Source organism: Cervus elaphus, chromosome 25 (assembly GCF_910594005.1).
Source record: "Cervus elaphus chromosome 25, mCerEla1.1, whole genome shotgun sequence".
NCBI lineage: Eukaryota > Metazoa > Chordata > Mammalia > Artiodactyla > Cervidae > Cervus > Cervus elaphus.
Genome location: NC_057839.1, coordinates 65158540 through 65230628, shown reverse-complemented (window position 1 = coordinate 65230628; position 72089 = coordinate 65158540).

Sequence of the window (72089 nt, the reverse complement as noted above, 5' to 3'; positions counted from 1 at the left end):
AGAGGAATGTTGTCTAGTTTTCTGGCTTTAGCATCTTATAACATGTGGCTCACCACCTTGGTTATCCATGCCAGTCTTGTAACCTTTGTTGTAACCTTTCCTTGTCAATTAGTAAATATACATCTCCCATCTGGACCTCTTTTCTGAATTCCACTCAATATTCACCTTTCTGTTGTTGCTGTTGTTCAGTTGCCAAGTCATGTCTGACTCTTTGCGATCCCATAGACTGCAGCACACCCAGCTTGCCTGTCCTTCACAGTCCCCCAGAGTTTGCTCAGATTCATGTCCATTGAGTTGATGATGCTATCTAGTCATCTCATCCTCTGCCTCCCTCTTCTTGTGCCTTCAACCTTTCCCAGCATCAGGGTCTTTTCCAATGAGTCAGCTCTTCCCATCAAGTGGCCAAAGTATTGGAGCTTCAGCATCAGTCATTCCAATAAATCTTCAGTGTTGATTTTCTTTAGAATTGACTGGTTTGATCTCCTTGCTGTCTAAGGGACTCTCAAAGAGTCTTCTCCAGCCCCACAATTTGAAGACATCAATTCTTCAATGCTCAGCCTTCTTTATGGTCCAACTCTCACATCCCCACATGACTACTGGAAACTCCTCATTTACACTTGAATCTCAATTTTAACACTAGCTCTGGCAGCATCTCCATCCTCGCTCCCTGGATGACAGGGCTGGTCTCATGACATGCCTTCCCTGTCAGCCTGATGAGAATAAATCCAAATTGCCCTTCAAGCCATCTGTACCTTTAGTCGAATCTCTAAAATTCCAGATTCCAGTTAGAATGTGAAAGTTGTCTTTTTTTTTTTTTAATGGTAAAAAGTAAGACTTGAGTTGAATTCTTAAAATTTTTCTTTTTGTTGCTATTTTTCATGATGCTAATGATCAGGAGAGGCAGTTTAGAGATTGATTATTTGGATGTTTTTAATGCTTTTTGGCATGTGTGAATTATTTTTCATGCTGGTGTGAAACCTCTGGTTGTTAAACCCTCTGTAAATCAGCCTGAAAACTACGCATTTCAGAATCAGTCTCAACAATGGCTAATTAACTCCCTATTCATGTTCTGAACAGAAGTTGTGAAGTTATGAGTCTTAGGAGACTCAGCAGGCAGTTATGGTTCATGGCATCATCACTTTGGATTTTTTCTCTCCTTCTCTAAGTCGTCTGGCTAACGGTAGCTCAGGCAGCACCTGCTAATAGAAGGAGATGCACTGGGCTTCCCTTGGGCTGGTCCAGAGGCCGCCTGCTGCGCTCCCGCTGGGGATGCTCTGGGGAGACGTGTTGGGTCCACTGACAGATGCTCAGTGTCAGAGAATGATCGAGGTGCAAATCAATGATAAATTAGCGAGAGGAGCTCACGCTTCACAGCCCTCTGATTCTGATGTTCTGCACGGAACCACTGCAGCAGGCAGCGCTTCCAAATTAAGCAAAAGGAAAACCTCCCTCACGAGCACAGTGCAACATGTTTTCTGTTCTCCAGGCAGTTTCTGAACCAGGTCCAGAGACAGCCAGCACAGCTTGGTGGGAGAAGAGAGACATCTTAAGGACATTGTCATGCTTCCTCTCTCTTCCACCAAAACCTTGACACTAACAAACTGAATAGGTTGGGGTGACTTTATTATTCTTTGTTCTCAGGTAACCAGAGGTCCTCTGTGTTGCTTATCCAACCAGTCAATGGCAACAGAAAGAAACGTTAGCAATGGGAAGTAGGGAAGATTTTACTTATATTTGGTATTTCCTAAGCCCTAGCAATTTTAAAGAAAAATAACAGTATGATTGTGGGCGAGGGATCTATCAAAAAAAAAAAAAAAAAAAAGGATTTTGGCTCTTCCCGAAAGCAGAAGCATGAAAATGATTTAATAGCAACACAGACTAAATTCCCAAGGTCAGTAGTTTCATTTCCCATCATTGAACGGAACTGCCATCTGGAGGATTCATAGAAAAGCAAGACGCTCCCCATGGAATCGCTAACAAAACTTTTTTTGGCCTATAGACCAGAAAAACATGAAATCCCCAATCCCATTACAACAACCTCCTCCAGTGATGATTTACTCCCATCTGTCCAAGACAGGTTAATAGGAAAGATTCAGAGGAGAGTGACTTCTGGTTCAATTCAATGTGAAGAAGCAAAACTCAGGCTGAACCTCTTACTGTGTCACCTCCCGCCTCTCCCCACTGCTGCCCTAATTCACATATTGCCTCTCCCGGAAAAGCAGGGGACAGCCACCATCTGGGTGAAGATATCAGAAACCTGTGAACTTGGCTGGGGGTGAGAATGAAGCTCTTCACCACTTTCTTCCTCCTCAAACTCTTCCAGCCCCAGGACCTGCTCCAAAAATGTCTCCTTTTAGGAGAATCACAGAGATTGGGGCTTGTATAAACACAAGGGTTGAGAACATTCAGAGTCTCCAATGGTGTTTTGCTGCCTCACTTCAAATGGGAAGCAACAGTGCTGAATTTAAGAGCTAAGCCCTACAGCGTGGCATTTCCAAGCCATAGGTGTAGGATCCTGTGACAAATGGTGGGGAGAGATTTAATGACTTCCAGGAAAGTTCTGAGGATTACCCAACACTCAATCAGTTTCAGAATCAATTTATTATTGTTTTTTAAATATTTAATTTTATTTATTTGGATTCATTGGGTCTTAGCTGTGGCATGTGGAATCTTCATTGCATCATACGAGATCTTTTTGTCATGGTGCACGGATTCTCTAGTTGTGGTGCTTGGGCTTAGTTGCTCCATGGAGTGTGGGCGCTTAGTTCCCTGACAAGGGATAGAACCCATGTCTCTTGCATTGCAACACAGATTCCTAACCACTGGACCACCAGGGAAGCCCCCCAAATCAATTTCAACGGAGCTTAGAAAGGCTGAGATTCAGGTCACAAACCACATTCTTAAGTAAGTGGGTTCTGAGATGCCCAGACTTGGGGTTAGAGGCCACTGGTGGTTGATTAAACGATGTTGCGTGAATTACCTGGGTGTGATCCCTGGGTTAGGAAGATCCCCTGGAGAAGGGAAAGGCTACCCACTCCAGTATTCTGGCCTAGAGAATTCCATGGACTGTATAGTCCATGGGGTCGCAAAGAGTCAGACACGACTAAGCAACTTTCACTTTCACTCCTCTATCAAAAAGTTGAAGTAGACTGAAGTTCATGGCTGTCTGAGAATAAAATGTGATAACACATATGAAGCATTCCACACAATGCCTGCTAAATATGAAGCTCAGTAAACGCTATTAACATTCTAATCTCTTTCACACTAGTAATTCTGGGACAAAAGGCCTATAGTGGGCTTTGTTATAGATTTAGATAGACTGCTACAGTACTATGGACTTCCTAGAATTGTGATCAGGTGAGATATTTTAACTTCAGTAAGAAATTAAATTCTTTCAAAAATCAAACTCTGTGGTGTTGTGTCTGACTCTTTGTGACCTCATGGACTGTAGCCCGCCAGGCTCCTCTGTCCATGGGATTCTCCAGGCAGGAATACTGGAGTGGGTTGCCATGCCCTCTTCCAGGAGATCTTCCCAACCCAGGGATGGAACTTGTGTCTTTTATGTCTACTGCATTGACATTCAGGTTCTTTACCACTAGCACCATCTGGGAAGCCCTGGGAAGCTAGCTAATGGGATTTTGAAACTATTTTCAACCCAAAGTGAATATGGAAAGTTTCTAGAGAGCTTAGAATTCTGCCATTGCAAGCCCCTGTGGTCTTTCTCTATAGCAAAGTTAGAAATAATTCACAGGATGTAAAAGTCTTCCATTAAAGAAGAAATATTAAAATTGAAGAACATTTTGAGATCATTTTTTTCGATGGAATTCTCCAGGCAAGAATACTGGAGTGGGTAGCCATTTGCTTCTCCAGGGGATCTTCCTGACCCAGGGATCGAACCCTGATCTCCTGCATTGCAGGCAGTTTCTTTACCATCTGGGTCACCAGGGGAGCCCCAAAGATAGAAGAGCTGCCCTGTTACCCAACAGAATTACTCCAGCAGGGAACAGGAAGCAGGTGGGAGGAGGGGGCAGTCTTAGATGTCTCAACCAGGAAAAGTGGTGGACGTTTCATTGGGGCAGCTTTTAGAATAAAGTGGGGCTCTTGACATCCAGAAGGTTCTCTTCTGTCTTCAAATTAGACTATTTCCTCTCTGCGCTGATACAACCAACGCAGTTATCAGTGTAAAATGATTCCCATTTCTTTTCCTATGTATGGAATCACCCTGCTTAATCCTCACTTGCTTACATTGTTGTTCAGTTGCCCAGTTGTGTCCGACTCTCTGTGACCCCATGGACTGTAGCACGTGAGGCCTCCCTGCTCCTCACCATCTCCTGAAGGTTGCCAAAGTTCATGTCCATTGCATCGGTGATGCCACTTGCTTATAGTGAAAGTCAAATATGATATCACACGCCCAGCCTCTAGCAGTATGCAATTATTACAACACTGCTTTCAAAGAAGTTCAAATTCATTATTTGGAAATCTTAATTCAAACTGCTACTCCTCTTTTTAAAAAATGTTTCTTTCATTATTCTGCAACTAAGAAGAACATAAGTAATTTTTCTCAAGTGTTTGACAATTGCTCACACAGTAAAGCACTCAAACAAAGCACCGTTTTGAAGGACATGACCAGGTCAAAGGAAATTCTTAGGGGATCTTAGTGTTGAAAATGAAAACATGGATCTTAGAAACTTTCTTTGAACTTTACATCATGTACATGCTGCAAAGAGCTAGCAGGTAATATGAGAATAACATTTCCTTTAAATTTTTTATTCCAAGGATATGAGTTGGATGTGACTGTTATTTATATTTATTTACCTTGAAATCTGAGAACTTATTCAATTTGTTTTCCCACTGAAACCAATCAGCTTCTCTACATGGATGTCCCAGATAGTACCGTCATCGTCACTGTAGCAGGGACCGTTTCCTTACGTGTCACTTTTCACCATTTGCCGGTGGAGACTCTGCAGCTGACTCCTGTGTATCTCCTCTTTCTTCTTTAGAAGGTCCCTGCTGTGGATTCAATGCCTTTGACCTGCAGGGCTTCCCCTGGGCTGAACAAAGCTGCCTGCTTGCTTCAGTGAAGTTTAACCTGCTCTTCTATTTTATTTCAGATATGCCAGCAGCAGCGGGATGCAGAAACAGAGCTGATTCTGCTTCCATTTCTTTGGCCGGACTGTTGGCACAATTGCATTCTTTCGTGAGGAAGCAATTAATGTCTAATTGTCTGTTTCTTGTGATGCTAGTACCATTGTTGATTGATGCCTGTATCTGTTAATCCACTGGGCTTGTCAAACGGTAACACTCCAATACTATTTCTGTTTTATTTGTTAGTTGGAATATTCTTTTCAATTTTTCATGTAACAATTTTTAGTGTATATGTGAAGTCGCTCAGTTGTGTCCAACTCTGCAACCCCATGGACTGTAGCCTACCACACGCCTCCGTCCATGGGATTTTCCAAGCAAGAGTACTGGAGGGGGTTGCCATTTCCTTCTCCAGAGGATCTTCCCGACCCAGGGATTGAACCCGGGTCTCCCGCATTGTAAGCAGATGATTTACCGTCTGAGCCACCAGGGAAGGCACACATATATATTAATAAAACTGTGAAAGTATTAGTTGCTCAGTCATGTCTGACTCTTTGTGACCCCATGGTCTGTAAAGCACCAGGATCCTCTGTCCGTGGAATTCTCCAGGCAAGAACACTGGAGTGGGTTGCCATTCCCTTCTCCAGGGGATCTTCCTGACCCAAGGATAGAACCCGACCCTCCTACATTGCAGGCAGATTCTTTACCGTCTGAGCCAGCAGGGAAGCCAAATACAGTATACACACACATATGCTATATGTGTCTATATACATATATATATAATCTATCTCCCTGTCTATCTCTCTACCATCTATTGACCTATCTATCTATCCATCTACCTATTGAGAGAGAGAGTACAACGTTGTGTTTTGATATACATATACACAATGAGAACATTACTATTGTTAAGGCAATTAACATATTCACTTCCTCATCCATTTACTGTGTTTTTATGATGAAGTGGCAACCCACTCCAGTATTCTTGCCTGGAAAATCCCATGGATAGAGGAGCCTGGTAGGCTACTGTCCATGGAGTCGCAAAGAGCCGGACACGACTGAGCGACTTCACTCATAGCTGATTTACAATGTTTTGTTCATTTCAGGTTTACAGCCAAGTGATTGAGTTTTATATATGTATATATGTGTATATACATGTTCTTTTTCAAATTCTTTCATATTATAGTTTATTACAAGATATTGCACATAAGAATATTAACCGTAGTCATCATGCTGCACATTAGATCTCAAGACTTATATCTTAACCAGCATCTCCCCATGTCCCCCACCTCCCTGCCCCCTGTTACTACTCTTATACTCTCTGCTTCTATGTATTTGACTTTTTAAAATTCCACATGTAATTGAGATTATGCAGAATTTTTCTTGTTCTGTCTGACTTATTTCACCTAACACCACGTCCTCCAGTTTCATCCTTGTTGTTGCAAATGGCAAGATTTCCTTTTTTTAAAGGATGAATAGCATAGCGTTGTGCATGTGTGTATAATATTTTCTTTACCATTCATCAGTTGATGGACACTTGGGTTGTGTCCATATCTTATCTATTGTGAAGAGTGCTGCAGTGTATCTAGGGACACACATCTTTTCAAGGTAGTGATTTCCTTTCTTTCGTGTGTATACCCAGAAGTGGGATTGTTGAATCATATGGTAGTCCTATTTTTAATTTTTTGAGGCATCTCCATTCGATTTTCCACAAAGACTGTACTAACTTCAGTTCAAATAATGCCAGAAAGTTTCCTTTTCTCCACATCCTCACCAACATTTATCTAGGTTTTTTTGGTTGTTGTTGATAGTAGATATCTTAACAAAAGTGAAGTGATATCTCATTGCAGTCTTGATTTGCATTTCAAGATTTTTAATCATATCTTTTGCCAATTAAGGTAACAAGGTTCAGTTCAGTTCAATTCAGTTCAGTCACTCTGCAGTGTCCGAATCTTTGCGACCCCTTGGGCTGCAGCACGCAGGCCTCCCTGTCCATCACCAACTCCCGGAGTTTACCCAAACTCATGTCCTTTGAGTCAGTGATGCCATTCAGCCATCTCATCCTCTGTCATCCCCTTCTCCTCTCATCTTCAATCTTTCCCATCATCAGGATCTTTCCCAATGAGTCAGTTCTTTGCATCAGGTGGCCAAAGTATTGGAGTTTCAGCTTCAGCATCAGTCCTTCCAATGAATATTCAGGACTGATTTCCTTTGAGATGGACTGCTTGGATCTTCTTGCAGTCCAAGGGACTCTCAAGAGTCCTCTCCAATATCATGGTTCAAAAGCATCAATTCTTTGGTGCTGTTTTCCTTATGGTCTGACTCTCATATCGATACATACAAGGTAATGGTCACAATTTGGGGATTAAGATGTGGATAGACTGTTGTGGGGGTGGTGGTGGCATCTTCAGCCTACCGTATCACCCTACATAGAGACTTTATACTCCATTATAGTCAGTCCCTATTCCCATTCTCAGCCCTAGGCAACAACTAAATTATTTTTGTCTCTCTACAAGTTTTCAGTTTTTAATGATTTGATGTAGAAGGGACATTTTATTGGTAGTGACTCCTAAATATTATTTAAACACTGAGTTGTGCCATCTTTATATTTCTGAGTGCGGTCTTTCATCCATTTAAGTTTATTGGTTTGAAATTATCAACATTACTAGTGTTTAGGATAAACACTCATTTTAGATACAGTGTTTCTTGACAGTTTCTCCAGATTTATTCCATTTTCCAATAGAATAATGCATGTGTGAGTGGCATTTTTAGTGTTAATTAATGAGCACAAAGATCTTAAATAGTACCCTTTGTAATGATATTTATGTTTCCTTTCATGTTACATAATTTAGTCTCCCAAGAGCTTTGTTATCTAGGAATTAAGAGGGCAAGATTTAACTGTTACAGCTCATTTCCATAGTTATTTGTCCATAGATAATCAAGAAAAAACAGAGACACCTCAGATATTTATGGAATTTCACCCACTCTATATTCATGAAAACCTAGTGCCTAACTAAAATACATGGGCCATTGACAGAGTACTTTTTCGGGTGGATTTGAGATTAGAAACATACAACATCTAATCTAGTCAGGTATATTTTTGTTTACTAAGTCACACTCCTTTTTAAGTGCAATATTTTACTTAAATGTAGGACTGCTGTAACAGTTTCCCAGGCTGAGTACCTTAATAGAAATTACTGTCTTAGGGTTCTGGGGACCAGAAGTATGAGACCAAGATGTTGACAGGGCTGGTTCCTCTTGAAATTTTTGAGAGAAAAGTTGTTCCAGGCTTGTCTCCTGGCTTCCAGGGAGCTGCTGCTGGTCAGCCTCGTGTTCCGTGGCTTGTTCAAGCCTCCCTGCATCTCTGCCTTCATGTTCACACGGTGTTCTTGCTGTGTTTGTCTCCTAATTTTCCCATTTTAGAAGAAGGTCAGTCATATTGGATTAACACCTACCTGTATGACCTCATCGTAACTCAGCTAATTACATCTGCTCCCCAGGGGGCGCTAGTGGCAAAGAATCTGCCTGCCAACGCAGGAGACGTCAGAGATGTGGGTTCAATCCTGGGATTGGGAAGATCCCCTGGAGTAGGAAATGGCAACCCACTCCAGTATTCTTGTCTGGAAAATTCACGAAGAGGAGCCTAGGGGGCTACAGTCCACGGGGTCACAAAGAGTCAGTCACGACTGAGCATGCACCCAAGTATATCTGCCAAGAGCCTATTTCCAGAGAAGGTCACATTCCGAGGTAATGGGGAGAAGGGCTTCCACATGGACTGGGGAGGAGTGTAATTCAGCCCATTAGAGCTATTGATCATACAACATGTCCTGAGACCTTGCCTCTGTGACAGTCACTAGCAATTGACAATAACCGGGAAATCTCTCCCACCCGGCAGTGCACTCCTGTGTGTCTGTCGACTGAAAAAAAAAAAAAGCACAACATTTAAGTCTAGTTACGTTTTATCCATTCAGTGGACAAACCTGAGGATGTAACTCTGGGACACAGCATCTCAGATGGCTCTGAGAGAGCGCGCTGAAGAGGCGAAGGGTGGGAAGAGGGGAAGGACATCTATGAGTTTTTGCAACAAAAGGCCTGGTCGTCAGGACCTCCAAAGATTACAGTTAATAAAATAGAAAAACATGCATCTCAGATTAATGAAATTAAGCACATTTCTGTGTATGGTAAGGTGGAAAGTCTGGGCTCACTGAAATCATTCCTCTGATGTGCACCTCGGCTCCCTGGGGCCAGGATCCTCTGTTTTTTCATCCTGAGTTTCCTTGGGTGCACCGTCAGGGTGCCTACCATAGTTGACTCTAGATGGTGGGCATCCTTTGCTTCCATCCTGTGTTCCCTTAGAGCTTACCATCCTGGTGGCTGTAATGTCGTGACTTGATGGCTGCAACATCCTTCGTAAACTGATATAGCAGGTGACATCATTAGCTCACAGTGCCAGGGCAGGACACAGCACACGACAATCTGCTACCGTGATCAGTATATGCACACACACAAAAAAACTTCAGCGTCACCTCCTGTCCCACTTTAAGGAATTCACTTGCATTCTACTGCTTCTTTTGTCACTCTAGGCTTCCTTTATAGAAACACAAAGTGCCATAGTTCTTCCTAACTTTCTCAATTTCCTGTAAGCACAGATTGTGCCTGACATGACTCTTCAGGAATTCTATATGCAGACTTCCATTTGGTGTTTCCGATTGCATTTCGCAATTACATGCTTGAAAAACCCACGTATGAAAGCTTGCTTTGTGGAAATTAAATTATAACGCCCCCATAAATCTCTAATTATATGAAAATGTGCTGCTCTTACCATCATCCAGTTTTATGAACTTTCCAATACACTCTGTCTAAAACTTTATGGGAATACCGTCTCCATCGTGGGCCCTTTTGCACCACACTTATTTTAAAATGAAAGATTGTGTGAAAGTATATGATCTATGAAATATCTTTGTCATGTATATAACTACTGTTTCACACAGTTGCTGCAATTCTGGATAAAGAGCTCAGACCTCAGATGCACTCAGAAGATAATAACTAATGCACAGATAGCTCAGGTGATATCCAGGGTTGAGTCTATTTGGATAACATCTCAATGAGAGCAGAGATACATCAGAAAACTAATTAACCTTTAACCAGGAAAGACACTTAGGGGAAACACAGTGCATGAGTCTAAGTAACAATTTATTTCTGCTATAAACACCTATGTGCTTTTCTTTCTTTCTTTCCTCTTTCTTTTAGCTACACCCCATGGCTTCTGGGATTTTAGTTCCTCAGCCAGGGATTGAAACTGGGTCCTCAGCCGTGAAAGTTCTGAACACTCAACCACCTGGGAAGTCCCCCGTGTGCTTTTCAAACTGCTTACATGAGAACCCATTTTGTAGGTGTCTGGATAATGTTAGTGGTGTGACTTTCAGGGAATATAAAGGGAAAAGCATTGCCTGAATTATTGTGATGTGAATGTATGTATAGGATTCCTTTGATTACATGCCCAGACCAACAATGAAATTGTGCAATGAAATCACGTGGAATGCAGGGCTGGATGAAGCACTGGCTGGAATCCAGATAGTCAGGAGAAGTATCAATAGCTTCACATATGTAGATGACACCACCCTTAAGATGAAAGAAAAAAGGAGCTAAAGTGTCTCTTGATGAATATCTTTTCATTTTCATCTTTGATGAAGGTGAAAGAGGAGAGTGAAAAAGCTGGCTTAAAACTAAACATTCATAAAGCTAAGATCATGGCATCTGGTCCCATCACTTCATGGCACTTAGATGGGGAAACAATGGAAACAGTGAGATACTTTGTTTCCTTGGGCTCCAAAATCACTGCAGATGCTGACTGCAGCCATGAAATTAAAAGACGCTTGCTCCTTGAAGAAAAGCTATAGCAAACTTAAACAGTATATTGAAAAGCAGAGATGTTACTTTATTGTCAAAGGTCCATATAGTCAAAGCTATGATTTTTCCAGTAGTCCTGTATGGATGTGAGAGTTGGACCATAAAGAAGGCTGTGTGCTGAAGAATTGATGCTTTTGAACTATGGTACTGGAGAAGACTCTTGAGAGTTCCTTGAACTGCAAGGATATCAAACCAGTCAATCATATAGGAAATCAGTCCTGAATATTCATTGGAAGGACAGATGTTGAAGCTGAAGCTCCAATACTCTGGGCACCTGATGGGAAGAGCTGAGTCACTAGAAAAGACCCTGATGCTGGGAAAGATTGAAGGCAGCAGGAGAAGGGAATGACAGAGGATGAGATGGTTGGATGGCATCACTGACTCAATGGACATGAGTTTGAGCAAGCTCCAGAAGATGGTGAAGGACAGGGAAGACTGGCGTGCTACAGTCCATTAGATTGCAAAGAGTTGGACGTGATTGAGTGACTGAACAACAACAAATACAAAATAACTTGAAAAATTAAAAACCACAAAGATGATATAATTAAAAAATAATTTTAAAATGAAAAAAGATTTTCTAATGTTGAAAACAAAATTTGCACAATGTAAGTGTTGCAAGTTAAATTTTATCTGGAGCAAAATGAGGACTTCAGCCTGGGAGACAGAGGCAGTGTTTCAGATAGGTCTGATAACTGCTTTGAAGAGGCAACGGGAGGAATGAGGATATGTAGGGATTTTTGCAACATAGGGCACATTAAAAGATTACTGCTAATTAAAGAAACCAGATATGTCAAGTTAAGGAATTTAGTGCTTTTCTATGTATGTTGTTGTTCAGTTGCTAAGTCATGTTCAACTCTTTACAACCCCATGGACTGCAGCACTCCCAGCTTCCCTGTCCTTCGCTATCTCGTGGAGTAGTTCAAACTCATGTCCATTGATGCCATCCAACCATCTCATCCTCTGTCCTCCCCTTCTCCTCCTCTCTATGTGTAGATAGATTAAGAGTCTAGGCTCAATGAGATCATTCCTTTGATAAGCCCCTCAGCTATCTAGGGCTAGTCTCCTGTGTTTTTACATCGTGAATTTCCTTAGGCCTCATAGTGAGGAGTGGTTACAGTCTGATGGCAGGAATTTTTTCCTTCCTGGGTTCCCACAGGTCTCACCTGCCCACAATCACAGTGGCTGCAAATCCTGATGACTGGGACATCCTTCGTTACTGATATGGCAGGAAACCTTCCATTTCCCACTAATTATTGATCAGAAGCATTAAATGAGAAGATGGGTGGATTCACCCTGAATGGGGTTCAGAATGAGGCTCCCCTGAATGTGCCACTTTGTCATATAGGTTATTTTGAGCTGAAGACTATCAAGACCCCAAAGACTCAGAAAGAGCCTTTTACTTCTCCTTGACCTGCCTAAAAGATTATAGAGTGAGGGCCTGGTCCTGGAAGAGAGCCATCACCAAAGATAACTACAAAGTGTATGGGTTGGATGTGGGGTGCTGGGGGGAGCATGGTAGGACCTGGAGATCAGACTCCTTTCTGTGTCTGATTGTCTCCACGTGACCTGACAAGCATCGCTTTATCCAATATTTGCCCTTCTCACATTCCTGTGAACTATCTTCCTCCGCTTTGTTGTCCCAGAGCCCTATTCCCTTCTCCTTAGCTCAGGATGGTGTGTGCGTGTGTGTGTGTGCTAAGTCCCTGCAGCCATGTCCAGCTCCTTGTGACCCCATGGACTGTAGCCCACCAGGCTCCTCTGCCTATGAGATTCTCCAGTCGAGAATAGTGGAGTGGGTTGCCATCTCCTTCTCCAGGGGATCTTCCTGACCCAGGGATTGAACCTGCCTCTCTTGCATTGAAGCAGATTCTTTGCATTGCAAGCACAGCCTGGGAAGCTAAGTGCCAATTGCCTGACTCCCTCTGGGTCTCACAGTCTTATGGGACTCCTCTATTTAAATAATTAAATTTGTTTTTCTCCTGTTAATTTATTTTATGGCAATGTAATTACTAGACAGCCAAAAGAACCTCGAGGGTAGAGGAGATTTTTTTCCTCCTCAACAACTCACATTATTAAAAAAAAAAAAAAAAAGAACAAAAATAAAATGTACACAACAACAAAAATACAGAAATGAAAAAAACTTTTTTAAAAAGCAAGCATGAAGAAGAGAAGTATGTATAATATGAATACTGAACAAAGAGCAGGGAGTGCTGCCTCCCTTTATGCACTGGAGTAAATAAATAAAAACGAATAAAAGCCTTGCAAGAACAAAGGATCCAGGGTAAAGGATATGCATCTTCAGATCTCAGATTTGCAGCGTCAGGATCCGACAGGACTATAACTGTGAGAAGAGGACTTGGTTGATACAGACAAGACCAAAGGGAAGTGACAGGTACCAGGAAATGGCATTTCAGCAGAAGAAAGTTGAGGATTCCTAACAACGATGTTAAAGAATCTGCAGATGAAGAATTGTCCACACAGGATAGAATCAAGGAGCGTTGGAACTTGTTCATTTCAGAGGACACGTTTGCAAACCGTGGACGGGCAACTGCAGCTCTCTGCCTGCTGGCTAGCGTGTTCTGGGCCCGGCTGGTTGTGCGGCACTTTACCCCAGGGCTACAGAGCCTCAGGTTTCTTCTTTTCGCTTTGTTGTAAACTTCTATGCTGAGGTGGCTTCTAAGACTAGAAGGAATGGCCTGGTGAGGAATCTGCCTGCCCAGGCAGGAGATGCAAGAGAAGAGGTTTGATCCCTGGGTTGGGAAGATCACCTGGAGAAGGGAATGGCAACCCACTCCAGTATTCTTGCCTGGAGAATCCCATGAACAGAGGAGCCTGGTGAGTTACAGTTCCTGGGATCGCAAAGAGTCGGACAGGACTGAGCAACTGAGCACATAGGTAAGGTGAGAGGTTTCTTTCACTCTGGCAATGACTTTGAAGCAATATTGACAGTCTGTAATAAAACCTGCAAAAGCACTGTGTTTGGTTGTTTCAAAAACTCTGGAAAAGTCAGATTAAGCTGCATTCCCGAATGCAATTTGACTATGCATTTCCGAAACATGATTGTGAATGAAAACCAACTGTTCAGCATCAGAGAAATAAGCTAAGCGAAACCCCTCGAGCTAATTGCATTGTCCCCAAATAAAGGCACTTTTCTATGTTCAGGTGCAGGAATGTCTAGTCCAATCAATCCATGTGAACAAACCAACAGTGTCAGGCTTTCAGTGCTGCAGCGGTGCTAGTGGTTTAGTTTCTAAATCGTGTCTGACTCTGCAAGCTTGTAGATGATAGCCCACCAGGCTCCTCTGTCCATGGGATTCTCCAGGCAAGAATACCGGAGTGGGTTGCCATTTCCTCCTCCAGGGGATCTTCCCGACCCAGGGATTGAACCCGGGTCTCTTATGTCTCCTGTGTTGGCAGGCGGGTTCTCTACCACTAGCGCCACCTGGGAAAGAGCCGAGAATCCTGGAGTGGGTTGCTATTTCCTTCTCCAGAGGATCTTCCTGATCCAGGGATCAAACCCAAGTCTCCTGCACTGCAAGAGGATTCTTCACCGCTGAGCCACCAGGGAAACTCTCAGTGCTGCAGGAAGCCTAGCATGTTCTGGCACTCAGTTCCAAGGGATAATGTGATAATATTGATATTATTGTTACTAGTTATTGAAAATATTGCCCCACCAGGGCGTTACCTCTATAATATATAATATGACTATAAAAGTAGCAGAATGCCATTCGTTCATTAGACTATAATAACTAAAGTGCTCTCACTATACTGAGTGCCAACATTCTGGATTAGTCATTACTGAATATTAATCTGAGTGAAGCATTGTGGAACAGAGCCCTCCATCTGCCCAGGACCGTACAAAGATGTAGCTTTCTAACGAGGCAGGGATGGCACCTGAATAGCAATTCCTTTTGTATTTTCTCTACACTCCACTTTCCCTCCATTACAAAACTCAGAGCCGCTGTAAGGGAAAGGAGTATGTCAACTGAAAAAAACGCACATCCTAAAGGTTGAGAATTATGTTTTATTTGGTGGAGAAAACAGGACTTAAGCCCTGGATGCAGCTTCTCAGGTATCTCCGAGAGTCTGCTCTGAAGAGGTAAGGGAAGAGACAGAGATTTTTTTCTTTTTCTACAACAAAGACCAGGTAGTTGGAACTTCAAGAGATGACTGTTAATTAAAGAAAACAAGATATATCAAGTTAATGAATTTAGCACCTTTCTACATACGGGACGATGAAGAGTCAGGGCTAACTGAAATCATTTCTTTGATGTGCTCCTTAACTAACTGGGGTTTCCCTGGTGGCTCAGACAGACAGCAAAGAATCTGCAATGCAGGAGACCTGGGTTCGATCCCTGGGTTGGGAAGATCCCCTGTAGAAGGGAATGGCTACCCTCTCCAGTATTCTTGCCTGGAGAATTCGATGGATAGAAGAGCCTGGAGGGCTGGAGTCCATGGGGTCTCAAGAGTTGGACATGACTGAGTAACTAACACTTAGCTAACTAGAACCAGTATCCTGCTTGTCTCCATCCTGAGTCCCCTCAGGGCTCACCATGGGGGTGGCTGTAAGTGATAGCTTGATGGCGGCAACATTTGTTTACTGACATGGCAGGCAACATTTTTTCATTCACAAGTAGAAACAGTTAAGACCACTAGTTTCAAGTAATACAAGAATTACCACCAGCCAAATTTTAGAGATAAATCGTATGCTGACATATATTGGTATGCTTACTAGAGTGGCAATGATGACAGCCCCAACATAACATACAGAAATAATCAAATGTTGTGTCAGTTCTGACCAGGGTAAGACATATATTAGGGAAAACATCTCTCTCACCAGAATTTTAACCCAACACACAGGAAATGGTTAAGTCCTAAAGGATCATTAGGTAGTGCATGCATGATAATTGAGAGGATAATATAAAAAATGAGAAGAAGGTCTACAGGTTAATAATTTTTGAAAAATATAACACTTTTGACTTTATTACAATGATATAAAATATGTGCACATCTGTATACATGAAAAAAATATGCAGAAGTGAAACTTATTATACAAGGAGTTTAGACCTTGAGGTGTACATTTAAAAAATCTTTAATCATTTCCTTAATGGTATCATAATAAAAGATAGTACTAAAATCAGGCTTTCCTAGTTTCCAAAATAGGGCATGATTTTTATGGGACTTTATTTTATTATTAAATAAATAATAAAGTAGAAGAAGCCAATAGAATGGGAAACACTAGAGATCTCTTCAAGAAAATTAGAGATACCAAGGGAACATTTCATGCAAATGTAGGCTGAATAAAGGATAGAAATGGTAAGGGCCTAAAAGAAGAAGATATTAAGAAGAGGTGGCAAGAATATACAAGAGAACTATACAAAAAAGATCATGATGACTCAGATAATCACGGTGGTAGGATCACTCCCCTAGAGCCAGACATCCTGGAATGTGAGGTCAAGGGGGCCTTAGGAAGTATCACTACGAACAAAGTTAGTGGAGGTGATGGAATTCCAGATGAGCTATTTCAAATCCTAAAAGATGATGCTGTGAAAGTGCCGCACTCAATATGCCAGCAAATCTGGACAACTCAGCAGTGGCCACAGGACTGGAAAAGGTCAGTTTTCATTCCAATCCCAAAGAAACACAATGCCAAAGAATGTTCAAACTACCACAAAATTGCACTCATCTCATGCTAGCAAAGTAATGCTCAAAATTCTCCAAGCTAGGCTTCAACAGTACATGAACTAAGAACTTCCAGATGTTCAAGCTGGATTTAGAAAAGGCAGAGGAACCAGAGATCAAATTGCCAACATCTGATGGATCATCGAAAAAGCAAGAGAATTCAAGAAAAATACCTACTGCTTCATTGACTAAAGCCTTTGATTGTGTGGATCACAACAAAACTGTGGAAAATTCTTCAAGAGCTGGGGAATACCAGATAACCTTACCTGCTTCCTCAGAAATCTGTATGCAGGTCAAGAAGCAACAGTTAGAACTGAACATGGAACAATGGACTGGTTCCAAATCCGGAAAGGAATACATCAAGGCTGTATATTGTCACCCTGCTTATTTAACTTCTATGCAGAGTACATCATGTGAAATTCTGAGCTGGATGAAGCACAAGATGGAATCAACATTGCCGGGAGAAATATCAGTAACCTCAGATATCCAGATGACACCACCCATATAGCAGAAAGTGAAGAGGAACTCAAGAGCCTCTTGATGAAAGTGAAAGAGAGTAAAAAAGTTGGCTTGACACTCAATATTCAGAAAACTAAGATCATGGCATCCTGTCCCATCACTTCATGGCAAATAGATGGGGAAACAATGGGAACAGTGAGAGACTTTATTTTTTGGGCCCCAAAATCACTGCAGATGGCTGACTGAAGCAGATGGTGTCTGTTAAGACAGCATATTAAAAAGTAGACACATTACCTTTCCGACCAGGTTCATCTAGTCAAAGCTATGGTTTTCTAGTAGTCTTTATGGATGTGGGAGTTGGACCATAAAGAAAGCTGAGCACTGAAGAGTGGATGCTTTTGAACTGTGGTGTTGGAGAAAACTCTCGAGAGTCCCTTGGACTGCAAGGAAATCAAACCAGTCAACCCTAAAAGAAATCAACCCTGAATATTCATTTGAAGGACTGATGCTGAAGCTGAAGCTCCAATACTTTGGCCACCTGATGGGAAGAACTGACTCATTGGAAAAGACCCTAATGGTGGGAAACGTTGAAGGCAGGAGGAGAAGGGGATGACAGAGGATGAGATGTTTGGATAGTATCCCTGACTCGATGGACGTGACTTTGAGCAAGCTCCAGGAGTTGGTGATGGATAGGGAGGCCTGGAGTGCTGCAATCCATGGGCTCACAAAGTGTTGGATACTACTGAGCAACAGCACTGAACTGATTTTATTATTACTTTTTGAAAAAGAGAAAAATGATTTTATTTTTTTTTTCATTTATTTTCATTAGTTGGAGGCTAATTACTTTACAATATTGTAGTGGGTTTTGCCATACATTGACATGAATCAGCCATGGATTTACATGTGTTCCCCATCCCTATCCCCACTCCCACATCCCTATGTATACATATGCAACAAGCAAGCAGAGATGGAAGTGATATGATTTTTGAGATCTGAAAATATTTTAGCGACTCCTACTGAGAAAGATCACTAGCCACCAGTTGTGTCAGCCTCGAGGGTCAGCCTAAGCATGGCCTAATCTCTTCCTTCAGGGTGTGGTCAAATATCCCTCATGGCTAGGGTTTTGTAGACACTGAACAGGATAACTTAGGCAAAGCCCTCATGCCTCTGGGATGGCAGAAAGATTATCAAACAACTTTTGGGCAATCACAACTTTTTGGCTTTCAGAAGCTGCCCAGGTTGCACAGCAGTAAAAAAACAAAAAGTCCACCTGCCAATGCAAGAGCTGCAGGAGACGTGGGTTTGATCCCTGGGTAGGGAAGATTCTCTGCAGTAGGGAATCACAATCCACTCCAGCATTCCTTCCTGGGAAATCCCATGGACAGAGGAGCCTGGCCAGCTACAGCTCATGCACTGTAGTTGGACATGACTGAACGACTGAACACACATATATTTGGATACTCTGACAATACAAACAAATAAAAATTAAGGAAGGTTAGGCTTAATTTAGCAACTGTCAGACAATATCCTTGGCAACTGAGTTAATGATGTTGCTCAAGGACTGATGCTTGGTGGTTGGACCAGATCTTGCAACTGTAAGAAAAAGTAGCTCATGATGGTACCAACATTTCCCAGTTCAAGGTTGGGCAAAGATGAGGGGTGATGATAATGAGGATGATGTAAAACCACAGCTGGAAGAGTCTGGTGTGAAGGCAATGGAGCTTCTCATCAACCCTGATGGGACCAGAGGACAGAAAGTTGAAAGACCAACACCGGGTGGTAAATACGAAGATCTCATCACAATTCAGTGAGCTGCGCATTTTTAATGCCACCCTGCACTATGACACGTCACCTTCTCCACAAGGTGGGATTTGGTAGCATACATACATAACAAGGTCAGTCCAGGAAAGTGTTTAGAACAACAGGATGAGTGAATCGAATACGGGAGCTGGGATCAGCAGTTGAATGCGAGTGATACATTAACAAGGTGGGCACCTCTATCCTGGTGGCTCCCTCCCTCAGAATATTCGGGAGAATTCATATTGTCAGGATGAGCTGAGTATCCTAGCTAAACATTCTACCATTAACTCAATTTAGGATTAGAAAACTCTGCCCATCAGTGAAAGAGAAGCACTGGAGAGAAGCATTTCTGACTTCATTCTGCTTACATAGCTTGTTTGTTTACTCTGGATGACTATCTTGGGTTAAAACTCCAAATGAATAGGACATTTTATGCATTATTCTTCTAGAAAAGTCAAAAGTGCAAAGGAGAGTTTATGCATTTTGGGTTCATTCTGTGTTTGATTAGGAATCGATGCTCTCAGTTGCTTATATATAAATGTCCCCTAGGTCAAGATTAGGGTTTCCCTGGGGGCTCAGTGGTAAAGAATCTGCCTGCCAATGCAGGAGACGTGGGTTCAGTCCCTGGTTTAGGACTATCCCCCGGAGAAGGAAATGGCACCCTATTCCAATATTCTTACCTGGGAAACCCCATGGACAGAGAATCCTGTGGGCTACAGTCCATGAGGGTACAAAGAACTGGACTTGACCGATTGACTAAACAACAATAGGTCAAGATTATCATGCTAAAGTAAATCAATAATTTAATTCCACTCAATCAGGGTGAATCTGTCTACTGTTACATTGACTGAAATTTGGTTTTACGATGTAAAAAGGTGGCATTTAGAGTTCCGTTTTCCTTCTTGCTTTTTACTGCATTCTTTATTTGTCTATTTGCTTTTAAAGATGGTTCCCAATAGGAATATGTCCTTCTTCAGTCTATCGAGAGATGAAATATAATGTCACCATTCACAGAGTCCTGAGTGAATACAGTCAGAAAAGGGAATTTCAGGAAAATCAAAGCTCAGAAATCCTGGGCCTTGGTGCTCTGTGTGTTGGCCAGACCCTAGGGTGGTTGGTGGTAACTGAATTCACAAGGAGCTGGTGGATTAATGAGTCCTGGTGAAAGGCAGTCAGGCTCTTTTTCTCTTTCGCTTTGCCCTTCTCTCCTTTCTGCAAGGCCGGGGCAGGTTTCAGGGCCAGGACTTTGCCCTGGGTCATGGGTCTATGGGCATCGTCTGCTTCTATCTTGATATCTAGTCTCATTGGATGGTGACTAGTCTCCCCTAAGAGGCAGTAGAGGGCTGATGGAGGCCAGACTAAAGGGGAAAGATGGAGAAAGCAGTCCAGCCTGCCCTGCACCTGCCTCCCTATGGGGCCGTGGTCCTGTCCAGGTTCCAGGGGATGCTAGCGGGGCTCGGTGGTTGACTTTAAGTTAAAACGCATGCCCCCTTACCTGATCTGCTCTCTGTCCAGAGACAGAGGTCGTAACTCTCTGGATCTTCTCTAAGTTGCTGTGAAGAGAAGCCGATAGGATTCAGGAAGTGAAAGTCTCCCTGAGCATCCGCATCACGCTTTCTTCTTCCTCCCCACAGGGCGTTCACTCGTCACAGGAGGTGTGTTGTGCTCTGTTCCCCAGTCATGTCCGACTCTCTGTGACCTCAAGGACTGTAGCCCGCCAGGCTCCTCTGTCCATGGGGTTCTCCAGGCAGAAACACTGGAGTGAATTGCCATGCCCTCCTCCAGGGGATCCTCTCAACTCAGGAATCGGACCTGCTTTTCTTGCATCTCCTGCATTTGTAGACAGATTCTTTACCACTGAGACACCTGGGAAGCCCCATTACAGGAGGTGCCCGTCCCCCTCAGTCACCCAACCTAAGGTCTAGGAATCTAAAAATCTTACCATTTAATCACAAGCTTGAAAACAAAACCCTAGAAATATTCTTAGCAATTATGTCTTCATTTAGGCCTGCATCCACTTTGAACACAGGAAATGTTCTTGCCTGTTAATTTTCAGGAGGCCAAAGAAATCAGGTCTATGTTCTATTATAGTTTTATTCTTTTTTCTGTACTATCTTAAGCTTCATCAAGGTAGGATTCAAAAGGGAAAAATGAATAGATAGAAAGACAAGCCATGTTCCTTAGACTCTTCCAGAGACTTCAGGCTGGAATACTATATTCTATTAACTTTGAATGGATTTTGGATTCATTCCATTTCATAGAAAAGAAGTAAAAGTAAAATCTGACATTATATCAAACATACATTGCTCTCTCAGCCCTTTTTACGTTGTCTGTGGTGATCAGATTTTTTCCCTGATCTTTTCAGCTGTGGTCTTAATGTATTAGAGAATAAATCCAAGAATGGAAAGTTTAAATTTAATAGGAGATACCAGGAAAGCTACGCTGAAATAGACAGGTCTCATTGAAATTGACTTGCTTCAAGCCTTCCCTAGAGCGGCCTGTATTCACTTATCAGCTGTAATTCACTAGTTCAGAAATTGCCCTTCTTGTATTACTTTTTTATTTGTTACACAGCCCTAATCTAGCAAGCTATGAGGAATGGTGTTGCATCTTAACACTTTTAATCTCTCTAGGGTACTTCTCTAAAATGCATCTGAATTCAGATTTAATTAATTATATGAATGACCTAAATGTGAAAATAATTTCCTCCTCTTGATATATTATGCTCAGTAGAAATATTTCAGGAAGAGAAACAGAATGAAATTTGGTCCACATTATTATTTTTGAGAGGTTGACTTACTTTGACACTTTTTAGCTCAATCACTGAACTGATATACAGCTTTTTCAAAATAGTACCATGTACATAGGAAATGACTCTGGGCAAATTTTATCTAAATAAGAAAAATCCTTTGTGATCACTACACTGCTGACTAATTTAAATTTTACTTATAATTACAAGTAGAATATATTGTAATATATAACGTTTATAAAATAAATAGTATTTTTTGCATTCGTAATTTTAAGAAAATTGTACATGTATGGATATCATGTAGGGTATGTATAGCTACCTTTAATGTATAAGTTAACATGTGATCTCACTAACCAAATGTAAATCACTAGGAATTTAATTCTTTTCAAGATAATTTTGGCTAAAAAATAATTTACATACACAAATAATTTTATATCATTAGGTTACTACAAGAGATTTGGGTAAAAATATGCTTCTATAAAACTTAACAGTGTTCCCACTCTTGGGCATATACACAGAGAAAACCATAATTTGAAAAGATACTTGCATCCCAGTGCTCACTGCAGCATAGTGACAACAGTCAGGACATGGAAGCAGCCTAAATGTCCATCAACAGTTGAATGGACGTGGTACACATATACAATGGAATATTACTCCACCATAGAAAAGAACAGATGATGCCATTTACAGCAACGTGGATAGAACTAAAGAGTGTCATACTGAGTTAGTCAGACACAGAAAGGCAAATAACATGATATCATTTCTATGCGGACTCAAACGGGGCTCTGTTTCAACCTAGAGAGATGGGATGGGGAGGGAGATGGGAAGGAGTTTCAAAAGGGAGGAGACACATGTATACCTATGGCTGATTCATGTTAAGGTTTGGCAGAAAACAACAAAATTCTGTAAAGCAATTATCCTTCAATAAAAAGAAATAAAATTAAAAAACAAACAAACAAACAAACAAAAAAAAACGGTGGCATGCATGCTCAGTTGTGTCTGACTCTTCTATCCCATGGACTGTAGTCCTCCAGGCTCCTCTGTCCCTGGAATTTTCCAGGCAAGAATACCAGAGTGGGTTGCCATTTCCTACTGCAGGGAATCTTCCCAACCCAGGGATCAAACCCATGTCTCTTGCATCTCCTGCATTGGTGCCTGGGTTCTTTACCACTGTGCCACGTGGGAAGCAAACCGCCCCCCCCCAAAGAAAAGGACAAATGAACTCATTTACAAAACATCAGTAAAGTACAGGTGTAGGAAACAAACTTTTGGTTACAGGGGAGGGGGAGGGATGAATTGGGAGATTGGGATTAATTTATACACACAACCCACTCCAGTATTCTTGCCTGGAAAATCCCATGGACTGAGGATCCTGGTAGGCTACAGTCCATGGGGTCACAAAGGGTCGGACACGAATGAGCGACTTCACTTCACTTCATTATATATAATAAATAACTAATAAGAACCTGTTGTATAGCACTGAACACTCTAATGGTCTATATGGAAAAAGATTCTAAAGAAAGGAGCAGGTATATGTCTATATATAACTGGTTCACTTTGTTGTATACCTGAAACTAGCACAACATTATACATCAACTATATTCCAATAAAAATTTTAAAAAAAGACAAGGAAGGAAAATCAACAGAACCCAATGGGCAAGGGGAGAGAAAAGAGCTGCAAGATACATTATAAAATATAAATAAATGTAAAATAAGTAAACTATGTATTAAGAGTGGATAAAATAAAAATACACATTGAATAAATTATGGTAATCTATATTTTCATACAGTCATAGAAAGATCTTTAAAATTATGTAGTGTAAAAAAGTTGTGCAAAAGTAAAGATTGCCGTTTGACGACATTTATGATAAACAACAAAATTGATGGAATATATTTTGTAGTTAGAGGGGTGAATATGGATGATTGTGACTCATTTCATGTTTTAGCATAAGGCATGTCCTAGTCTAAATGTGTTAGTTTGCTTGGCCTAGACATTTGTCCTTGCCTTCTGCTGCCATAAATCAGCATGTATCAGACAGAGTTATAAATTTTATAATCCTGATTTTTTTGACATTATCACCGGTGACGATTGAGAAGCTAGGCATCTACACATTGAACCTGAGGCTCCTGTAAGATTGCCAGAGTTAGCAAACAAAAATACAAGACATTTGATTAAATCTGAAATTCAGGTAAACAATGAATAACTTTTTAGTATACGTCTGTTCCATGCAGTATTTGGAACACACTAATACAAAAAAACAGGACATGGACCAACAGACTGGTTCCAAATAGGAAAAGGAGTACGTCAAGGCTGTATATTGTCACCCTGCTTATTTAACTTATATGCAGAGTACATCATGAGAAACGCTGGGCTGGATGAAGCACAAGCTAAAATCAAGATTGCTGGGAGAAATATCAATAAACTCAGATATGCAGATGACACCACCCTTATGGCAGAAAGTGAAGAGGAGCTAAAGAGCCTCTTGATGAAAGTGAAAGAGGAGAGTGAAAAAGTTGGCTTAAAGCTCAACATTCAGAAAACTAAGATCATGGCATCTGGTCCCATCACTTCATGGGAAATAGATGGGGAAACAGTGAAAACAGTGTCAGACTTTATTTTTTTTGGGCTCCAAAATCACTGCAGATGGTGACTGCAGCCATGAAATTAAAAGACGCTTACTCCTTGGAAGGAAAGTTATGACCAACCTAGATAGCATATTAAAAAGCAGAGACATTACTTTGCCAACAAAGGTCCATCTGGTCAAGGCTATGGTTTTTCCAGTGGTCATGTATGGATGTGAGAGTTGGACTATAAAGAAAGCTGAGCAGAGAAGAATTGATGCTTTTGGACTGTGGTGTTGGAGAAGACTCTTGAGAGTCCCTTGGACTGCAAGGAGATCCAACCAGTCCATCCTAAAGGAGGTCAGTCCTGGGTGTTCATTGGAAGGACTGATGCTGAAGCTGAAACTCCAATACTTTGGCCACCTCATGCGAAGAGTTGACTCATTGGAAGAGACCCTGATGCTGGGAGGGATTGTGGGCAGGAGGAGAAGGGGAAGACAGAGGATGAGATGGTTGGATGGCATCACTGACTCTATGGACGTGAGTTTGAGTAAACTCTGGGAGTTGGTGATAGACAGGGAGGCCTGGCGTGCTGCGATTCATGGGGTCACAAAGAGTCAGACATGACTGAACAACTGAACTGAACTGAACTGAATACAAAAAAAAAGTTGGTGCTTATCTGAAATTTAAATTTAGCTGGATGTCCTCCATTTTCTCTGATAATCCTAGGGTCTGAATGTCTTGCTTTCAAAACTGATGTTACCAAGGTGAACTGGTTATTGGAATATTTAATTAAGTACTATGAGAGAGATGAACTCATGAAAGGACTGGCTAATCTGCAGGTAAAAATGAGAAGGAATGTGAAGAGTATATTATTTAGAAGGTTAGAAAATGGAACTGACCACTGAAGCAGTTTTGGTGGAAAAAGATAAAATTAAAACCTGTAGCAAGCATGTCTTGAGACCCAGGTTCAATCCCTAGGTGGGGATGATCCCCTGGAGAAGGAAATGGCAACCCACTCCAGTATTCTTGCCTGGAGAATTCCATGGACAGAGGAGCCTGGTGGGCTGCAGTCCATGGGGTCACAAAGAGTCACACACACCTGAGTGACTAACACTTTCACTTTAGCATGCCTTTTCTTAAAAGGACTGATTAGATTAATGCAGTGTCTAGTAAATCCTTTCATTTGTACAAAATGATACAGGGAAAAGATAAAAGTAGGTAGTCATATGATAACTCGTATGGTAATATCCCTTAATATTGTTAGGATACATTTAAAAGCAAAAATGACAGTGATATCACATAATATTTATCTTTCTCTGTCTGACTTCTTTCACTTGGTACAGTCATCTCTAGGTCCAACAATGTTGTTGCAAACGGCATTATTTTGTTCTTTTTAATGGCGAATGATATTCCATTGTATTTTTGTACCACATCTTCTTTATCCATTCACTGTTGATGGGCGTTGAGGTTGCTTCTATGTCTTGGCTACTGTAAATATTGTTCCATGAACAGAATCAGCCCTTAAGATTAAGGAGAATCCTTCCAATATCTGATGATTCAATGTATTAGTAAGGGCTCTCTAGAGAAACAGAACCAATAGGATATCTATCTGTCTAGAGGACTATTGATTATGGAAGGCTATCTCATGCACTTATGGAGTGTGGTGGTGGTTTAGTGACTAAGTCAGGTCTGACTCTTGCGACCCCATGGACTGTAGCCTACAAGACTCCTCTGTCCATGGGATTTTCCAGACAAGAATACTGGAGTGGGTTGCCATTTCCTTCTCCAGGGGATCTTCCCCACCCAGGGATCAAACCCAGATCTCCTGCATTGCAGGCAGTCTCCTGCATTTCAGGTGGATTCTTTACCGACTGAGCCCCGAGGGAAACCCCAAATCTGTCATGTGACAGCTGGAGGCCCAGGAAAGGTGATGGTTTAGTTTCAATCCAACCCACAGCCTTGAGAACCAGGGGACTCAATGGTGTAAGTTCTAGTCTGAGTCTGAAAGTCCTGGAACCAGAAGCTTGGATGTCCTTGGGGCGGGAGTGTAAGAATGTCTCATCTCAGGCAGCAAGATTCATCTTCCTCCTTTTTGTTCTTGTGAGTCCCACAAGGGATTTGAAGATGCCTACCTTCATTGGAGAGAGTAGTTTTCTTTACTAAGTCTACCAATTCAAATGCTAACTTCTTCCAGAAACACCCTCACAGACACACCCAAATAATGTTTTATCAACTTTCTGGGCACTCCTGATCCCAGTCAGTTTCATGCATAAAACTAACCATCACACTCAGATGTGGCCATCAGCTCTGAGGGAAAATTCTTATAACTTGGAATGTCTCAGTTAAATTCAGTTCAGTCACTCAGTCATGTCTGACTCTTTGCGGCCCCATGGACTGCAGCACGCCAGGCCTCCCTGTCCATCACCAACTCCTGGAGCTTGCCCAAACTCATATCCATTGTGTTGGTGATGCCATCCAGCCCTCTCATCCTCTGTTGTCTCCTCCTCCTGCATCCTCTTTCCCAGCATCCGAGTTTTTCCAGTGAGTTGGCTCTTTGCATCAGGTGCCCAAAGTATTGGAGTTTCAGCTTCAGCATCAGTCCTTCCAATGGACAATCTAAATGAACAATAATGCTTGCACTAATTAGACCAATTTACTCAGATTTCTAAGAATACTTTACAATACTGGAGACACTCTGACCATGATTTCTCTCTCTTTTTTTTCATGTGAAAGCATCTGCTCACAATCTTGAAAGTGAAAGGTGTCATCCGTGAGTTCTTTACCATCTAAGCCGCCAGGACTTGTCTTTGTTCACAATCTTGGACAAGTTGAAATATGGAGTGATTCCAAGGTTACTCCATGCATCCCACCTCTTCAAATTCATCCCCTCCAGCGCCCCTGTGTGGCCAGGAGAGAGAACTACTTCAGTCTGTGTTACTGCTCTTGCTCCACCCACTGCCAAAGACAAAGCCTGTGGCTCAGACGGTACAGAATCCGCCTGCCGATGCAGGGGATATAAGCGATATGGGTTCGATCCCTGGGCGAGTCTGCTGGGCTACAGTCCATGAGGTTACAAAGAGTCAGACATGACTGATCAAATAACACTTTTTCACATTCCTAACAGGAATGACTTACTTTTTCTCCAATGTCTGTCTTTCTGTGTAAGTCTAGGTAATTCCCCCGGGCCAGCTCTGTCTTGATTTTCCTCATCATCCCCACCGTCAGGAATCTTCTCATCTGGTGACTTTTAGCTCATGTTGAATTACTAAGATAAAGTATCCACTTTCATTTTGGTTGTGCTGGGTCTTCACTGCAGTGCGTGGGCTTCTCTGGTTGTGGCACTTGGGCTCCCAGGTTCTCCAGGGGTGGAGCCCAGGTTCCGCTGTTCGCAGACAGGTAGGGTCCTACTTACACCTGAGACTGAGCTGATCCCAGACCAGAGACTGAACCTGCATCCCTGTTACTGGAAGGTGGATTCTTAACTGCTGGACCACCAGGGAAGTTTCATGGCCTTAGATTTTAACAGCTGCTTTGCTATCTAACTCACACTTTTTTAAAAAATTGCATCCTAGATTTTACAATGTAGAGGTAAGGAGTAGTTCTCTGTGTGTGTTCTTTGGGAAGCAGTGGAAAGAATATTTATTTTTAAATTCCCGTTAAAACCTTAAAAACTCATAAAAATATAAAGCACCAACCCAGTATGATTACAAAATTTAACAAAATGGCAGAACCTAAACAAATTGGTAGCTCAGACAGTAAAGCATCTGCCTGCAATGCAGGAGACCTGGGTTCAATTCCTGAGTCGGGAAGATCCTCTGGAAAAGGAAATGGCAACCCACTGCAGTGCTCTTACCTGGAAAATTCAATGGATTGAGGAGCCTGGTAGGCTACAGTCCATGGGATCACAGAGTCGGACATGACTGAGCAACTTCACTGGTTCAAACAAATTTTGTTTGAGGTGAGCATGTTTTGATATTTAACATACGTATAGTAATAGTGATCATTACATGCCCGCTTCTTGACCTTTCATGGTCAGCCTTGGAGCTGTCCCAGCACATGTGGGTATGGTTAGCATGCTGATATGTTACAATGAGCATATACTGAGGGTCAAAGTCTAGTGAAAGTCAACTTGCCTGCCATCTTGGACCTAGTTGGTTCCAAACAGTTTCTGTTGTGTCCTTCTGCTGTCATCCTTTTAAAAGTTGTGCCCTGTCGCCTTCCTGCCCCAGCTGCACAGGGCCTTATTTCCACCTGGGGTCTTTGGTGAGGGGGATGGAGGCCAACCTGGATGAGGCAACACATTCATCTCTACATTCTCCTCTGGATCCTCATGGTGAGAGTTTCCACGGGAACACACTGGGGTGCATGAATCCCAGATTGTCACATGAGAACAATTGTCACTAGGTGCTCTACAATTTTCATCTGCTGAATCATTTCCTGGCCTGCTAGCCATACATTCTGGTCACTGAACAGAAGGATAAATCTCCAAGCTCAAAGAGTTCTAAACGATGTAATAAAAATCCAGATTTCTGATTGGTTGGAGGAAAATCTCATGAGAGGATCACGGGTTTATCCTATAATTCCAGCTCTGAGTGGTTCTGTCTGAGGCATCATTCTAATAAGTGATCCTGAAATTTGTTTCACTCTAATTGCCATTGCTATGGCTATACATTTCTGAACAAAGATAGTATTCATTGATACGTGACAATACAGAGAAGGAATTTAGGTTTTAGACAAAAGTGCCCATTATGACATATCTCATGTGGACGTTGCCTTAAACCTCTAGTGGTTGATATAGAGTAAGCAATGCATGGCTGCCAGTAAATTAAATTATGTCAGCTTTGCCATAAACCTACCATCTGAAGTGCTTACAAATAAAAACCTGAAATGCACTAGGCCATCAAAAGATAATACCATGTGCTTAAATTTCCTCTCAGTGTTTCCTTCTCCAATCTCTTCTCATCATCTGTTTTTGCTCTACCTGAGAATACTGAGAGTGTAAACCATATATCTTTTCTTCTCTTTTGAAATAAGCAAAAATTCCAATTAACAATTGTCTGAATGATAGGCTTAATTTTTTTCTTTCTCATTTAGATAAATACAATTCAATCTATTTGGTGCAGGCAGATGTCTACACCCACATTCATTTTTAGTTTTGATTTTTTCATTTTGTAATTTTACTAAATGCTCTATTTTATTTTGGGGCACAACTTAAACACCGTCAGGAAAGTTTGATGAAACTTTGTGAATAATGGCGTCTACATTTGAGGACTACAGTGAGTAGTTTTCCAAAACTGGTGCTATGAAAAATAACATTGTCTGCAGGTTAAGCTAGGAAATAATTAAAAAAACAAACAAACAGATTTCTAATGGATAAAAGCAAGGGTTTATAAAGTCATCATACAGGGTTATAATAGTAACCCAGGCTTTGTTGTAACGGACTGAAGGAATCAAGGTATTTAAATAGAAAAGGTGTCCTTTGGAAAGGGGATTTCTGACAGTAAGCATGGCCACTTGACGTCCTCTTGGTATGCTTTCTTCTTGGCCACTCTTAGTGATGATGAATACACAAGAAGGTCAAGTGTTGCCAGAATTTGATGCTGTTTCGGTGTGTGATCCTGCCAGTCTTTCCCACTCTCTGCTCTCTACTTGCAGTGTGGTAGCATGTGCCTTGGGATGACAGAGAAGGACAGCATCCTTTAATTTCTAAACCAGTGTGAAATGTGGGTGAGCTCATTGATGAACAAGGGCGGTCATTGTCTCCTCCTTCCACATCTAAGTTTGGGGAATGTCCCGCCCTCTGGTTGGCCATCAAGGAGAATTGGGGGAGGGGACTAGTTGGGTTTCACAGGGGTCTCTGAGTTCCCTTACCCCACAGAGAGAGTAAGGTGCATAGAACCTGGGTGTATATCTTTAATGCTCAGAGACACTCCCATCAGAAATTGTGAGTCAATAAAAGTTTTGGAGTCAAACTTAGATAATTTGAGTTACAGATAATAAGAATTCAAGTATATGATGATATATAATCAAATAATATTATCTATGAGGATGCATAAAATATTCCCTCCTTTCTTTTCTCCCTTCCTTTCTATGTTTCTGAAACTCTGTGTGTTCCTGGGGCTCTGTCACTGACACTAATGAATATCTTTTTTTTCTTTTTACTTTGCATGGGGCCTTCATTTTTGTGATTGCTGGTGAATGTGATATTTTTTCTTTAAACTGTGAACAGGTTGCTGAGCTGTTCTGTGATAAATGGCTTGAAGTGCAGCAATTAAACCTTGAAATTGCCTGCTACATTTTGCCATTTCTGACTCTACAACCCCTACTGGGCATATAATGACCTCTGTCATTGGGGTGAGGACTCTTATTACAGTCTGTCAATTATTTATTATTCTTCAGTTTACCTGTGCAGTAATGGCCCTAAAATAGCTGGTTTTAACAGCAATGCATTTAAGTTTTATGAAACACACTAAAAAGGATAACAAAAGATATAATGAAAATTATTATATAAAGTTGAACACAGTGAAAGAAACATTAGTGGAAAACTTGAATAAAATTTTAAATTTCTTTCAACTTCCTTGAAAAGATAAAGTAATCTTTTAGATAAAATTAGCTTACATAAGGGGAAAGACTTATCATTAATGTCAAACAAATGTTAATTTAAGAATTTCATACTCTTGCTAGAGATAAAATATTGATGTAAAGTTTCTATAATAAATACTCAAAACTAACCAAAATGAAGGCAAAAGAAATCAAAGGAATTATCTAAAAATAAAAAGAATATTTGTGATCATGTTGTCAATCAGCAGGCAAAGTGGAATAACATGGTTAAGTTTGAAAAGATAACATTTTTGAGAGTTTTACCAAGAAATATAAAAAGTTGATAGCAGTCATTCTTCCCAGTCAAACCTCTTAATGTTAGAGCTGAATGCTAACTGACTATTTAAGTTGAATGGTATCGAAGTATCTCTAACAAATATTTAAATACTAATTGTGATTTAAAAGAAATATTGACTAATTTAGTAAGCATTAATGGCATTTATAAAAGTGGGAATTAAGACCCATAATCAAAAGATGTGGGCAGCAAATTGATTTTCTCAACATGTTTTGAGAGTTTTCATTTTTCACTCTTGCACTTTACTAGTATTCTTTCATTATATTTGTAGACCATTCTGGTCACCAACAGCTTTTCTTGTTTATTTATACACAAGTTTGGATTCAGTCATGTTTATGCTATTAACTTAAAGAACCATGAATTTCATTTGTCTAGTAAATTCTCTGTCCTTCAATTTTATCTACTATTTTCCAATACTGTTGTCAGGGGAAAAAATAAATGTTGGTCATTTTCAGATATTAGGAACATTGGAGAAGTGTTAAGATAAAGGTTACCAAATTCATGAGTTTATCATGACAGATTAGATGTTTTGCTAATTATAATTCTTCATTTTAGCACAATTTTAATTATAAGCATAAACTGAAAAGTCTTGGTCAGTTATTTGTAAGTATTAAATTTTAGGAACCTAGCTTGAAAAGTAAGAATCCATGAAAATCTACTCTGGACTGGAAATCATTTCAGGATCTACAGGCTGCTCTTTCACTCTGCTCTGCTTCCTAAAATTAATATTGAAATCCAGTGCTCAGTAGTAGATTTATTTTAATTGCATAGGTCATGATTTTTCAGTGAAAATTACTAAAATATATTGGACTGAGCCAAGGAAAAATCTCAGAAAATGAGATATTTCTTAGTATAACAATGTAGTAATATTCAATTTAAATGATAATACCTGAGAGGGATTCATGTAGAATTCTAATTTATTGAAAATTCTGACCCAGATAGAATGGGAAAAACTGTGTGAACTCTTATGGTATCTTCCCCAAAAGACTTATTCTCACCAGTTATTTTTTTAAAGCACAACTTGCAAAAGACTAGAGTGTGATGATTATTCTAAGTTTTTCAAGTAAATTCTCATGTGTCTATCAGTCACGATGAAAATAAATCTTCCTAATCAATTTGGTAGAATTTGTTCTACAAAAAGAAGTGTTTTTTCAAAATAATGTAGATTTCCTATAATACCTAATTTGAGGAAATTCTTCAAAACCCAAAATGCACATTAAGTAAAATGAGTGTTGTCGGTTCATCAGATAATTTTGAGGCTTATATACAGGGAGGATCATCACATTTGAAGATTTCACTATGGCCCTTTTGACACTGCCTTGATAATTATCCTCACAGGAGTCTTTAAGGGTCTTCAGATAGTTCTGGAAGATTATGTGAGTGAAAGTGTGCAAACACTGATGGCCACAGTTTGCTCAAGGAATTTAAGTCAGCTGAAGAGATCAGGCCCAAAGCTTCAATTTCAAGCATGCATCCAAGCTCTCCAGACAAAGGTTAAAATATCAGATTACAGAAAGAATTCATGGGAGTGACCCGACAACAGTATTTTGTCATTGTTGATGATAATCATCATAATAGTTTGGCATTTACTGGGCACCAAATTCTACTCGAAGCTCTATGACTCATGACTTATAAACATTATCTCGTGGGATCCTTACTTTAACTCTTTATAGTGAACTTGATTTCCACACTGAAGCCCAGAGGGCATGTATCACTTGCTGGGAAATTGCCAAGTCAGCTGCCAAACCCAGGATTCTCTAACTCTGCAGCCCACGGGTTCCATCCTGGGAGTTAACATTTGCCAAGTGGGCAATGTTTTCACACATGACTAATCTGGATGCTTTCAGACATGACTAATCTGAAAGTCAAAGTTAGTGGACCCACAGATTTGGCCCCAGATTGACCCAAAACTATTTTACTCATTATTCGCAAAGGGAAAAAAAAATCTTGTTTTTACTTCTCCTGTTATCACTAGATCAGATTAAGAGAACATGCATTTTTTTCCCCAAAGTAAATCTGCTCCAAATTTAACTCTAGTGATTTCTATCAAAAACATACAAAACTAATAACAAAATATTTGACCCCACTTAAACTTCCAGTAATAGAAAATTTGTTGACTAAAATATAGTTCACCCATAATATAAAGTACTATGTTATTGTAAAAGTATATAAGGAATAAAATTTATGTAATACTGTGGAATGATTTTCAGGTTGAATGATAAAAGTATGTATTGTCTGCTACTGTTTGCGTAAGCAAGGAATACATACATATACATACATACATATGTGCACATATATACATATAATACACATGCAGTACACACACATAGCTCATATACACCCAAATGCTGATCAAAAATAAACCCAAGATATTTCTCTTCATGTTTTTATGTGTCCTTTAGAACTAGGAAGAAGTTAAAGTTCAAACTCATTATATTGAAGGAAATATAGCAATATAAAATATTCATATACTTATTGTATATGTGTATATATGATACACATATATTTTTTTAGTGATGCTCTTTTCCATCTTTTCTATGGATGAGAATTTATGCCACCAATTTCCTTAATGTGAATTTAAATTTAAATTCATTTTAGCTACTGAAATAGGAAATATTGGTTAAGATCATGGTACTAATAAAAGTATAGTTACCATGGATTTGTGCTGCTGAATTATAACACATTCTTGTTTTGTAATTTCCTAGGTGTAATAGAGCAAATGTATTAGTATATAGTGTGCAGGCCAGGTTGTAACCCCCGGAATACCTGGAGTACTCAGGATGGAACACCTGAGGGGTGGTCTGGTCTGGCACAGGGGTCAGCCACCATGGAGCTCAGCCCTGGCACAGCCTGGGTGGGGCTCAGCCACGCCAGGGCTAAGGGCAGATGCTCCCTCCAGGTGGACCAGCTGGCTAGGGGGTTGGGGGCCTTCGGAGTGAAATGTCAATCCAGATCTGAGTTAAACACATTTTAGATGTGACTGAATTTTTGTCTCTGCATGAGAGTGTTTATAAACCAACACACTTTTTTTGGGGGGGGGCGGCTAAGGGCATGCAGGATCTTACTTCTCTGACCAGGGATGGAACCTGTGCCCTCTGCAGTGGAAATACTGTCTTAACCACTGGACCATCAGGGAAGTCACAAGAGTGTTTAACCCAGAGGGCCTGGAAAATTTAGTGGTTCAGTCTTAGTTTATTGGGCTGTGCTTAGTCCGTCAGTCCTGTCTGACTCTTGCAACCCCATAGACTGTAACCTGCCTGGTTCCTCTGTCCATGGGATTCTCCAGGCAAGAGTACTAGAGTGGGTTGCCATTTCCTTCTCCAGGGCATCTTCCCAACCCAGGTCTCCTGCATTGCAGTCAGACTCTTTACCGACTGAGCTACAGTTCAGTTCAGCCACTCAGTCGTGTCCAACTCTTCGTGACCCCATGGGCTGCAGCACGCCGGGCTTCCCTGTCCATCCCAACTCCCGGAGCTTACTCAAACTCATGTCTCATCTCATGAGAACCCCATGAACAGTATGAAAAAGAGCTGCAAGGGAAGCCCAATAAAGCCCTTAATTTATTACCCAATAAAATTTTGTTTTCCCCCCTGTGGGATGGAACTAGGGCCTTATCAGAGGAAAGTATGTGCTAACATACATATAACAATAGAGTGAACACCACTGTTAACCTGTGTGTAGCAAAGTAAGAAGGTATGCATGTAAACATGCCTCTGGCTCTCTTTTGTTTTCAATCTTTTATCCCCAGGTTGTCTGCCTTTCCATATGGGGCATCCTATTCTTTGCAAAGTTCTCATTCCTATTTCCACAGCCCCACACCCTATTACGCTGCAGGTCACAGATGACCCGGGGCCACACTGGACCTTTCTCAATGAGAGGTCTCAGCAGCTTCTCAGAAATCACCTTTTAAAGCAGATAGTTTAATTCACATCCAATACCCCTTCTTATCAATTGTGTTCAGGTCTATTAGTTGTCCTTCAGCATTTTAAGGTCCTTGTGTTCTATATATTTAAGGAAATCTGTGTGTGTGCATGCTCAGTTGCTCAGTCTTGTCCAACTCTCTGCAGCCCCATGGACTGTACCTGTCCTTGGGATTTCCCAGGCAAGAATACTGGAGTAGGTTACCATTTTCTCCTCCAGGGGATCTTCCCAACCTAAGAGTCCAAGAGTTGAACCTGAGTCTCTTGCACCTCCTGCCTTGGCAGATGGATTCCTTACTACTGAGTCACCAGGGAAGTCTTTAAGAAATTTGGGTGATCACAAATAGATTTTCTAGGTGTGTAACTGATTTTCAAAATCTCAGCATAGGTAATAATGTAACAGCACACAAATGGGCCATCTTTGAGATACCCCTGAGTTTATTCAGCTCAATCCATTTACATTCTAGCCATTCCATGCTTGAGTATAAAGACATGAATAGAATCTCTGATTTCAACAAACATAACTTTTACCTTACGGCTCTTAAAAGCTTCCCAGTAACCACATCATTTCTGCAGCAGGAGACAATGGAATTGCCATGGTCTTTATTGTGGGATTTCTTTGCATCTTCTTATTTCTCAGAAAGGGAAGGTCAGGGGTGCTCACTGTACGTAGGCAGACACTGAAGTGGTGCCCAAGTCTTGATACTGATATTTTGTCATCCTTATAAGAGATAAAGGACCATCACCAACCTCAAATTCCATGGCTTGGAGAAGCCTAAAGCCTTCATAATTTCCCTATTTTTAGGCGCTTCCATTCCCATGGCCCCAGGTTTGGGGTTCAGCTCTCACGCATTTGTGATTTCTAGGTTGCCCCATGGTGACTCAGACATGAGCATCTCTACACTTTCCCAAATGGGCCACCAAGAACCCTTTCAATTGGGTGGACCTCAGATATGGCTCTGCAGTGAACGTGCGGGAGAGGAAATGACCAGCAGGCCCCCCTGATATTTCTGTGCTATCTGTTATGCCCGATGTCCGAATCCCCGAGCGAGAAGAGAGAGAAGGCTTCCAAGACAATGCAACTTGCAAAAAGGGAAGTTTATTACTGTCTCGAGCCAGGGCCTTCTGCCACAAACATCACAGTGGTGCAGGGTCAGAAAGCGCCGAGCTCAAGCTTGTTACACAGATTTATAAGATATGCAAAAGCGGTTAGTAGCTGGCTTAAGCGGATTGGTTACATGTTTGCAAAGTAATTCTATCAGTACAGACTTTCGCGGGCTTTTCAGCTCTCCCTTTGTTCTTACTGGGCGCATATTGATTGGCTGGCTCCAGGTTACCTGATGGGGGTAGGGAATCTTACCATTTCGGGGGAAGCTAAAACTTAGGTCCAGGCCGCCCGTCATGGTATTAACCCTGGCAGCCTCACACTATCTACTTGCATTCTGACCCTCAGCTGGTGGGGTTGCTAGTCCTCCTTCTCACATGACACTTGGTAAATAAATTCAGGAATGGATAAGTCTGTTATGGTATTCTTGAGGCGTGTGTGTTGAAACATTATCCTAACTTGTATGCATTAAAGCAGGAGATATTGCCAACTCCATTTGGGGAAAAAATAGACCTTGGAAAAATTCATTCACCCTTAAGTGTTATTTGCTATGGTTTCATTACCCAAGACTGATGTCACTGTTGAACCTACAAACTCTTAAGGCTGATACAGACTCAAGAGGTCTTCTATTCATCCCTTGCTATGCCTTCCAAGTTCACTGAAGCCTTTTTATACAGCAAACAAAATGTCATGCATTTGAAAAAACCTGTCACTAAAACAGACTGTCCAATTGTAGCTTTATTGCTGTTTATATTGCTCTAGAGTAGTTTAAAGAAAGACATAGAAAGAAATAAAAAGAGTTCACAGATAATAGCTGTCTCAGTAAAATAGCACTTTTCTAAACATAGGCCTTTTGGAAATATAAAATTCATATAAAATGCTTCTTTTACTCAAATATGTATAATTTATCTTAAATATTAATGCTTATATATATATATTTATTGTTTTCTACTTGTTCTTTTAGATATATTTTCTTTTCTAGCAAATGCAACAAAATGGAAGATTCTGTGTGATTCCAGTATGCATGAACAATTTATTACTCTTGAAACTCAATTTCACAATTTCAAAAATCTCTTTGGTTGATGTATTTTTTTTTCATGTTAGAAATATGATGGAAAGTACAAGTTTGAACATGATTTAACGGAAAGAAAGGCCTGTATCCACACTTCATTTGCTTGTTGTTTGTTTTCTTTGACCTGCTTGCTCATACCCCTGTCTAAGAAACTAAAATTAGCATGAAACAAAATTCTCTTTGGAATGGGGAGATGCAAACGGCTATAAAAGATATACGTTTTATACATTGTGAAAGGTTATTTTCTTCTGTGGGCTCAGGCTAGAGAGTGACAGGCTGATTTCAGTAGAGGCGGGTAGACGCCAAGGAGGGCAAAGGGTGCACCTTCCTGGCCTGCACCTGCCCGGCCTGCACCTGCCTGGCCTGCTGCATACACCAACACACGGAGGTGTACACCGGGCGGCACACGCTGCCTGTGGCCCAGGGAGAGGGGATATGGTGGGGATGAAGGCAAGGCTCATTCAGGACATCATTCAATTCTAAGGAATTCTAAGCTTAGGAATTTGAAATTAACCAGCTGGTCTGTACTCTTGCCTGGAAAATCCCACGGATGGAGGAGCCTGGTAGGCTGCAGTCATGGGGTCCTGAAGAGTCGGACAGGACTGAGCGACTTCACTTTCACTTTTCACTTTCATGCATTGGAGAAACAAATGGCAACCCACCCCAGTGTTCTTGCCTGGAGAATCCCAGGGACGGCGGAGCCTGGTGGGCTGCCGTCTATGGGGTTGCACAGAGTCGGACACGACTGCAGCGACTTAGCAGCAGCAGCAGCAGCAACTGATCTGTGGGAAAATTCTTAAATGGTGTGGGAAAGTGATATCACGAAAGGAATACCCTGGAAAAGCTGGGCAGAATGTGTGGTCTGTGTTACAACAGGAGAGAAAGTGGAGCGGAGGGAAGTCATGGGGAGGAATTAGTCATCTAAGCAGCGGTCTCCAACCTGGAGGGTACATGCTAATCCACCCAGAGCGGGTACATTTTCCAATGTGTGTGCACGTTTATTTTCAAATCATTCTTTTTAATGTCATCCTCTGTACTAGTTTCATAATGTAGGTCATATAGTAGCAGTTGTGTATAATTTATGGGTAAATCAATAGAGATGCCTTGGGGGGGGGGTGGCCGATAATGGCTCACTGGTGGAGATTCTGGTATGAAAGTGCAGAGTAGGCCAGTGGGAGGGATGATGGAGAGGAAGGGGTAGATACAAGAAACCTTCTCAAGGTGAGTGAACAGCTAGTCTAATGATGATTTTGACAACTGAGGCATAGCGTGAGATGAATGCCATGAAGTTGACAATTAATAGCTTAATAATGGGCAGATGGAAAAAAAAGAAAAGAATGGGCAGGTGGTCAGGGGCCCTTGATCAAGAAATCAGGTCATTTTTCTATTTCCTTCTTCTGCAAAGTGTTACAAAGAGACCAGGAGATGAGTTTACAAATGGACCCGCCTTTGTTTGCACAAGATAACCAAGGTCACATTAACTAGCTTTGTCTAACATCTGAACCTGAACTTGAGTTTTTTTTTTTTTTTTTTAACCATTCCCAAAGTAATCCAGAAGTGTTAAACTCTAGGGAAATTTAATTAAGCTGAACTTGGTCTTCACAGGACAACAAATACCAGAGGTAGTTAAAAGACAGCCAATTCTTCACTTTCTTAAAGGTTTTTGACTTTTGCTTTTTTTTTTTTTCTGAAGTGAACTTCTCTAGTGCATTAAAAGATGATCCAATTCGAAATATTATAATTTGCATAAAATTCTTCAGAGGCAGACTCCAAGAGATCCTTCACTATTGAGTCTCAAGGTATGAATAAATTTAGGATTCTACCTTAACTACCAGAGAATACTAAAACATGCTCACCGTAGAGATTAGTTGAATCCACATTTTTCTCTTCCAAGGTGTGACATATATATAACAAAAGGTGCCTTAAAAAAGGAAAGCTAACGTAGCTAGAATATTTAAACTGTTTGTTGAAAGAACCAAGTGAGTACCAGTGGTATCAGAAAATAAAATGCATGGATTCTAGAAATAGCATAGAATGTTTTTGCCAGTAGGAGAGAAAACTGATGTACACACAAACCTTGCTACTCTGTTTTTTCCCACTGAACACAGTACAGTTCCATCTAAAACATGAAATAGTACAACAAAATTAACGCATGGCCTTAAATATTTGCTTATCAATGAACTCATACATTTCAACTCATGTACTTTAGAGCTTTCTTCATCAGTGCCTGAGAATGCCCAGTTGGGCTCAGTTGCATGGTTTTGGTGTAGGCAATAGCTCAGACGTTGGAAGCCTGCACATGACCTCTTTGCACGGACACAACAGTTTCCTAGATGTGACTCTCAAATTCGGTCCGTAAAATGCTTCATAGGCATCTCCCACCAGAGTTACTCTGAGGATTGTCCAATCAGGTTTTAAAGTCACTGTTACTCAAAAGGAGCTAGAGTCCACCTCCTCTGTTTTTCTCATTACGATGTCAAAAAAGAATTGCAATATCATCAAGTTATAGGACAGCCCTTTTTCCAGGCTTTTAAACATCTATTATAAGGCCCTAATGAAAGGTCATCATAAAGGAGAAGATCAGAACACATTCATCCTTAATTTTGTACAAGAATGATGTCTTTAAACACTTTATTAATGCAGTTTCCTCCCTGATATCTTTAAGAAAGCTGGGATCAGAGCTGAGGTTAGTCTACTTGTAAGGTTTAGTGGAAAGGGAAGAGTAAAAACAGAGAAGGAGGCCTCAGTGTAACAGCAATTTTCTCTCTGCTGAAGTCTCCTTACTGAGTTCTCGTATGGGCAGGTCCTGACTTCCAGGAACTGCACCTGGGAAGAAAAAAAAGCAAAAAACATTTCTTACCCCTCAGATTTTCTTATCCTTGGAAGAGACAGCAAGAGATGCTTTCTTCTTTCTTACTTTGAGACAGGATATCCTCACCACTGGTAAACAAACACAATCTGGTTCCCAGTCTCTTTATTTTAGGAAACAAATAATAAAGTGTGTAAGGGATGACTATCTGCATCTGTTCCAATGTTGCCATTCTTAGGGAGTTGAGAGGAGGCCAGTCTCCTGTGTAGAAACATGAGAAAAGGAAAATGCACCGCTCCTTGATTAATCACTTTGCACCATCTAATTAAATGATGCATTGAAGAAGATAATATATCATGGTTAACTGGGGTGCATTGCTGGGATGTGAGAGTAGGTTAACAAGATATCAAAAACATCCATTGTATTAATAGAGCTAAAGGGGAAAATCATATGACCATTCCATCATTGTAGAAAATGCATGTTTGATGATTTTTGAGTTTTAATGTACATTTATATATATATTTTATTGAAGTATAGTTGACTTAATGATTTACAGTGCTGAATACACATTTATATTGAAACATTCAAAAAACAGGAAAAAATTACACTGAAGAAACTACTTAAGGGCACGGGATGTAGAACAAAATTGGTAAAACTACATGTATTTGTAGGTAAGATGGTCTTATATTTTAAAAATTCACAAGAATCAGTGAAATGGGACTACCATAAGAGAATTTAGTAAAAAGCAGGTTATATAATCAGTAATCAAGAGTTATTGATTGAAAACATAACAGATTCACGTATAATATCACAAATTAATGTAATACATGAAAAGGTAAAAGAGCTAAGCATAAAATTAAACCTTGTAAACACAAGTGAAGATATCACTGGCCCACTTATACACTTCTTCCCTACTAGGTCTTGACACAGTCACTTGAGAACACAGTAAGTCCTCCATAAATCTTACTGAATGAATAGATGACTGGATAGTCATACATAAATACTTCTGCACTGAATTTTTGGAAAATGTCAAATGATTAAAATTTTATACACCATAAAAGAGCCTGGCATTGGGTCATTGTGTCTTCATGAGACACAGAATAGTTCTTTCAAAACCATACATATATATATTTCACTGGAAAAAGAAGATGATGGAGCTTTATAAATTATATATATTTTGCATAATTGCATCTTAATTAGTCATGATGCACAGTAACAATTATATATGTTACACAATAACTTCTTCCCTTATATAATGGTTTTATTTTAAATTTTCTTTAAATAGTGATTAACATTAGTAAGTTACACTATTTTTCAAATGAGTAATAAAATTAAACCTGGTTACACCCAGCTTTCTGATTCTGTGAGAGTGTGAGGCACACTCACTGAGATTTATGGAATTCTGAGATAATGAGATCAAAATTTTTAAGTTGCTCTAATCAAAATTTTGTAGGAGAATTATGATCTGTCTATGGCTAATTGTGGGACTTCCCAGGTGACCCAGTGGTAAAGAATCTGACTGCAATGCAAGAGATACAGGTTTGATCCCTGGGTCAGGAAGATCCCCTGGAACAAGAAATGGCAACCCACTCTAGTATTCTTGCCTGGAGAAGTCCATGGTCAGAGGAGCCTGGTGGACTACATTCTGTGGACTTACAAAAAATCCTTTGTCAGCAAAGTGATGTCTCTGCTTTTTAATATACTGTCTATGTTTGTCATAGCTTTACTTGCAAAGAGCGAACTTCTTTTAATTTCATGGCTGTGGTCACCATCCACAGTGATTTTGGAGCCCAAGAAAATGAAATCTGACAGTTTTCACTTTTTCCCCACCTATTTTCCATGAAGTGATGGGACCAGATGTCATGATCTTAGTTTTTCAAATGTTGAGTTTTAAGCCATCTTTTTCACTCTTCTCTTTCAGCTTCGTCAAGAGGCTCTGTAGTTCCTCTTCACTTTCTGCCATTAAAGTGGTATCATCTACATGTCTCAGGTGGCTGATATTTCTCCTGGCAATCTTGATTCCAGCTTGTGAGTCATCCAGCCCAGCGTTTCTTAGACGTACTCTGCACATGAGTTAAACAAGCAGGGTGACAATATAAGCCTTAATGTACTCCTTTCCTAAATTTGAACCAGTCCATTGTTCCATGTCATTAAAAAGAAGCCATATCTTTTCTTGAAAAATAAAAACAAATACTATTGTATTTCACTCTACAGGATTGACTAGGATAGTTCCATATAAAAGAATAATCAAAAGAAAAACTTGACTATGTCCCTTCTATTTTATTTCATAGCTTTATCTTTTTAAATTTTCAACTTATGTTGACAATTACTGACGTGTATTTTTTTATTAATGAGGAAAATGAAATAGACAATTCTACCTCTGCTACACAAAGGATAGCAACAAATTATCAATAAAAAATGATAAGTAAAAGAAAACATGTCTAACAATGATAATATCACTGTTATAATGAAAAATGATATTTTTAAAATATGATATTTATGTTATATATGTTATAACATATAATGTTTTTATATGTTATAATGATAAATAATAAATGACAGGTCTTAATTTAAGATCTGAAAGAAAAAGTATAATACTTTATATTAATTAAAATAATAATATTCTAAGAAGTTAAACCAATAATTACTTTTAGCTAATAACATAGGATTAAAATATTTTTTAAAATTTGAGAGAAATACAAGAAGAATTTGACAAAAGTACAACATATCTCTCTTGGAAATCCAGGGAATAAATTAAGCAAATATATGAGAATATGTGAGGATTTGTAAAACACTTTTGCATGGGTAAGCAAATATTACATATATCATTTTATATTTAGCTACTTAAGAACAAAGTTTGCTGATATATACATGGATTGTTGAAAAATGAGTACTTATCTTTCCTGAAATCCAAAAACACAGAAAATTCCATAGTTTGCTGTCACTGGGTCATATGTAAAAAGCTTGAATATAACAAAAAAGTTGGAAAATAATATTCTGGAATTTATAAACACATATTTCTTAATAGCTCTTTTTTAAACAAGAGTCATTCAAATGAGAGGTTATAAAATTTCTTATAAGTGGTCAAAAATTAGAACACTACTCAAAACCATGATAATACACGTACACACACACACAATACATACACTCACACTCTATTTATGACAAAGATGGCTTTTGAGAACAATTGATGAAAGATGATTTTTTTTTTAGAACATGGTCCTTGCAATTCTCTCTCCATATGGGTTAAAAAAAAATGCATCGTGGCCTCTGCATTTTACCATGCATTTGTGCATGCTAAGCTGCTTCAGTCATGTTCAGTTCTTTGCGATCCCATGGACTGTAGCCCACCAGGCTCCTCTGTCCATGGAATCCTCCAGGCAAGAATACTGGAGTGGGTTGCCACGCCCTCTTCCAGGGGACCTTCCTGACTCAGGGGTCGAAACCACATCTGTGGCTCCTGCACTGCAGGCAGATTCTTCATCACTGAGCTTCCAGGGAAGCCCTACATTATACCTTAGAGAAAATCAATTTCAAGTAAGTTGTAGATCTAAAAGGTAAAAGTAAAAAGATGCACCTTCTAGAAGATAATGTCAGGGAGGAAGAAATTTTGCTCTGCTTTTTTAGGTTTTTCCAGCTGGCCTAAGCAGTGAATTGACATGAGATAGATTAACAGGAGTAAATCAAACAAAAACCTTAAAAACACATCTAACTGAGGGATACCCAGGAAAGCAGAGTAACTCACTAAAATGCCTGAAATATCATCTTAAATACCTTCTCCAGATAATGACAAAATAGGATGTTGGTGGTACTGGGTTTGGGACTTCAAAGAGAAGGAAGGCCGTTCTCGAGGAGCTGAAATAGCAGCGGTTTGGTAAACAAATGTTTGCTGGGCCATGAAGAGAGGGTGGGACACAGAATGGACTCTGATCTCCCATCTTAGCTGAGTTTTACTCACCTCATTTGGCCCATATTTCCTGCAGATATCTCTGGCTATAGCTCTATTTCAGAAGCAAATTCTCTATCTAAATTCTTTTAGGTTGTTATGGGGGAGATCAAAGTTTCTTCTTGAGTCTTTTTGTTGTTCATTGTTTTCAGCTCAAAATAATCCACATTCTAAAGAGACACTTTGGAGTGGCAAGTTTTGCTCCCCTACAGTAACTGAACAACAGCAAAACGACAGTAACATAGACTATCCTCATGATTCGGGCACAGCCAAAAGTTCTCTAAACAGGTCCCAGGAATCTGTAACCATAAAGTCTAAAGATGAACAACTTTCAAATTAAAAAAGTCTGTTATTAAAACCTTCTCTTGTGGCTCAGTTGGTAAAGAATCTGCCTGCAATGTGGGAGTCCTGGGTTCAATCCCTGGGTTGGGAAGATCCCCTGGAGAAGGGAGGCTACCAACTCCAGTATTTTGGCCTGGAGAAATAAAATACACTGTTAAGAGTGCAAAACATCAAGTTCAGTCTAGGGAAGATATGTCTTGTACATATTGACATATTGACAGAGAGCTAGAACCCAAAATGTATATTCATCTTTTACACACCAATTAGAAAACATATTGCAATGCACATATAATGTTTGAAATAGAAAACTCTTTTGTTTCAGTTTGCATATTAAGGTCATAAAAGCACATAAAAACTCACAACCAGGAAATGTGTACTTGGGTCATCATTGGTTTGTTGCTGTTGTTCAGTTGCCCAGTCGTGTCAGATTCTTTGCAATCCCATGGACTGCAGCACGCCAGGCATGTCTGTCCTTCACCATCTCCTGAAGTTTGCCAGAGTTCATGTTGCATTGGTGGTGCTGTCCAGCCATCGCATCCTCTGATGCCCTTTCCTCCTTCTGCCCTCAGTCTTTCCCAACATCAGGTCTGTTCGCATCAGATGACCAAAGTGTTAGAGATTCAGCTTCAGCATCAGTCCTTCTTATGAGTATTCAGGGCTTCCCATGTGATTGACTGCTTTGATCTCCTTGCTGTCCAAGGGACTCTCAGGAGTCTTCTCCAGCACCACAGTTCAAGGCATCAATTCTTCAGTGCTCTGCCTTTTTTAGGGTCCAGCTCTCACAACTGTATGTGACCATTGGGAAGACCATAGCCTTGACTATATGGACCTTTGTCCACAGAGTAATGTCTCTGCTTTCAATACACTGTCTAGGTTTGTCATAGCTTTCCCGCCAAGAAGCAGTCATCTTCTGGTTTCATGGCTGCAGTCACCATCCGCAGTGATTTTAGAGCTCAAGAAGAGGAAATCTGTCACTACTTCCACCTTGCCGTCCTCTATTTGCCATGAAATAATGGGGGGCTGGATACCATGATCTTAGTTTTTTAATATTTAGTTTTAAGCTGGCTCTTTCACTCTCCTACTTCATCCGCATCAAGCAGCTCCTTAGTTCCTCTTCGCTTTCTGCCATTAGAGTGGTATCATCCGCCTATCTGAGGTTGTTGATATTTCTCCCGCCTGTCTTGGTTCCAGACTGTAACTCATCCAGCACAGCATTTCTCATGATGTGCTGAGCATACAGATTAAACCAACAAGGTGACAGCAGATAGTCCTGTTCTCCTTTCTCAATCAAGATATGTCTTGTACATGCTGACCTATTGATGCAGAAGTAGAACTAGAAAATGTATATTGCTTTTGAACTGTGGTGTTGGAGAAGACTCTTGAGAGTCCCTTGGTCTGCAAGGAGATCCAACCAGTCCATCCTAAAGGAGATCAGTCCTGAATATTCATTGGAAGGACTGATGCTGAAGCTGAAACTCCAATAGTTTGGCCACCTGATGTGAAGAGCTGACTCATCTGAAAAGACCCTGATGCTGGGAAAGATTGAAGGCAGGAGGAGAAGGGGACAACAGGATGAGATGGTTGGATGGCATCACCTACTCAATGGACGTGAGTTTGAGTAAACTCCGGGAGTTGGTGATGACAGGGAGGCCTGGCGTGCTGGAGTCCATGGGGGTTGCAAAGAGTCAGACACGACTGAGTGGCTGAACTGAACTAAGCTGAACAGATACACCAATTAGAAAGCATTGCAATGCGTTTATGCTTAGTGCTCAGTTGTGTCCGACTCTTTGCAGCCCCATGGACTGTAGCCCGCCAGGCTCCTCTGTCCATGGGATTCACCAGGCAAGAATGCTGGAGTGGGAGTGGGTTGTCATTTCCTACTCCAGGGGATACTCCCAATCCTGGGCTAAAACCCGTGTCTCCTGTGTCTCCTGCATTGGCAGGCAGATTCTTTACCGTTGCACCACCTGGGAAGCCCAGTATTTGTTTATAGCTTTATGTAAAATTTATATGCAATGAAAAGCTTAAATCATAAAGGTGTGTCTGCTGAATTTTGATAAAGGCCTAAGTCTGAGAAAGCATTAATTCTATCTAATAGAGTATTGAGATGCTGCAATTCATTATGAGTGCAACAGCTTATATTAAGTCACAGATAATTGCTCAAAGAAGTAAAGAAAAGCTGGCAGGGAAAGCTAGAATCAATGTGTGAGAAAATTGCATCCAACATTTAATAATTTAAATAGCCATCTAACAATGCTATTTTTTCATCTATTCCCTTATTAGAATAATAAATGTAATAGCTTTTGTAAAAAGCAAAATATCATGCATGTGTAAGTGTTAAGTCACTTCAGTCCTGTCCGACTCTTTGCCAACTTACAGACTGTAGCCCTCCAGGCTTCTCTGAGCATGGGGATTCTCCAGGCAAGGATACTGGAGTGGGTTGCCATGCCCTTCTCCAGAGGATCTTGCTGATCCAGGGATTGAACCCAAGTCTCTTATGTCTCCTGCATTGGCAGATGGGTTATTTACCCCTAGCATCACCTGGGAAACCCAGAATACCATATTGAGAAGAAAAGTTTAATAATTTAATTTGTCTATCAATTACTCAGTATGTTTACCCTGTGCAAGTATAATTAAAACTCAGATTAATGAGACTTGTTCTAAAACTTTAAAGAAACTTAACTGTTTTAACTATTAATTCCATATATTGTAATTATAATATTACCACAATGAAACCACTGTCTGTATATAGGCAATATATAATTACATTGTTCCTAAAGAGATAAACAGTTCTCAGAATGCTAATACAGTTAAAGAATTCAGTTAATTGTGTTATACAATATAAGGTTATTTTCAAGGCACTCTAATTTTAAAAGTATCTCTATGTAAAGTAGTGTTACAAAAACATTCAATAAATTTCTCCTCGATGAGCAAGCATCTTCAAAGTTATTTACATGACTTAAATACAACTGCTGGGAATTTAATAGCTGGCAGCAATAAGCATTTCATCATTGTTCATATATACTAATATTCAAATATCAGAGAACATAAGCCTCTTTTTAAAAAGTCAAAATTAATTTGGTCTCCACTTCTCATCAAACCCTGGAGAAATAACAACCTAATGTTACGTCTTGAAAAAACATTATTTTATTGGCCTTGGCTCTAATAAAAGCAGTTAATTATAAATGGGAGTTATTACAAATTGATTCCAAGTTCAGTGACTCATCTGAGAAAATTATCATCCTTAAGTATTTAAAAATGAAGAAACAAACAAAAAACCAATTTCCCCTTTTCTTCCTGTAGCACGTAATTGTTTAATTTTGACCCAACTAAATCTAGAATTCTCTCTTCATCTCTTGAGAACAAATGCACTGAGCTTACTCAGTTGCAGTGGACACAGGTGATCTACAGATAGTCAGACTGCAAGTCTGATTGCACTACTGCAATAATGTTTGCATTACCACTGCTAAATCTTCAGGATTCTGCTTCCTATTTCTTTATGTGTGTGTTAGTCACTCAGTCATGTCCGGCCCTATGCGACCCCATGGACTATAGCCTGTCAGGCTCCTCTGTCCATAGAATTCTCCAGGTAAGAATACTGGAGTGGGTTGCCTTTCCCTTCTCCAGAGGGAATGCACATATTTCTTTCTATGTATATTTTAAATCTATTTTACCATCCAGACTTGAGATTTATTTTAAAAATAGCTTTAAATTTTGTAGGTCTGTCATGGTGTTGTGACTCTGTAATGGAAAGTGTTAACAATTCAATCAGCTGCCACTAGAATTGTTTATTCTTTATGGAATGCAAGGCTATTTTTAAGACTATATTTTAGACAAGCAAAATGATATTTAATATTGTGGTAAGAAGAGAAATATCACCTTGTTAGGAAAAATGATGCTGGGAATTTTCAATAGCAAGTTTTCCCTTCGATTACACAAACTTTCTCATGGTTTTAGTCAAAACTCATAAATACACAATTTGAGTAAAGAACAAGCCCAAGAGAATTGTAGAAAGGAGGCCAGAGTTAATCTCTTCATATTTCAACAGTCTGGAACAAACAAAATTCCCCCACGTTATCATTTTCATCCTAATTGCCAAATTCAGAGCCATTAATCATGGTTGGGATTTGGAGAGAAGTCCTGGGGGTTTTGTCATGAGGTCATTTTAAATGTCATCCTGGGAAAATTAAGAGTCTGTCTTATTAGCTTCTCTGAGCATGAGATAACCAAGAAATGATGAAAAAAGTTAAAGCCAAATATTGAAGACATAAAGAAGAGGCTTGGAACCATCTCCTGAGAGAGGAAATGATATGAAAAAGTATGATCAAGCTTCCCACAGACCATTCAGCTACTGTAGCATCTAGTTTCCAAGACTATAATTTATTGGCCTGTTTTTTTCCGCTCATTTGTTTCCGCACATTCTTTTTGCAGGGTAGTTATCATTTTTTCAGCTTTACTGAAGTATAACTGGCAACACTGTAGGGATTTTGAAGTGTACATCATGATGAATTGGCATATGCGTACATTGTGAAAGATCCCTCCCATTTAGTTAAAACAGCTGTCCCCTCACATGTTTATCTTCTCCATTGTTGCTGAGAACATTTAAGTTCTACCCTATTTGCAACTTTCAATGATACAATACAGAGTTATTAACTGTAGTCACTATGTTACACATTAGAGTCTCAGATCTCATTCATCTTGTAGCTAAAAATGTAGCCTTTTCATCAATTCTCCTTATAGAAATCCCCCACCTTCCAGCCCTTAGCAACCACTTTTCTATTCTGTTTCTATGAGATTGGCTTCACTTAGCGTAATGCCCTCAAGATCCATTCACATTGCTTCAAATGGCAGAATTTCCCTCCTTCTTATGGCTGAATAATATTCCTTTGTGTGTGTGTATGCACGAGCGCACACATTTCATTTCTTCTTTATTCATCCACTGATGGACACTTAGGTTGTCTCCACATCTTGGTGTGGTGTGGTTATTCTGACCAATGCTGAGATGAGCACAGGTGTGCAGATATCTCTTTGAACTCCTCTTTTGTTTTCTTTTAGATAAATACCCAGAAGTGGAATTCTGGATACCACGGTAGCTCTATTTTTAATTCTATGAGGAACTCCCACACTGTTCTCCATAGTGACTGCACCAGTTTACATCCCCACCTAGAGAAGTCACTTTCTGACATTTCAACTTAAAACAATGGGTCAGCCAAAACCAAAACCCCCAAAGTTTCCCCCATGGCTTACTTTATGTCTCTGGCTGTGAGGAGTCCTTTGTTGGTTTTCCTTTATCTTTCCCCTTGAGACCCCTGGGAGGATCTAACATGGGGCCAATCAATTTTGCATCACAAGAGAAAAGAGTGGATCCACACTGTTGAAAAGTAGGGCTTTACAGCTTGGTCACAGGTTGGGAGAATTGCCAGCGTGCTGGTGAGAGAGTGAACAAGGTGACCGAGCGAGGCAGACAGGAGGATGCTTTCCAGCTAACAGGCCATCAGATAGACGTGCCGACACATGGATGTTGATGGAAAATGCACCACACAGAAGACCCCAAACGTCCTGGTTTGATTTAACATGTCTGTTCTATTGTAAATAACTCAGGCTCTATTTGTGAGGGCTTCCCAGGTGGTACAGTGGCAAAGAATCTGCCTGCTAATGCAGGAGATGCAGGAGACATGAGTTCAAGCCCTGGATTGGGAAGATCCCTGGAGAAGGTAAGTGGCAACCCACTCCAGTATTTTTGCCTGAGAAATCCCATGGGCAGAGGAGCCTGGCGGGCTACAGTCCACAGGGTTGCAAAGAGTCAGACGGGCCTGAGTGACTAAACAGCTTAGTGAGAGAGAGATAACTATTGACAAATTTTCAAAAAGGAAAAAGAAAATGTCTTGAAAACTCAAACCTGTATTACAGTAGCATTTAGTTACCTGGAATCCTGCTTTAGAATCTGTAGCAGTTGATGAGATGGATAATGAATCTTGTCTTATAACATAAAAATTGGTTGTAACATTTTAGCAAAGCAATCATTGGTTATTTAAAATAACTGTTTTTCAAAGTTTTGCAAATATTGTATTCATAAAACAGTTAGTAAAGCTTCCTAAACTACTTTCCCCCAGAAACTATTGTTCCCTGAAGTATTTATTGAGAAGATAAACACACAGTGTTTACAATCTCCAGTTTTTACAATGCCCTTAAACACTAAGCTTTTCATTTTCAATGAAAAAGAGTAGTTTGACTGTTAAGTAACATGCACTCACAGCTACATTTTCACATAATAATAATCATAAGGAAAAAGATTTTGGTATGATAGCACCGACATCAGTAGGTACTTGTAAAGCCTCAGTGGCATTACTACGCTTTTATTTTTCAAGGTAAAGTAGCTTTGAATATTACAAGCGTTTATCACCTTCTGCAAAAATCCTCCCCACCCCCAATGTAACAAACATGTATGCACATCAGTGCTTACCTGTAACTGTCTAGCAAAACCACATGAAATAAACTCTTTTCAGGTGGAGCTAGTGATAAGGAATCTGCCTGCCAAGGCTAAAGATATAAGAGATGCTTGTTCGATCCCTGGGTCAGGAAGATCCCTGGAGGAAGGCATGGAAACCCACTCTAGTGTTATTTCCTGGAGAATCCCATGGACAGAGGAGCCTGGTGGGCTACAGTCTACAGAGTTAAAAAGAGTCAGACGTGACGGAAGAGATTTAGCAGACATGCACACATGCATAGCTGATTTACATACAGTGTTTCAGGCATACAGCAAAGTTATTCAGTTATATGTTTCTCTATTCTTTCCTAGATTCCTTTCCATTACAGGTTATTACAAAATACTGAATATGGTTCTCTGTGCTATGCTGCAGATCCTTGTTTCTTTTATATACAGGGTATGTGTCTCTGTTACACTTTATACACTTAACTTTGCCATTAGGTATTTTCTCACATCCTCAGAAAGAAGAGTTGGATTCTAATTTGTCATTTTTTAAAAGTAATTAAGGAAGGGAGGCGCTCTACAAGATGTGTTGCTTTGTCTTTGGGTTTCTAACATCTCAACTTGGTTTAAAACCCAGGCTCCACAAGGTTAAGTACGGAGACCTCAGACGGCAGAGGTAGGCGTGCACATTCACTTCATCCTAAACTAAGATGACGTCTTACTTCCATTGAAGCCCCATACAAATAAAAATGAAAGCAATATTTTTCTAGGTTAAGACACAAAACTGTATGGTGAATGCAATCATGGATAGATTGCATCAGTTTTAGAACATTAATATTATAAGAATTTTACACAGAGGATTGACTGATTTAATGTGGAATACAGTAAATCTGAGCAGGAAGAGTCAGAAGTAGTTATTAATGGTAGTTTAATGTGTGAGGCGAGCAGAAGTAACGCAGCTTAGATTAAGAGTAGATCTTCCTACTTGGAAGATTATCAGGCCACCTGGATACAACCAATTAGCCAATTAGGACCAATTAGCTTTCACTTAATACTGACCGCTGGTTGCCAATTAGGAAATTAGGAACGGGGCAGAAACCCACAGGAAAGTCCCGCGCGCGAAAGTATTGACCAATGAAATTGCTTTGCAAACGTGTAACCAATCTGTTTCTCACCCTGTAAATTTGTGTAACAGCTTGGGCTCGGGGCTCTCTGACCCGCACCACTGCGTTGGTTGCGGGCGGAGAGTCCTGGCTCGAGTCAGTAATAAACTTCCCTTCCTGTGAGTTGCATTGTCTTGGAAGCCTTCTCTCTTCCCGCTCGGGGATTCGGACATTGGCCATAACATAATGCTTTTTAGAATTTTCCCCACAGAATAATCTTTAAAAATTACACTGGCTCTTTGAGTTCATAGAGCTGGTACAGAACCTTTTCCTGCAGAGATTCCTACAGAAGCTGGTAGGGATCTTTTCATGAATAATTTTTACAGAGATATGTTGGGATGCCCCTCATGGCATCTGGGGATTACAGTGCAAGGCTAGCGAGTAGAGAACAGATGAACTGAACTTCAATTTATTGTTGGTTGTGATGTACTGCTTATGCCAAATAAGGAAAACTTTTGATATCTAGGGTTTAGTGGGAAATAAAGGATACTGCCTGCAACAGGGTATATTCATACTAACTCTAGAAGCCCTTAACACTTTTTTGTTTTCTGTTGAGCCAAAAATATGATTCAGAATCAAGACCAGAGAGAAACTGGTCCTTCAGGTTAGGTGCACAGTGAGGAAGAATGTTGTTGGGGTCCCTCTGCTCTAGTTGGAAGGTTAATCTTTGAGGGGTACTCTCGGAAGCTAAAATATCACCAGCAACCCTCCGACTACTGTCTAACCCAGTAATATGCTAAAAGCCACTCTCACCTCTTAAGCACACAGGTGGATTGCATTTTGCCTCCCTGCTGCGATGTGTTGTCACGTGACTGGTTCTCCCACGGGGACGTTGACAGAAATGATAAGGGTCCACCACCAACTTCTCCGTCCTCTTTATCCTTCCAACTGACTGGCATGAGGGGCCCCCACACCCTTGGAAACCACACCTTAAAGTGGCAGAGCAACTGGAACAACCTTAGCCTGTTCTGAAAGCAAGAAATAAAACCACTATTATTCTCTGTTCAGTTCAGTTCAGTTGCTCAGTTGTGTTTGACTCTTTGCAACCCCATGGACTGCAGCACACAAGGGTTCCCTGTCCATCACCAGCTCTGGAAGCTTACTCAAACTCATGTCCATCGAGTCAGAGATGTCATCCAACCATCTCATCCTCTGTGGTCCCCTTCTCCTCCTGCCTTCAATCTTTCCCAGCATCAGAGTCTTTTCCAATGAGTCAGTTCAGCCTTATTGTTCTAGCCTTTGCACTTTGGATCCCTTATTGAAAACAGTTTAGAATGTCCTGATGAACACAGCGGATAATAAAGTCACCGAAGTTGTGAAAAGTCACATTTGACTTTATTTAAAATTGTCTGCTTTCAGAGGGAGCAGGTGATCTTTCAGCCCCTGAAAGTGCATGCCACTATTTGTCAAAGTGAAGATGATGACTTTGTAACAGACATTTTCCAGACCACTGTTGGCCTCACCAAATGCCACTACAAACAGCAGCCTGAGTGAGCCTTCCAAAACCGTCCTCCACTTACATTAAAATAAAGTCCCAAAGTTCATAAAGTCCAGGCCTCCTCTTTTCCCTGTATCCTTTCCTTCCTGTCACTGATGCTATTGGACTTTTCTGAAACAGCTGAAATTTCTCTTGTTCCAAGACCTCCTTGTGTGTTTTTTTCTTGTCTTTCTCTTTGCCTAGCTGACCCTCTCTAACTCCCAACTGTCACCTGAAATTTCATTTTTCCAGGACCCTTTCTCATCTCCCAGACTAGCTGTGCTTAGGTGCTCAGTCATGTCTGACCCTTTGTGACCCCATGGACTGTAACCCGTCAGGCTCCTCTCTCCATGGGATTCTTCAGGCAAGAATACTGGAGTGGGTTGCCATGCCCTTCTCTGGGGGATCTTCCCAACCCAGGGATCGAACCCAGGTCTCCCACATTGCAGGTGGATTTGTTACTGACCGAGACACCAGGGAAGCCCAAGAACACTGGAGTGGGTAGCCTATCCCTTCTCCAGGGGATCTTCCTGACCCAGGAGTTGAACTGGGGTCTCCTGCATTGCAGGCAGTCTCCTCATTGTACCATCACTTGACAACTGGTCACTTACTTGTGCAATGATTTCATATCAATCTTTCCCACCTTGGGCTTGAAGTTGTGTATTTACCTTGTAACGCCCTGCACCTCAAGTGCTAATGACAGACCCTGTAGGTCCCTGCTAAATCCTTTTTAAAATGAGGGTCAGAGTCAGATCCATGGCCTTGTGAGGACCATCCTTTGCTCTCTGGAAAGTCATGGGCACCAGCACCCCTCAGGAAGGGGAGAGGAGTGGAGCTTTAAAGGACTCTGTCCTGCTGACCATTTCCCCCAACTCGACTGTGCATGTTTCAACACACCCTGCCCAAGGTTGCACACTCCCTTTCAGGGATATTCTTACTCTAGAGGATCTTCATGACTGTACAAGCTCTAGGACAAAGAGGGAGCATGGTTTCCAAGTTCACACCCTTCCTGCTAATCTGAGCACTAATAATTTGTCATTGGGATGGAACACTTTGCTTTACTATGCTTCATTCTTTCTCAATATTCCATGTATTCCTTGCTCTCATTCTAAACGTCTTATTTATAGGAAGGGCATGACAACAGAAAATGAAGGCAAAAGTAATACTTTCTGGGATTTTGCTTTTCAATATCTTACCTTCTGAAGAACATGGAAAAGACTCTTGAAATAGACTCAAATAATAGGAGGAAACACCAGACTTGTTTGGAAAACTGCCTTCCACTCTGGGGTCAGGGAGGATGAGAGGAAAGATATGGTTAACAGCATGATCACTGAGGACCTGGGACCATAGGCTGAACTAGGAAAGGATAACACAGAGGGGAATGCTTTCAATGAAGGCTATTCCCTGGCCCCCAACTTAACCAGCGTAAGTGCCAGCTCCTGGGCACAGAAGGTACACTAGCTGCCCTTTCACGGTATCTGAAGGGTTCCTTCTTAACAAAAGCCAGTACCATGCCAGTTCATGGACCATCAGGAGTAAAATCGAGATTTTGCTCAAATTTTCCATGGAGGTTGGGCAATATCTCAAGCCATCTGTAAGCTTCCTGAGAAGCAGCATGGCAGAGTGAGAGTCAGGTCAGAGCAAAGTCTGAACCAGTCAAGCATCAGCATGAGTCAAGATTCCCTGAAAAGTAAAAGTAAAGTCACTCAGTCGTGTCTGACTCTTTGCGAGCCCATGGACTGTAGCCTACCAGGTTCCTCTGTCCATGGGATTTTCCCAGTGAGAGTACAGGAATGGGTTGCCATTTTCTTCTCCAGGGTATCTTCCCAACCCAGGGATCGAACCCGGGTCTCCAGCATTGCAGACAGACGCTTTACCGTCTGAGTCACCAGGAAAGCCCGATGTACCCATAAACATTCCCAACTGGACTACAGGCAGTCAAGATGGAGATCTTTAGCAGAAAGTTCTTCTTTTAAGAATCCAGACATGGCTTCCAACTTCAGCTTCACAGATTCCCGTAAGTTTTAAGGTGAGGATTGATGGTCTTTTTCTTCTACTTCTTTGTCCCTATTTCAATTTCCTCAGGTTACCATAACTTATTTAGGGGAAGACTGATGTTTTTTTTTCTTCTACATCTATGTCATTATTTGAATGTCCTCTACTATTAGAATGAAAATTTTATAAATCAGTGAACAGGTAAATTGAAGAGGGAATGAGAACTTCTCCGAAAAATGATGAAATAGTCATTGTATTAGGGAACATATGGATTTTTAAGATGGTTCCCCTAAACCTTTTTCACTGAATGTCAAGTGTTTTAGTTTACATCCTTTTGGCAGTCAGAGCTAATTCAAGTAAAAAAATACTGCACATGTGTGGGAGGATATACCCTCTTATTGTAATAGAAGAGGTGTGTCTTCTCCTACTGGAAGCCTGATCCGTGTTCAAGAGCCTATAGCTGCTCCTCTAAATGATGATGACCACGACCACAGCAGCACACTATTGTCCTTTAGGTCTTCACTGCTTCCCTTTTCTCAACGTCTCCTCTGCTCTCTGGTCCTGATATTCACAACTGAGCTGCAAAGTGAACTGGTTACACTTTCCCCTTCCATTTCTGCACTTTCTATTACATTTTAATTCACTTTAGTGTGGCTTTTGCCCTTCGCCCTCCAAAGGAACTGTCCTAATCAGGCCACCTATGACCCACAGGCCATTAAATTGCATATATTTTCCCTTTTGTAACATCAGATAGTGGCTGTTTGCCCATTCTCTTCGATGGATCCCGTGGCCCCATCCTTTCCTGGCCTCACCCCTACCTTCCTGTCTCTGTGTTAGTCTCCTTTGCATCTTCTCTTCATCAGATGGGGTCCTTTCAAAGGTTCTGATTCAGGCTTTTATCCTTTTGTCTCTACTTGCTTACTGCATGGCTGTCAGCATTCATCAATATCCATTGTCATGCAGACCAGTATCCTGAGGACCAGACACGCATTCACTTTTCTGTTGTGCATCTCCATTCAAATGCAAACTCTTTGGTCTTCAGCTGACATTATTTCCCTTCATTATGGCTCTAACTCCCACCCCCTCCATCATGGACCCTAATTCTCCTCCTGCCTTACACTCACAATTTCCCATTTGCTCAGGGTCAAGTCTGGGACACACTCTTCCATCATTGGGCTCTCGAGTTCTGTCACGCTGCACAACTTCATCGAGAGACTTTCCTGTAGACGGGATGGCAGTTGGCACCCTTGGATTGCTTAGTGCACAACCTGCACAACTGTACGGGGTCTGCTGATATTCTCCTTCTCTCTTATCACCAACATTCAATCACCAAGTACGTTTAGCTCTGCTTCTAAAATGGCTCTTGCATCTGTCCATTTTCCGCATCCCATTCCCGGTAGAGCTGGTAAGTCATTTTGATCCGGTCTGTGGCTCTAGCTCTCTGGCTTGTCTCCTGTGCCCATGCTATCCCTCCAGTCTGCCATCAGAGGGATATTTATAAAGACGACTATGGAAAGGAAACTCTTTAACAGCTTCCTTTGGCTCCGTAGATAAAAAAACAAGCCATCTGGCTCTTAAGTCCTCTGAGCTCAGCCCCTCCTCCCTCATGCTCACCACTCTTCCTCCAGGGACCAGTTTTGGGGACCTGATTCACTTGTCCCAAAGGGGCCAAGCTCTCTAAACCACAGGCCTTTCCCCTGTCCTCTACCCTCTTCCCCACACTCATCCTTCACCCCTGAGCCCGTGGTTCAGGTCTCACCTTAAATATCCCTTTATAGGGAATCACTCCTGGGACTTCAGGCCAGGCTGAGTGGGCTGTCCTTATTACACAATTACACTGACCGTCAGATGAGTTTTTGTTGTCTGTCTCCTCGGAAGATAGGATGGCTTCTTCACTAGAGTATCCCTGGCATCTTGTGGGTACTTGAAAAAAAACACTGCTAATCGGATCAGTTCTATTATTCCCTTAGAATATCACATATACATGATAAAAAGCACAAAAGCATAAAATTATTTTACAATGCTATGGTTTTTGATACAAGTTAGATGTTTCCATTGTCTTCTCTCAACTTGATTCTGAAAACAAGTTTCTGAAGAGGAAACAGAAATAAAGCCTCATAGTTTTAGAAGTTAAATTTAATGACCTCCAAATTGAAATCTGTACTAAAAATAAGTGCTTTCGCTCATGCAGTGAGTGGTGTGACAGCTTTCCTGAGGAAGATAAAGTGGTTTCTTCTTTTTATTCAAAATGTGTGTCTCACTGGAATCTTGAAGATTTAATTTCCATGTGGGGAAAGGAGAACTAAACTAATAAGTGAAAAGACTCATTATTTACCAAGTTTGTGAATTTAGCAGAAACAGTCCAGAGACCTAAGATTATGGGAAGAGATATAGAGTATTATCCTGTGGCTGTATTCTTTTGTTTTTTTCTGCTCCGTTTTTCTGTCCCAAAGGAAAAGTTCATATTTTCTGATTATTTCTTTTTCTCACTTCCCTTCATAAGTTATGCCTGGGATCTATAAGTGACCAAATATAAAAGCAAATCCTTGCTGAATACAGGCCCTAAAAGAAAAAAATATGTTTCTACGTTCAAATGTGACGTAATACCTCTAGAATGAAAATTCATTATTAGAACCTCTTGGATATTTATTTTGACATGTAATTGTTTGAGCCAACATTGTAACCTATTGTTACCTGAAATAGCTAAATAGCTACAAATATTTCCACCACCACTCCCCCACCTTTTTTTTTTTTTTCCTGCTACTGACATTATTTTATCTCCTAGGTTTTGATGAGAGTTTTTCAGATTCTCAGGTTATAGAGAACTTTTTTTATTAAAATCCTCCTGTGGGCGTATTCTCCAGTGAAGACTACAAGTTCTTGGAAAGTAGGGATAGTCTCCAGCTGTGTGTTGAGGGTTCAGATATCCCCAGGAGGCATCACTGAGCCTGACTTCCCTCTCCCAGAAATGTTCTATCCATTCAGTCAGGAAATGTATAGATGACACAGCTGGAAGGCACAAGGAATCCTGAAAAATATTAGATAAGCTGTATTGCGTTGGGTTGAATATATGCTCTACAACAACACTGTACAAAAAAGCTATGATGCAAACCAAATAGACAGTTGAAAAATTCCTAGAATAAGTAAAACAAAATGGAATTAATTTTAGTAATAGTGTGAGTGAAAGTCACTCAGTCATGTCCGACTCTTTGTGACCCCATGGACTACACAGTCCATGGAATTCTCCAGGCCAGACTACTGGCGTGTGTAGCCATTCCCTTCTCTAGGGGATCTTCCCAACCCAGGGACTGAAGCCAGGTCTCACACACTGCAGGCAGATTCTTTACCAGTTGAGCCATCAGCGAAGCCCAATTTTAATAACGTGACTTATTTATTCCTGTATATCCAGAAGATTATTATTTTAACATGCAATGATTAAAACATTTTAAATGACACATTTTACCTTGTTTTCTTACTAAGTCTTCAAAATCCAGTGTATATTTTTCACACCTACAGTTCATTTTGACTTAGACCAGTCACGCCTGAAATGCTTAACTGCTTCATGTGAATGGTGGATGCTGCATTGGAGAGAACAGATTTGGACATCCAAAAACAGGGCATGATTGGACTGGAGCAAACAGAAGAGGCTTTTGGAAGGAGGAGAGTTCTTTTTATCTTATCTTTACTATTGATTTCAGCTAGCAAGAAGAATGAGCAGTTTATTTTCAGGGAACTGGATTAGGGTAGGATAGTGGTGAACACCGGGGGCTTCCCTGGTGACTCAGATGGTAAAGTGTCTGCCTGCAATGCAGGAAACCACGGTTCGATCCATGGGTCGGGAAGATCCCCTGGAGAAGGAAGTGGCAAGCCATCCAGTAATCTTGCCTGGAAAACCCCATGGATGGAGGAGCCTGTGTAGGCTACAGTCCATGGGGTGGCAGAGTCAGACACAACTGAGTGATTTCTCTTTCTTTCTCCTCAGTTCAGTTCAGTTCAGTCGCTCAGTCGTGTCCGACTCTGTGACCCTATGAATCGCAGCACACCAGGCCTCCCTGTCCATCACAAACTCCTGGAGTTTACTCAAACTCATGCCCATCGAGTCGGTGATGCCATCCAGCCATCTCATCCTCTGTAGCCCCCTTCTCCTCCCATCCCCAATCACTCCCAGCATCAGGGTCGTTTCTAATGAGTCAACTCTTCCATGAGGTGGCCAAAGTACTGGAGTTTCAGCTTCAGCATCAGTCCTTCCAATGAACACCCAGGTCTGATCTCCTTCAGGATGGACTGGTTGGATCCCCTTGCAGTCCAAGGGACTCTCAAGAGTCTTCTCCAACACCATAGTTCAAAAGCATCAATTTTTCGGCACTCAGCTTTCTTCACAGTCCAACTCTCACATCCATACACGACCACTGGAAAAACCATAGCCTTGACCAGATGGACTTTTGTTGGCAAAGTAATGTCCCTGCTTTTTAATATGCTGTCTAGGTTGGTCATAACTTTCCTTCCAAGGAGTAAACGTCTTTTAATTTCATGGCTGCAGTCACCATCTGCAGTGATTTTGGAGCCCCCCAAAATAAAGTCTGACAGTTTCCACTGTCTCCCCATCTATTTCTCATGAGGTGATGGGACCAGATGCCATGATCTTAGTTTTCTGAATGTTAAGCTTTAAGCCAACTTTTTCACTCTCCTCTTTCACTTTCATCAAGAGGCTTTTTAGTTCCTCTTCACTTTCTGCCATAAGGGTGGTGTCATCTGCATACCTGAGGTGATTGATATTTCTCCCAGCAATCTTGATTCCAGCTTGTGCCTTGTCCAGCCCAGCATTTCTCATGATGTACTCTGCATATAAGTTAAATAAGCAGGGTGACAATATGTAGCCTCGACCTACTCCTTTTCCTATTTGGAACCAGTCTGTTGTTCTATGTCCAGTTCTAACTGTTGCTTCCTGACCTGCATACAGGTTTCTCAAGAGGTGGGTCAGGTGGTCTGGTATTCCCATCTCTTTCAGAATTTTCCACACTTTATTGTGATCCACACAGTCGAAGGCTTTGGCGTAGTCAATAAAGCAGAAATAGATGCTTTCCTGGAACTCTTGCTTTTTCAATGATCCAGCGGATATTGGCAATTTGATCTCTGGTTCCTCTGCCTTTTCTAAAACCAGCTTGAACATCTGGAAGTTCTCGGTTCACATATTGCTGAAGCCTGGCTTGGAGAATTTTGAGCATTACTTTACTAGCGTGTGAGATGAGTGCAATTGTGTGGTAGTTTGAGCATTCTTTGGCATTGCCTTTCTTTGGGATTGGAATGAAAACTGACGTCTTCCAGTCCTGTGGCCACTGCTGAGTTTTCCAAATTTGCTGGCATATTGAGTGCAGCACTTTCACAGCATCATCTTTCTTTCTCTTAGTGGTGAATAAAGACTGCTTGCTATCTTTCACGAACAAAGACAGTGACTAAGATGTGATTCCAACTTAGGTACAGATATAGGAAACAGAGTCATTGGAGGGCCTTGGAAAGACAGATGGACTTGAAATTAAAGCTACATGGGATGGTTGCCTAAAGGAGTTACTCTAAGTGTGTTTTCCATTTATGTGTGTGCTAAGTCGGTTCAGTCGTGTCTGACTGTTTGCTACCCTACGGACTGTAGCCTGCCGGGCTCCCCTGTCCATGGGATTCTCCAGGCAAGAATGCTGGAGTGGGTTGCCATGCCCTCCTCCAGGGCATCTTCCTGACCCAGAGACCAAACCCAGGGCTCCTGAGGCTTCTGCGCTCCAGGTGCATACCTTACCACTGAGCCACCCGGGTATCCCTATGTCTGTTGGACTCATTATAAAGATTTTTTGTTTGTTTGTTTTTTAATATGGACCATTTTAAAACTCTTTATTGAATTTGTTACAATATTGCTTCTGTTTCATGTTTTGGTTTTTTGGCCAAGGAGTATGTAGAATCTTATCTCCCCGCCTGAGAGAGCTGATTCTTAGGTAGGTTGATAAGGGGTCCAGGGCCCTCGAGAGGAGAAAGGGGTCTCTTGAGGAGATAGAGAGGAGTTCTCAAGGAGGAGAAAAGGACAAACATTTTTTTCTTTAAGCCCAGAGCTGATGATTGCACAACAAAACAACTCATCTTGCTCATCTTGCTGCAAAACAACCCACACTGCAGGCAGATTCTTTACCAGTTGAGACACAAGGGAAGCCCCTTCTTGCTCAAGGATATGTTTTACCTTAAACTCTGTACCAATGATTATATAGCAACAATGTATCCTGCTTGAGGATATGTTTCTCCTTCTTGAGAAACTTCTGACTAATCCTGTCCTTTTAAAATGTATATTTTGGGAGTGGATCTGGTAAGACCTTTCTGTTGTTAGTTCTAATCCCATTATCTTAAAATGTAAATTGTGGGAGTGGGTCTGGTAAGACCTTTACAAACTTGAGATATTCTTTTGGTTTACTGTAATAACCAATTGAAAAAGAACGTAACTCCCTTGCTGAGACTAGCAAGGGGGGCACTCTCTGTCTTCTTTGGATGTCTACATCAGAAGTTTCCCTGTCCCTTTTTATACTTTAATAAAACTCTGCTACACAAAAGCTCTTGAGTGATCAAGCCTGGTCCCTGGTGCCAAGGCTAAGTCTTCTTCTTCAGAGATCGCGAATCTGACATCATTCACCATAAGCTATCACAACCAGGGATTGAACCCACACCCACTGAATTAGAAGGCCAAATCTTAACTATTGGACTGCTAGGGAAGTCCCAAGAGTCTGTTTTTTGAAGGCAAAACAAAGCTTTTAATTTTAGAGCAGCTCATATTGACACAAAAGTTGCAAAGATATTACCTGTATATCTCTCCCCTCACAGAGTCCCTATTATTAACACACTATATTGACTATTTGTCAAAAACTACGGACCAATATGGATAAAACATTAGCTAAAGCCGATACCTGATTCAGACTTCCTTAGTTTTTCCCTCGTGTCCTCTTCTGCTCCAGGATTCCATCAGGACACCGCGTTACGCTCACTTGTCGTGTTTCCGGGTTTCTCTTGGCTGTGACAGTTTCTCGGACCTTTCTTGCTTTTGAGGACCTTGGCTGTGTTGAGGAGGACTGGACTAGTGTTTGACAGAACATCCCTCAGCAGGGGCTTGTCTGATGTTTTCCTCATGAGACAGAGGCTACGGGTGTTTTGAGGGAAGAACACGGTGGCTAAGTGCTCTTCTCACTGTATCACCGGGGTACCTGCTGTCGACATGAATTATCACTGGTGTTAATTTTTCTTACTGGGCTGAGGCAGTTTTGTCAGATTTCTTGACTAGGCAACTTAATTTTCTCCTCTTTCCATTTCGTACTCTTTGGAAGTCACTACGTAAGTGAACGCTTACGAAGTATAAAGCTATGCTTCACCTCTTTAAGGGTGATGGCTTCATAGAAATTATTTAGAATTATTCTATATGGGAGGATTATCTATTCTTCCCCATTTACTGATTGAGTCAGTCATATCTTTATTTCAGTATGGGGTTGTGGACATTAATTTTATACTTTTGGTTAACCCCATACTACATTATTTTGCTCAAATCAGTAGCTCCAGCAAAGAGACTTCTTTCAGTTGGCTCGTGTCCTTTTGACATAACCCATTGTTGTGGGATCTTTGAATGCTATCATACTTTGGCCACCTGATGCAAAGAGCCAACTAATTGGAAAAAACTCTGATGCTGGGAAAGACTGAGAGCAGGAGGAAAAGGGGGCAACAGAAGATGAGATGGTTGGGTAGTATCACTGACTCAATAGACACGAGTTTGAGCGAGCTCCAGGAGGCAGTGAAGGACAGGGAAGCCTGGCGTGCTGCAGCCCATGGGGTCACAAAGAGTCAGACATGACTGAGCCACTGAACATCAACAAACAAAACACTTTCTGGACCTGCAAGGTACTCCAGACTCACCTTGTATTTCCTGTCCCAATCAGCCAACCATTTCTTCAGGGTCCCAGTTTCTTTTATTGGAGAATTGTGTTAAAAAGGAAATCTGGGCACTCTTTGCTGTACTCATTGCTTTGGGGTGTCATTGCTTCCAGACTCCCTCAGCTTCCAGAGCAAGAACATATATATATATAATCAGACAGATGAATATACACATATCTATGAACATTTCTTGGAGAAGACAATGGCACCCCACTCCAGTACTCTTGCCTGGAAAATCCCATGGATGGAGGAGCCTGGTAGGCTGTGGTCCATGGGGTCGCTAAGAGTCGGACACGACTGAGAGACTTCACTTTCACTTTTCACTTTCACGCATTGGAGAAGGAAATGGCAACCCACTCCAGTGTTCTTGCCTGGAGAATCCCAGGGACGGGGGAGCCTGGTGGGCTGCCGTCTATGGGGTCACAGAGTCGGACACTACTGAAGTGACTTAGCATATGAACATTTCTATGTGTATTTCTTACATTTAAGTTCAGTTCAGTTCAGTTCAGTTCAGTTCAGTCGCTCAGTCGTGTCTGACTCTGAGACCCCATGAACTGCAGCACGCCAGGCCTCCCTGTCCATCACCAACTCCTGAAGCCTACTCAAACTCATCTCTATTGAGTCAGTGATGCCATCTAACCATCTCATCCTCTGTCATCCCCTTCTCCTTCTGCTTTCAATCTTTCCCAGCATCACAGTCTTTTCTGATGAGTCAGTTCTTCTCATCAGGTGGCCAAAGTATTGGAGTTTCAGCTTCAACATCTGTCCTTCCAATGAATATTCAGGATTGATTTCCTTTAGGATGGACTGGTTGGATCTCATTGCAGTCCAAGGGACTCTCAAGAGTCTTCTCCAACACCACAGTTCAAAAGCATCAATTCTTTGGCGCTCAGCTTTCTTTATAGTCCAACTCTCATATCCATACATGACTACTGGAAAAACCACAGCCTTGACTAGATGGACCTTTGTTGGCAAAGTAATGTCTCTGCTTTTTAATATGCTGTCTGGGTTAGTCATAACTTTTCTTTCAAGGAGTAAGCATCTTTTAATTTATTCTATATTTACATTAAGTTAAATGTGAGTTCACACTGAAGTCCAAGTCTAATCAACTTCCATAAGGACTATTCCATGCTCCTTCACTTCCTTATCTGTAATCTCCTACTTCAACTGGTGAGAAGTCAGGCTCTCACCATCTGCCATGTATCACTTAATTCTTGTATGCTAATAAGCATGTTAGTGGTTTTAGAATTGCTACTTTGTACCTCTGTAGGGATAACTTGATCAGATTGAGTGCAGTGCTTATGTATATTTCCTTGTGCTTTTCATCTGCAAGAATTCACTCCCTTAAAAAAAAAAAAAGAATTCACTCCCTTTCAATGTTACCTCTTTTCTCCCCTCTTTAAGGAGATTGTGATATACATTTGTAGTATAGTTAGATTCTTTGGCCATATTATTGTTTCATCCTGGGATTTCCTGTTCTCCTAAATGATTTCTTAAAGTTTTCATTCTTTGTGTGGTAAGTTCTATGGGTTTAGACAAATGCATTACGTCACTTGTGCACCACTGAGATATCATACTGAATAGTTATTTCCCCCAAAAGTGCCCTGGGCTCAACCCGTTCAACCCTTCTTGACCTCAAGGTCTTTTTTTTTTTTTTTTAAATTTTATTTATTTATTTTTTACAGTGGGTTTTGTCATACATTGATATGAATCAGCCATGGATTTACATGTATTCCCAATCCCGATCCCCCCTCCCACCTCCCTCTCCACCCGATTCCTCTGGGTCTTCCCAGTGCACCAGGCCGGAGCACTTGTCTCATGCATCCCACCTGGGCTGGTGATCTGTTTCACCATAGATAGTATACATGCTGTTCTTTTGAAATATCCCACCCTCACATTCTCCCACAAAGTTCAAAAGTCTGTTCTGTATTTCTGTGTCTCTTTTTCTGTTTTGCATATAGGGTTATCGTTATCACCTTTCTAAATTCCATATATATGTGTTAGTATGCTGTAATGTTCTTTATCTTTCTGGCTTACTTCACTCTGTATAATGGGCTCCAGCTTCATCCATCTCATTAGGACTGGTTCAAATGAATTCTTTTTAATGGCTGAATAATATTCCATGGTGTATATGTACCACAGCTTCCTTATCCATTCATCTGCTGATGGGCATCTAGGTTGCTTCCATGTCCTGGCTATTATAAACAGTGCTGCGATGAACATTGGGGTGCACGTGTCTCTTTCAGATCTGGTTTCCTCAGTGTGTATGCCCAGAAGTGGGATTGCTGGGTCATATGGCAGTTCTATTTCCAGTTTTTTAAGAAATCTCCACACTGTTTTCCATAGCGGCTGTACTAGTTTGCATTCCCACCAACAGTGTAAGAGGGTTCCCTTTTCTCCACACCCTCTCCAGCATTTATTGCTTGTAGACTTTTGGATAGCAGCCATCCTGACTGGCGTGTAATGGTACCTCATTGTGGTTTTGATTTGCATTTCTCTAATAATGAGTGATGTTGAGCATCTTTTCATGTGTTTGTTAGCCATCTGTATGTCTTCTTTGGAGAAATGTCTGTTTAGTTCTCTGGCCCATTTTTTGATTGGGTCATTTATTTTTCTGGAATTGAGCTGCAGGAGTTGCTTGTATATTTTTGAGATTAATCCTTTGTCTATTGCTTCATTTGCTATTATTTTCTCCCAATCTGAGGGCTGTCTTTTCACCTTGCTTATAGTTTCCTTTGTAGTGCAAAAGCTTTTAAGTTTCATTAGGTCCCATTTGTTTAGTTTTTCTTTTATTTCCAATATTCTGGGAGGTGGGTCATAGAGGATCTTGCTGTGATTTATGTCGGAGAGTGTTTTGCCTATGTTCTCCTCTAGGAGTTTTATAGTTTCTGGTCTTACATTTAGATCTTTAATCCATGTTGAGTTTATTTTTGTGTATGGTGTTAGAAAGTGTTCTAGTTTCATTCTTTTGCAAGTGGTTGACCAGTTTTCCCAGCACCACTTGTTAAAGAGGTTGTCTTTTTTCCATTGTATATCCTTGCCTCCTTTGTCAAAGATAAGGTGTCCATAGGTTCGTGGATTTATCTCTGGGCTTTCTATTCTGTTCCATTGATCTATAGTTCTGTCTTTGTGCCAGTACCATACTGTCTTGATGACTGTGGCTTTGTAGTAGAGTCTGAAGTCAGGCAGGTTGATTCCTCCAGTTCCATTCTTCTTTCTCAAGATTATTTTGGCTATTCGAGGTTTTTTGTATTTCCATACAAATTGTGAAATTCTTTGGTCTAGTTCTGTGAAAAATACCGTTGGTAGCTTGATAGGGATTGCATTGAATCTATAGACTGCTTTGGGTAGAATAGCCATTTTGACAATATTGATTCTTCCAATCCATGAACACGGCATGTTTCTCCATCTGTTTGTGTCCTCTTTGATTTCTTTCATCAGTGTTTTATAGTTTTCTATGTATAGGTCCTTTGTTTCTTTAGGTAGATATACTCCTAAGTATTTTATTCTTTTTGTTGCAATGGTGAATGGTATTGTTTCCTTAATTTCTCTTTCTGTTTTTTCATTGTTAGTATATAGGAATGCAAGGGATTTCTGTGTGTTAATTTTATATCCTGCAACTTTACTATATTCGTTGATTAGCTCTAGTAATTTTCTGGTAGAGTCTTTAGGGTTTTCTATATAGAGGATCATGTCATCTGCAAACAGTGAGAGTTTTACTTCTTCTTTTCCTATCTGGATTCCTTTTACTTCTTTTTCTGCTCTGATTGCTGTGGCCAGAACTTCCAACACTATGTTGAATAGTAGTGGTGAGAGTGGGCACCCTTGTCTTGTTCCTGATTTCAGGGGAAATGCCTTCAATTTTTCACCATTGAGGGTGATGCTTGCTGTGGGTTTGTCATATATAGCTTTTATTATGTTGAGGTATGTTCCTTCTATTCCTGCTTTTTGTAGAGTTTTAATCATAAATGAGTGTTGAATTTTGTCAAAGGCTTTCTCTGCATCTATTGAGATAATCATATGGTTTTTATCTTTCAATTTGTTAATGTGGTGTATTACATTGATTGATTTGCGGATATTAAAGAATCCTTGCATTCCTGGGATAAAGCCCACTTGGTCATGGTGTATGATTTTTTTAATATGTTGTTGGATTCTGTTTGCTAGAATTTTGTTAAGGATTTTTGCATCTATGTTCATCAGTGATATTGGCCTGTAGTTTTCTTTTTTTGTGGCATCTTTGTCTGGTTTTGGAATTAGGGTGATGGTGGCCTCATAGAATGAGTTTGGAAGCTTACCTTCATCTGCAATTTTCTGGAAGAGTCTGAGTAAGATAGGTGTTAGCTCCTCTCTAAATTTTTGGTAGAATTCAGCTGTGAAGCCATCTGGTCCTGGGCTTTTGTTTGCTGGAAGATTTTTGATGACAGTTTCGATTCCCTTGCTTGTGATGAGTCTGTTAAGATCTTCTATTTCTTCCTGGTTCAGTTTTGGAAAGTTATACTTTTCTAAGAATTTGTCCATTTCATCCAAGTTGTCCATTTTATTGGCATAGAGCTGCTGGTAGTAGTCTCTTATGATCCTTTGTATTTCAGTGTTGTCTGTTGTGATCTCTCCATTTTCATTTCTAATTTTGTTAATTTGGTTTTTCTCTCTTTGTTTCTTAATGAGTCTTGCTAATGGTTTGTCAATTTTGTTTATTTTTTCAAAAAACCAGCTTTTAGCTTTGTTGATTTTTGCTATGGTCTCTTTAGTTTCTTTTGCATTTATTTCTGCCCTGATTTTTAAGATTTCTTTCCTTCTGCTAACTCTGGGGTTCTTCATTTCTTCCTTCTCTAATTGCTTTAGGTGTAGAGTTAGGTTATTTATTTGGTTTTTTTCTTGTTTCTTGATGTAAGCCTGTAATGCTATGAACCTTCCCCTTAGCACTGCTTTTACAGTGTCCCATAAGTTTTGGGTTGTTGTGTTTTCATTTTCATTCATTTCTATACATATTTTGACTTCTTTTTTGATTTCTTCTATGATTTGTTGGTTATTCAGAAGCGTGTTATTTAGCCTCCATATGTTTGAAGTTTTAACAATTTTTTTCCTGTAATTGAGATCTAATCTTACTGCACTGTGGTCAGAAAAGATTTCAATTTTTTTGAATTTTCCAAGACCAGATTTATGGCCCAGGATGTGATCTATTCTGGAGAAGGTTCCGTGTGCACTTGAGAAAAAGGTGAAGTTGATTGTTTTGGGGTGAAATGTCCTATAGATATCAATTAGGTCTAGCTGGTCCATTGTGTCATTTAAGGTTTGTGTTTCCTTGTTAATTTTCTGTTTAGTTGATCTATCCATAGTTGTGAGTGGGGTATTAAAGTCTCCCACTATTATTGTGTTACTATTAATTTCCTCTTTCATACTCGTTAGCGTTTGCCGTACATATTGCGGTGCTCCTATGTTGGGTGCATATATATTTATAATTGTTATATCTTCTTCTTTGATTGATCCTTTGATCATTATGTAGTGTCCTTCTTTGTCTCTTTTCACATCCTTTATTTGAAAGTCTATTTTATCTGATATGAGTATTGCGACTCCTGCTTTCTTTTGGTCTCCGTTTGCGTGAAATATTTTTTTCCAGCCCTTCACTTTTAGTCTGTATGTGTCTCTTGTTTTGAGGTGGGTCTCTTGTAGACAGCATATATAGGGGTCTTGTTTTTGTATCCATTCAGCCAATCTTTGTCTTTTGGTTGGGGCATTCAACCCATTTACATTTAGGGTGATTATTGATAGGTGTGGTCCCGTTGCCATTTACTTTGTTGTTTTGGGTTCACGTTTATACAACCTTTCTGTATTTCCTGTCTAGAGAAGATCCTTTAGCATTTGTTGAAGAGCTGGTTTGGTGGTGCTGAATTCTCTCAGCTTTTGCTTATCTGTAAAGCTTTTGAATTCTCCTTCATATCTGAATGAGATCCTTGCTGGGTACAGTAATCTATGTTGTAGGTTATTCTCTTTCATTACTTTCAGTACGTCCTGCCATTCCCTTCTGGCCTGGAGGGTTTCTATTGATAGATCAGCTGTTATCCTTATGGGAATCCCTTTGTGTGTTATTTGTTGTTTCTCCCTTGCTGCTTTTAATATTTGTTCTTTGTGTTTGATCTTTGTTAATTTGATTAATATGTGTCTTGGGGTGTTTCGCCTTGGGTTTATCCTGTTTGGGACTCTCTGGGTTTCTTGGATTTGGGTGGCTATTTCCTTCCCCATTTTAGGGAAGTTTTCAGCTATTATCTCCTTGAGTATTTTCTCATGGCCTTTCTTTTTGTCTTCTTCTTCTGGAACTCCTATGATTCGAATGTTGGGGCGTTTCACAGTGTCCCAGAGGTCCCTGAGGTTGTCCTCATTTCTTTTGATCCTTTTTTCTTTTTTCCTCTCTGCTTCATTTATTTCCACCATTTTATCTTCTACCTCACTTATCCTATCTTCTGCCTCCATTATTCTACTCTTGGTTCCCTCCAAAGTGTTTTTGATCTCATTCATTGCATTATTCATTTTTAATTGACTCTTTTTTATTTCTTCTAGGTCTTTATTAAACAGTTCTTGAATCTTTTCAATCTTTGTTTCCAGGCTATTTATCTGTAACTCCATTTTGTTTTCAAGATTTTGGATCATTTTTATTATCATTATTCTAAATTCTTTTTCAGGTAGATTCCCTATCTCCTCCTCTTTTGTTTGACTTGGTGGGCATTTTTCATGTTCCTTTACCTGTTGGGTATTTCTTTGCCTTTTCATCTTGTTTAGATTGCTGTATCTGGAGTGGGCTTTCTGTATTCTGGAGGTCTGTGGTTCCTTTTTATTGTGGAGGATTAACCCAGTGGGTGGGGTTAGACGATTGGCTTGTCAAGATTTCCTGGTTAGGGGAGCTTGTGTCAGTGTTCTGGTGCGTGGAACTTGATTTCTTCTCTTTGGAGAGCAATGGAGTGCCCAGTAATGAGTTTTGAGATGGGTCTATGTGTTAGGTGTGTCCTTGGGCAGCCTGTATGTTGATGTTCAGGGCTATGTTCCTGCGTTGCTGGAGAATTTGTGTGGTATTTCTTGCTCTAAAACTTATTGGCTCTTGGGTGGTGGTTGGTTTCAGTGTAGGTATGGAGGCTTTTGGACGGTCACTTATTACTTAAAGTTCCATGTAGTCAGGAGTTTTCTGGTGTTCTCAGGTTTTGGGCTTAAGTCTCCTGCCTCTGGATTTCAGTTTTATTCTTCCTGTAGTCTCAGGACTTCTCCAACTATACAGCCCTGATAAGAAAACTTCTAGGTTAATGGCTAAAAGATTCTCCCCGGTTAGGGACACCCAGAGAGGTTCACAGAGTTACATGAAGAAGAGGAGAGGGAGGAGGGAGATAGAGATGAACAGGAGGAGAAAAAGGGGGACTCAAGAGGAGAGAGACAGATCTACGCAGCTGTCTGTTCCCAGAGTGTTCTCCGTAGCCCAGTCACCTACAAGGATTCACAGAATTGGATTGGGAAGAGAAGGGGAAAGGAGGAAATAGAGGTGTTCTGAGGTAGAAAACAGAGAGTCAAGATTGGGAGAGAATAATCTTCGGTTTAAAAACAGGGCTTCTCTTCTTTTTTTTTTTTGTAAGGTTATAGTGTATTGAAAATGAAAATTAAGGAGTAGTAGAGGAGTACTAGAGGACTTTAAAAGAAATAAGAGAAAAAGAAAAATAGAAGAGAAAAAGGAAAGAAAAAAAAAAAAAAAAAAAAAAAAAAAAAAAAAAAAAAAAAAAAAAAAAAGAAAAAAAAAAATTTTTTTTTTTTCCCCCTAATTAAAAAATCGTAAAAGTCTGTGGAAATGAAAGTTAAGGAGTAATGGGGGAGTAATAGGGGATTTTAAAGGAAAACAAAAGAGAAGAAAGAAAAAAGAAAAAAAAGAAAAAAATAAAAAAAAATAAAAAAAATTAAAAAAAAAAAAAAAAGAGAAAAAAGTAAAATTATATCTAGGAGTTTCTCTGGAGCTGTTGCGGTCAGTGTGGGTTCGGCTCAGTTTCAGATAGCTCCTCGTTCCAGCTTACACTTCTCGATATCTACAGGGCCCTTCCGTGAAGTCGGTGTTTTCTACAGGGATTTTAATCTGTTGCACCAGTCCCTTCTGAAGCGGGTCCCTTTGTTTATTTGGCTTCTGTTTGCCGGTCTCTTCAGAGCCTCATTTCCGCCCTGACACAGGCGGGCGGAGGTGGACTCTTATTCAGTTAGCTAGTTCCCTTGCGCTGCTGGGAGGGGCTGACGCTGCGGGGCGGGGCTGACGCTGCGGGGAGGGGCTGGCCCTGCGGGGGCGGGCTGGCGCTGCCGGGAGGGGCTGACGCTGCTTTCTCCGTCTGCGCTGCTCAGGCTCCTGGCCGGTCTATATGGAGCGCGCCCCGCGCTGAGCGAGGTTCCAGCCCTCGGGTGTTCCACAAAAGCGCGGAAGGAAAAGCTGCGCCCCCTCTCTGTGCCTTCCCCGTCAGAGCGGTCCAGGCAGCCAGAGGCTTGGTGGGCGCACTCTACCCAGGTGTGGCGCGCCCCCTCCCTTCCGCGGACCCAGACTCAGTTTCCGCTGGCGCCAGTCGGGCGTGTGCGCCTTCCGCCCTCTGCGTCCCCAGCCCCAGTCCCCGCCCGCGCCGGTCGGGTGCCTGCGGCCTGTGTCTCGCCGCGACCTTCCCCTCCCCCCTGCCTCCGGCGGGGCTGGGCCGGTCCGCAGCCTGCGAGCTCCTCTCTGGACCCTCTCAGTCTCTTTG